Source organism: Aquarana catesbeiana, linkage group LG08 (assembly GCF_042186555.1).
Source record: "Aquarana catesbeiana isolate 2022-GZ linkage group LG08, ASM4218655v1, whole genome shotgun sequence".
Taxonomy (NCBI): Eukaryota; Metazoa; Chordata; class Amphibia; order Anura; family Ranidae; genus Aquarana; species Aquarana catesbeiana.
Genome location: NC_133331.1, coordinates 29332180 through 29400107, shown reverse-complemented (window position 1 = coordinate 29400107; position 67928 = coordinate 29332180). Strand labels below are relative to the sequence as shown.

Here is a 67928-nt window from a genome sequence, read left to right as displayed (position 1 = left end):
CTGCCCTCCCAGAGTCCCACCCCTCAGATCACGCCCTCCCAGAGCCCTGCCCCTCAGATCCCGCCCTCTCAGAGCCCTGCCCCTCAGATCCCGTCCTCCCAGAGTCCCACCCCTCAGTTCCCGTCCTGCCAGAGCCCTGTCCCTCAGATCCCGCCCTCCCAGAGTCCCACCCCTCAGATCCCGCCCTTCCAGAGCCCTGCCCCTCAGATCCCGCTCTCCCAGAGTCCCACCCCCCCAGATTCCACCCTCCCAGAGCCGTGCCCCTCAGATCCTGCCCTCCCAGAGTCCCACCCCTCAGATCCCGCCCTCCCAAAGCCCTGCCCCTCAGATCCCGCCCTCCCAGAGCCCTGCCTCTCAGATCCCGCCCCCTCCCAGAGTCCCACCCCTAAGATCCTGCCCTCCCAGAGCCCTGTCCCTCAGATCCCGCCCTCCCAGAGTCCCACCCCTCAGATCCCACCCTCCCAGAGCCCTGTCCCTCAGATCCCACCCTCCCAGAGTCCCACCCCTCAGATCCTGCCCTCCCAGAGCCCTGTCCCTCAGATCCCGCCCTCCCAGAGTCCCACCCCCCAGATCCCACCCTCCCAGAGCCGTGCCCCTCAGATCCTGCCCTCCCAGAGTCCCACCCCTCAGATCCTGCCCTCCCAAAGCCCTGCCCCTCAGATCCCGCCCTCCCAGAGCCCTGCCTCTCAGATCCCGCCCTCCCAGAGTCCCACACCTAAGATCCTGCCCTGCGCCTGCGCAGTAGGATCCAGCGGAAATAGCCGAAGGGGAATAGGTCCAAATCAGCTGTACACGGCGCCTGTAAGAGGGCCCCTCGTGGGCTCGCTCCGCTCGCCACGCTTCGGGCACGGCTTCGCTGCGCTCGGCTCTTTTAGATTCCCCCTCTAGGTCCACTTGGATGGTAGGGAAGGAACCTGGACCCAGAGCGCAGGCGCCGTGTACAGCTGATTGTGGATTTTGAGCTTCAGCTTTCTCCGGCGGCTGTTAGTAGTTCGTACTGCGCAGGCGATGCGCCTGCGCAGTACAGGGGGGGAACTTATCCGCCGAGGGAACTTATTTGGCAAGACACCAGCCCTGAAACTACAGAGACTCAAAGCATGATCGGACATGTAGTATCAGGACTGGTAATGCAAAGAAACAGAAAGTCAGAGAACTTTGAAATTCAGCCAGGAGGAGGAGTGACATCACAGACACACAAACTTTCTGTTTACAGCTAAATAAGGATTACAGATAAAAGACAGTGTGGCTGTGATTTGTTTACATGCACAATGCATCTGTTGCTTTGGGGAGGAAAAGCTGGAGTTCTTTTTTAAATCGCAATTAAACCCAAAAACGAAAATGTGATATATTGCAGCTTACCAATCATTAGATGTGGTGGCTGCATTAGTTTTCTTTTTTTTAGGCTTTTTCCCTCTGTTTTCACCTAGTGATCTGGCCAGTAACATGATTCCTCTATTAGGGTGCCTACACTCTGGGTGAAGGAGAAACAGAGACACCTCTGGACAGCAGCATTGTTAGTCTTGGCGGTGTTAGATGAACTAGCAGATTTAAATACACTACTAAATGGAAGCCAAACTTCAGCTAACACTTTATAAGCAATTACGCAAACAGTTTGTTTTTCTTTTGGTATACAGTAAGTGCCGGTTCACACAGGGGCGACTTGTCAGGCGACCTAGCCGCCTGACAAGTCGCCTCCCGTTCTGTACAATGGAACCGTTCTAATAGGAGCAACGCAAGTCGTTCCGACTTAGAAAAAGGTTCCTGTACTACTTTGGGGGCGACTTGAGGCGACTTGCATAGACTTCTATACAGAAGTCGTTTTGCAAGTCGCCGTGGAAGTCGTGTGCAGGTCGCCTCGGTGAGGCGACCTGCAAGTCGTGCCGCCCCTGTGTGAACCGGGGCTAAAGGTTTTATATATATATATATATATATATATATATATATATATAAAATGAATAGACATGTGCACTGCCGAAAAATGTGTTCGTTTTAGTTTAATTCCTTTTTTTTTTTTCAGGTCATTTGTTACGATCAAAATTCGTAAATTCTCAATTTGGAAAATTCAAAAACTTGTAAATTCATGAATTCTGAAATCCAAAAATTCGGAAATTTGAAAGACTGATAATCCTGTAAATTCTAAATAATAACCGACTAACTAATAATAACTAACTATGAAATTATCGGTATTGGAATTTCCTTTCAAATTTGGCTGTTAGCCAACTTAACGAATATGAATTTATCCGAATTTATGAATTATCCGTAATACCAAATGCCGCATCAAAACAAATGGAACGGAATTAATTAATAATAAATAATAATATTAAGAAGCTTGTTATTTCGGATAATTCGTAACTTCAGATAAATTCGTATTCGTTGCGTTCACTAACAGCCAAATTTGAAAGGAAATCCCAATACCTATAATTTAATAGTTAAGTTATTGTAAGTTAAATAGTTCAGATTTTCAAATTTTCAGGTTTTCGGATTTTCGTTCGTTTGAATTTTCGTTCTTATTTTCAGATTTTCGAATTTTCAAATTACAAATTTTCAAATATACGAATTTCCGAATGTTTGGATTTTTGAATATTCGTAAAAATTTGTTAAACGGGTTCTCGTTAATTCGGATATTTCTGAATTGACGAATTTGTCGAAATTCGGTAAAAAACTAATTCGGAACAAAACGAATTGCACATGTCATTTGGTGGAGGAGGGCATTATGGTGCGGGGTTGTTTTTCAGGGGTTGGGCTTGGCCCCTTAGTTCCAGTGAAGGGAACTCTTAAGGCGCCAGCATACCAAGACATTTTGGACAATTTCATGCTCCCAACTGTAGTATGGGTCTATATTCATATATAACTTTAGTTATTGAATTACAAGACATTTAGTAATAGTTTTAAGGTGATTACTTATGTATTACTTATATGAAAATGTATGTTTCTGAGCTCACAGATAATCACATTGTCTCGGGCTAGTCTTTTGTTAGTACCAGATAAAACCATCTTTTTCGCGCCTTCCTTCTAGCCTTTAAAAGGTCAGACAATAGAGAAGGGCAGTGGACTTCTCTTTAATCGAAGCTAAGTAAAACTTTTTATTACATTCTTTGTCTTGTGTGTTTTAATCTTTGCATTTACAGACCACATATCTGAAAGGGTAAATATATTGAATGAACCTATGAATAAATGTAACACAGAATTTAGCCCCTTGTTACACCAACTTTGTGGGAACAGTTTGGGGATGGCCCCTTCCTGTTCCAACATGACTGCGCACCAGTGCACAAAGCAAGGTCCATAAAGACATGGATGAGCGAGTTTGGGGTGGAGACACTTGATTGGCCTGCACAGAGTCCTGACCTTAACCCAGTAGAACACCTTTGGGATGAATTAGATTGGAGACTGGGAGCCAGGCCTTCTCGTCCAACCTCGGCGCCTGACCTGTGCTTCTGGAAGAATGGTCAAACATTCCCATAGACACACTCCTAAACCTTGTGGACGGCCTTCCCAGAAGAGTTGAAGCTGTTATAGCTGCAAAGGGTGGGCCAACTCAATATTGAACCCTACGGACTAAGACTGGGATGCTATTAAAGTTCATATGTGTGTAAAGGCATGTGTCCCAATACTTCTGGTAATACAGTGTATTTCCATATTGCTATAATTTCAGAACAATCCTTGTGTTTTAACTCAGACTTTGATCCACTTTCACCAGCCATGGTTCACAGTTAATACATTGAACTAGAAAAACAAACATTGGTACCTGCTTCTATTGATGACAGTGACAAAAAATGGGACCAGTAAGATCCAAACTGCATCATGCTATTTTTTTTATAATGAAAGAAAATGCCAATATTCATAATAACAGAGAATCAGGAAAAACAAAGATCATTATGTTTCTGTTGCACTTTGAACCAATAAAGTATAATAAGCTATGATGTGACATTTAGCGGTCCCTGGCTGCTTGCATTTCCTGCCTGTCCTTGTTCTCTGAACCCCCGGTCAGTCTGTCCTCCAGGCCTGGGAGCGTTGAGGGGGGTTTAAGGAGTCCAGGTGTTCCAGGCTCTGGGAGGCGCTGGGGATGCTGTGCCTGCTGTTCCTGGCATCTTGCTCCTCTCCTTTCTTCCCCGTCCCCCGTCTTCTGGGCCACTCACTCGCACTATTTAGACCAGGTGATGTCATCCTGCCCACCCCTTGAGGCCTTCGCTGTCCCGCTCCTCGCACCAGCTGTCACTGTCCCTGCTAAACTGTGTACAGATGTGAGCGCCGGCTGCCGGCTCTAAGGTGAGGACCGAGTGGGGAACCCCCAATCCGATCCCTGGGGAGGGGGGGGGGGGCACTTGCCCCTACCTGTGGACGCCCATGGTCCTATGCCTACATACTTTTGCTAATAGGTGTCCCTCGTTCCCATCACAAAAAGTTGGGAGATATGCAGATTTAGTGCTAAGCTTTGTGTGTCTGGTTCATTTGAGTTCTCCTTGGTGCTCTCAAACCTTAAAATGTTACTAAACCTACAAAAGTAAAATCAGTCTGTCTATATGCAGTAAAGCATGCTTGTTATAATCACTGTGGACCCTAAGGGGTTAATCCTCCACATTGTGTAAAAAGGCTGTTTGATCCTGTCTTCTCAGATCCCCCCCTTCTTCCACTGTCCCCTCATAATATACTGATAATACAGTCTATGGAGTCAGACTGCACATGCTCAGTTTGGTGTGTATTGCTAGAGAGGTTTTTTTTTCTTGAGAGAGTGCATGTGATCAGCACAGGGCCAATCAGCGCCGTCCAGACAGAGGGTCAGGGGTCTTGCAGCCTCATTGGACAGTCAGAAAACACCTCCTACAAGCTTTAACCAGTGCATGGCTGGACACTAATAGAAGTCACAAGACTGTTATATACTGTTGATGAGAAAAGATATTTAGCAGTTTATATTTACTAAAATAATTGCATCTCAACGTTCTGTGTACTGTGGGAGACCAGATATTGTGAATTCAGGCTCCTGGGTTTAGTAACAGTTTAAGGCCTCCAGCAGGGAGTTTCACTGGGCATCATGAGCTGCACTCTTTGAGACAGGATCCAGAATCAGTAGGGAAGGGACAGTGTTAGGCTATAAAAATATACCATTGTATATTCCACTAGTTTTTATATATGGCAAAACAGCACTAACATCAATTACTAAACATGAAAAACAACCAATATTTAGCTATGCAGTAAAATCTGAATGGTTTTGCTCATTATGTAAGTACCCATTCAATTGAAAATGTGAATTTGTCTTATGAATGTCAGGTTCTGGTATGACTTTCTACATCACTTCCATAGCATCCCTTTCAAATAGAACCCACCAATCATACCGTCCACCAGCTGGGCCTTCCTACAGTAACAGAGCACATGGTACTTCCTGAGATAGACAAAGCCAAAACTGCTGACCTCATCCATTTATCCTGAATGGTCAGTATCTTTGAAGACTAAATTTCTACCACGTGGGAAATGTGCACAATAGTAATAACATGCAAACCACACAGGACCTGAAGAAAAAATTATTCTAAGGCCATCAGGTTATGATTCCAAATAGAAAATTCACTAGAAGCTAATAAAGGGAAACACAAGCTTTCTGCACATGTTGCAACATATACAGGAATTTATATACCTGCCTAGAAAATGTTAAACGTATGCTTAGGGATCTGCCGCCCTCTATTGTATGAATCTGTAAATAGCATTTGTTTGTTAATTACCGCAAAGTTAATTGGTTATAGGCAGGTACTTCCTGTCCCTGCTAGTTGGGTCAGAACCCCCATTGGAGGACTGTGATGTTAAAAAAAAGGGAGTTTCTGGAAAGTAGACCGAGAGAACTGGGCCTCATAAACTTACACACACATTGATGTGGTATTTCATCCAGGCCGGAAGCAGAGACTATTAGGCAAGTATTCCTATGTCCTAATAGTTAAACTGCAGCTGCCCATAGCTTCTTGAGTGTGTATATGAATCCTTGTGACAGACGTATCTCTGTTGTTATCTCACATGCACAATGCCAGATAGCTAGGTCTTTGCTACTGTATGTGTGCAGTGGTTACCATCCAATATATTAGTAGGTGAACCTGTTTATTGCAATATAGTTTATACACAGCTCTTGTTATTTTAGTTAACCCTGTCCTTTCTGGCCTGGCATTGTATAACTAGTTTTAGAGTAGGACTCAATAACCAGCATAGTCTAGAGCCAGGTTAAGCAGATTAGATACTATTATGCACTAAGAGGCAGAATAGATAGGTGACTCTGAGTACCAATGCCACACCACAGTTTTCTGCCGGTGAGAAGCTGAACATCCTCAGGGGCCTCTGTAACTAAACTTTGCTGCAACATTCATCTGGAGGTATCTTTTTTAATAACTCTATATACCCAGATAAAAGTGCACAATTCCACCAGAACTCTTGTTGGGCCCTTATCTAATACCTGTTTGTACATCGGATTTACAGTGCCTTAAAAAAGTATTCATACCCCTTGAAATGTTGCATATTTTGTCATGTTACAACCAAAAACATAATGTATTTTACTGGGATTTTATGTGATAGACCAACACAAAGTGGCCAGGGGCGGCCTGTCCATTGAGGGCGCACGGTTGCCGCCCCCTCTCTCCAGCCACCCCCCTCTATGTAGAATGGATAGATTCATGCATTTCATGAATCTATCCATGGCCAGGCGTCAGGCGTCCGGCCCCTTTTCCAGGCACCTGAATCACAGCGGTGGGGTGTTTTTTTTTTAAGCACCTGATTAGAGCCATAGGCTCTAATAGGCTTCAAAAAAGTTGGACTCGGAGCACAGAGCATTGCACTCTGAGCCCACCCAAATGTGTTAGAACAGCAAATTAATATTTGCTTTTCTAACACTAACCCACCTCTCTGCCAATCAGGTAGCGCAGGTCTGATACCTTCACCTGATTGGCTGCGTTTGATGGCACAGTGGCTGCAATTAATGGGCACAGTGAGGCTGCAATTGATGTTTTTTTTTTTTCAATATTTTTCAGTTTGCACCCCCCCAAAAAAAATTTGAGCACCAGCTGCCACTGAAAGTGGTACATAATTGTGAAGTGGAAGGAAACTGATAAATGCTTTTCAACATTTTTTACAAATAAATATGTGAAAAGTGTGGGGTACATTTGTATTCAGCCCCCCTGAGTCAATACTTTGTAGAACCTCCTTTCACTGCAATTACAGCTGCAAGTCTTTTTGGGGATGTCTCTACCAGCTTTGCACATCCAGAAAGTGACATTTTTGCCCATTTTTCTTTGCAAAATATCTCCAGCTCTGTCAGATTGGACAGAGAGCGTCTGTGAACAGCAAATTTCAAGTCTTGCCACAGATTCTCAATGGATTTAGGTCTGGACTTTGACTGGGTCATTCTAACACATGAATATGCTTTGATCTAAAGCATTCCATTGTAGCTCTGGCTGTATGTTTAGGGTCGTTGTCCTGCTGGAAGGTGAACCTCCGCCCCAGTCTCAAGTATTTTGCAGACTCTAACAGGTTTTGCTCTAACATTGCCCTGTATTTGGCTCCATCCATCTTCCCATCAACTCTGACCAGCTTCCCTGTCCCTGCTGAAGAAAAGGATCCCCACAACATGATGCTGCTACCACCATGTTTCACAGTGGGGATGGTGTGTTCAGGGTGATGTGCAGTGTTAGTTTTCCACCACTCATAGTGTTACCATGGGCCTCTTGGTTGCTTCTCTGATGAATGCTCTCCTTGCCCGGCCTGTCAGTTTAGGTGGACGGCCATGTCTTGGTAGGTTTGCATTTGTGCCATACTCTTTCCATTTTCGGATGATGGATTGAACAGAGCTCAGTGAGATGTTCAAAGCTTGGAATATTTTTGTTATAACCTAAAACTGCTTTAAACTTCTCCACAACTTTATCCCTGACCTGCTGTTTGTTCACTAAGGTTCTCTAACAAACCTCTGAGGCTTCACAGAACAGCTGTATTTATATTGAGATTAAATTACACACAGGTGGATTCTATTTACTAATTAGGTGACTTCTGAAGGCAATTGGTTCCACAAAATTTTAGTTAGGGGTATCAGAGCCAAGCTGGATTCACACCTCTGCATTTTTAGTGCTTTTTGCATTTTGCAGATTTGCACTACAGAACATGTTCCATAGGAAACCATGTTAAATGGACTGTAGTGCAAGTCTGCAAAATGCAAAAAGCACTAAAAATGCATAGATGTGAATCCAGCCTAAAGGGGGCTGAATACAAATCCACGCCGCACGTTTCACATATTTATTTGTAAAAAAAATTTGAAAATAATTTATCATTTTCCTTTCACTTCACAATTATGTGCCACTTTGTGTTGGTCTGTAATAAAAAAAAATACATTTACGTTTTTGGTTGTAACATGACAAAATGTGGAAAATTTCTAAGGGTAGGAATACTTTTTCAAGGCACTGTATGTACTATTGCTAATCTTTTCCTATATAAATCTTGTATTATTTCCATACTGTTGTGCATCTATATATTTATGGTTAATGTTATGTTCTGGATGCAGTAGTACCTCTACACCCAATTAATTTGATTAGTTTAATGATTAATTTCCCAGAAAGGAATCCCATCTGTCCTGGGTGGAGACACTGCCAACATTATTATCAAACCTACTCTTCCACTTCGCGAAGGTTCTGGTTCTCCTATTTACCTACAAGTTTAACGCAATATCCAGTTTGGAGAGTGAATTCTCATACCCCATCTCCCCCAAAAGAGGGCTACACATGTAATGCACATGCACTTGTTATCTTCTCAACCCTACTGTGTTTTGTGACTGCACAAGATAAAGAGGGTGGCCAAGTTTTCTACACCTGCAATTCTGCAATCTCTGTACCACTGCCTCACCCTCTATGGGGATTACTGTTATTGGGACACCAGACACCAGTTACCAATCTTTTCCCCTCATTAGCCTGGGTATTTTCTCCCAGAATTGCTAAATCATCTCATTAAGGATTAAAGTGGTATTAAGCCCAAAATCAAAAATGTGACATATTTGCAGTTGACCAATCCTTACATTTGTTGATCATTGGCTGCAGACATGTTGATCAGGGGATTCTGACATCAGTGGGAGTCGCTGTCAGAATACAACGTCCCAGCGAGGGGAGGGGGTGGGGGGGGGGGTATTTCTCCATCCACCTCACTCAAATGAGTGGGGGTATCTGGTTTTTGTACTTTTTGTGCAGCCCACTGGTTGAAACTAACCATCTATGTCCAGCTTTGAAGCTTCTCCACTCTGGATGAGACACCTTTGGAAAGCAGCATTGTCAGACTGGGGCGAGGGTAGTTTTAAATGAACGAGCAGAGTTATGCCCTGTACACACGACCGGTTTTGCCGTCGGGAATAAACTCTGAAGGAAGAAAGAATTCCGGTTAAGCTGTCTTGCATACACAGGGTCACACCAAATTCGGACCCATCAAGAACGTGGTGACGTACAACACGTATGATGGGACAACGCGTACGACGTCTCGCACTTGCTTCAGAGCATGCGTCATTTTTGGCACGTCGGAACAGCATACGGACGAGTGGTTTTCCCGATAGGGATTTGTTCCGTCGGAAGAATATAGAACATGTTCTCTAAGTCCGTCTGAATTTTCAACGTAAAAAGTCTGATGGGGCATACACCCGGTCGGAATATACGATGAAAAGCTCCCAATGGACTTTTTCTGTCAGTAATTCTGACTGTGTGTACGGGGCATTAGACGGACTTCATTAACAAATTAAAGCCAAACTCCAGCTAACGTTTTTATTTATTATGCCGCGTACACACGGTCGGACTTTTCGTCTACAAAAGTCCAACGGACGCCGACGGACTAAAGCCGGCTGACAATCCGATCATGTGTGGGCTTCCCCGGACTTTCAGCGGACTTTTCCAGCCCCAAATCTGACGGACTTTAGATTTGGAACATGCTTCAAATCTTTACGTCGTAACTCCGCCGGACCCAGAAATCCGCTCGTCTGTATGCTGGTCCGACGGACAAAAACCGACGCTAGGGCAGCTGTTGGCTACTGGCTATGAACTTCCTTATTTTAGTCCGGTGTATGTCATCACGTACGAATCCGTCAGACTTTTGTGTGATCGTATGTAGGTAAGTCCGTTTGTTAGAAAGTCTGCCGCAAGTCCGCCAAAAGTCCGCCAAATGTCCGCCAAATGTCCGTGGAAAGTCTGTCGGACGGGCTGTCGGACTTTTGTAGCCGAAAAGTCCGACCGTGTGTACGCGGCATTAGTTTTTTTATCCTTTAACGAGGCCACAGAGAAGGTTGACAAAAGGTTGACATGCCTGTTTAGGTCCATTTAAATCTGCTAGTGCATCTATTACAGTGTTTCTCAACCTTCTTTTCAGTCTAGGGCACTCTTCAAAAATTATGGACAATCTCGAGGCACCCTTTAAAAACGATGGAAAGTCTCGAGGTTCCCCATTCTGAAATGTGAAAAACTATTCTAATGGTTTTACATAACGCAGCAACATCCACACATGTAGGACACCCAACACTGGAGGTGAATACACTTTTGCAAACTGGTACTGACTAGCATTCCAATGTTTCTCTTCTCTCTTGGTTTTTCTCCATCACTGGACGGACTGACATCCTCCTTATCAACTGATGACGCCATTAGTTGCTAGGACTCCGGCAGCTAGAAGGTTGTAATGGTGCACAATTAAAACCTGTGGGTTTGTGTAACTAAAAGGCAGGCTTCATCCACATGCCAGCTTGTATACAATTTTTGGGCAATTTTTAGGCATTTTGACAAGGCACTCTGGTTGAAAACGGCTGCTCTAACACTACCCTCTCCCCAGACTGACAATGCCGCTATGCATGGGTGGCTCATTTGCTCCTTTACCGTTCTCTAAGGGTCTTAGTTATAGCCCAAAAAAGGAAATTAATGCAGCCAAAATAATATGATTTAAGGGTTGGCAAGCTGCAATATATTACATTTTTGTTTGCAAAGTCGGGCAGTATGTGAACAAGGTTTCCACGGTGAAAGACGGGCGGTGAGAAATAATATCAATATTGTTCCGATTACAAGTCCTACAACCTGATTAATAATTTTCCTCCCTGATCCAACAGACATCGTATAGCAGAGCCCCCCCCCCCCCCCCCGCCGTAACATCCCTGATTTCATAAATGCAATCTATCTATTAAAAGTCATGAAGTTAGTAGTACTTGCCTGCCTCCTTCTTATAAGGTTTCCATATTCTCCCTCCTCTGTCACCACTGCCGGTCACAATCCTGTGCCGCCATTTTTAATAAAAATGACATCAGCAGTTGCCTTCTTCTTGAATCTCTGTCTGCCCACGTTGGGCAAGTTCTCACAAGATCTTGAGAGCTGTAGGGAAAAGACTTATTTTTCCCCTCCCGGCCAATCCCGGCTCAAGAAGCAGGTCCTGAGACACGATTGGCCAAGTGGAGAAGCGATCCTATTGGCCGAGGAGGAGGAGGTAGGAGACGCAGAGGAAGCCGCGCCGCCGCAAAGCCAAGGAAGGAGGAGATGCAGAGGCCTGCCGCCCTTAGGAAGGCTGCAACCTATATAGGGTAAGCGTGGGGACCGATCGACCGACCGGAGGGGGGGTTGGCGGCAGACAGATTGCTGCCCCCCCCCAAAAAAAAATATACCACCAGCCACCACTGGTGGCTACATGTCTACATACAGTGGACAAGAAGAACAAATGTAGCCACCCTCTAACAGGGAGGGATCACAGGAGCAAAGCAAAAATTTGGAGGAGGCTGAGAGCAATAGAAGGTACTTTTTAAAGTTTTCATTCTACTCCGACTGTCTTATGAGGCTGCAGGACCCCCTGACCCTCTGTCTGGGCAGTGCTGATTGGCCCTGTGCTGATCACATGCACCTTCCCAAGAAAGAAAAATCTCTCTAGCAATGTACACCAAAATGAGCATGTGCAGAGTGACTCCAAATGTTCTGTACTATCAGGGGATGGATTGGGGACTGTGGAAGAAGGGGAGGTTCAGAGAAGACAGGATCAAACAGCCTTTTTACACAATGTGGAAAATTAACCCCTTAGGTTCCACAGTGAGTATAACAAGCATGCTTTACTGCATATACAGACTGATTTTTACTAGGGACTACTTGGTGCGGTGGCGGGAAAGGTATAATCACCGATCTCCCTGTGTGGCTTTCAATAAAGCAGCTGAAAGCCGCAGAGGGGAGAGGAGGAGAAGCACATAGGGAGATCAGTGATTATAACTTCCCTCGCCGCCGCACTAATTGTTCCTGAGTGTCCCCTGTATCCTCCTTCGGTTCCACTATGAGTCCTCTTCTGTGTTCCTTCGTGGGCTCCTCCGGCCCCCCCCCCTCCTCCTCCTCTCCCCCTCCGTGCGCTCCTCCGTGTTCATCTCTGGTCCCCCCCGTCCTCCTCTGCTCCCCCTCGGTGCGCTCCTCCGTGTTCATCTCCGGTCCTCACCTGTGCTCCTCAGCTCCCCCTCAGTGCGCTCCTCCGTGTTCATCTCTGGGCCCCCCCCCCATCCTCTCATCCGTGTTCATCTCCAGTCCCCTTGTCCTCCTCCGGTCCCCCTCCATGCGCTTCTCCTCCTCCATGTTCTCCTTCGGTTCCCCCAACCTCCTCCGCCCCCCCTCCTCCACCCCCCCTCCTCCTCCGCTCCCCCTCCATGCGCTCCTCTCCTCCTCCGTGTTCTCCTTGGCTTCCCCCCTCCTCCTCCTTCGGTACCCCCCCTTCCCCTCCCTCTCCATGTGCTTCTCCTTCACCGTGTTCTCCTCCACCCCCCCCTCCTCCACTCCCCCTCCACACGCTCCTTTCCTCCACCGTGTTCTCCTTCGGTTCCTCCCCTCCTCCTCCTTCAGTCCGCCTCCCCTCCTCCGCTCCCCCTCCATGTGCTTCTCCTGCACTGTGTTCTCCTCCGCCCCCCCTCCTCCGCTCCCCCCTCCATGCGCTCCTCTCCTCCTCTGTGTTCTCCTTCGGTTCCTCCCCTCCACCTCCTTCGGTCCCCCCTCCTCCGCTCCCCCTCCATGTGCTTCTCCTCCACTGTGTTCTCCTCCGCCCCCCCTCCTCTGCTCCCCCCTCCATGCACTTCTCCTCCACCGTGTTCTCCTTCGGTTCCCCTCCCTCCTCCGCTCCCCCTCCATGCGTTTGTCCTCCACCATGTTCTCCTTCGGTTCCCCTCCCTCCTCCACTCCCCCTCCATGTGCTTCTCCTCCACCGTGTTCTCCTCCGGTCCCCCCCCCCCATGCCAGATCTTTCAGGATGGAGAGTGGAGGAAGGAGCCGGTAATTTACCAGCTCCTTCCTTTTCTGAATGCACAGTCAGTTTTCACTGTGTTTACGATGCTTCAGTTTATGAATGGAGAGGAGCCTCTGTCTCCTGTCCAATCATCTCTAGTGCAGCTGAGGATCAAAGATGTCAGGGGTCTGTTTAGACCCTTGATATCTCACCAAAGCCCCCGTAATAAAAAAAGAAAAAAAAGAAAGAAACATTGTAATAAATAAATATTCTAAAGCAGAATTGTAAAAATAATAAAAAATAAAATAAAATAAACACTGACACCGACTCTATAATATATACATTGTAAAAAATGAATTGTAAAAAATAAAATTAAAAAAAAAATAAAAATAAAAAGCTACTGACAAAAAAAAGTATCGGTACTTGTACTCAGTCCTAAAAAAGTGGTATCGGGACAACCCTAATTTTTACTGTTGTGGGTTTAGTAACACTTTAAGAATACATACTTGAGTAGATTTTTTTTTTAAATCAGAGTTTACTGTCACTTTAAATCCCACTGTTTTCATCATGCAGCCTGTGTGTCACACTATGACCATTGACAGCTGTGTTTAATATAATCTTTTGCATTGTCAATTTTTCACTGAAAAAGTTAACATAATTTCTGTAAAATAACATAACTAAACCTTTTTGCTAGTTTTACGGAAATGGACTTAAAAAAACAAAACCAAAAAACTTGCATGTGCTAAACTTTGTGCACCCTGTCTTCCATTGCCTAGTAACATCCCCTTTGGCAGAAATCACAGATTATAAACATTTCTTGTAGCCAGCTCACCCTTTAGTTCATTCTTTAGGAATGTATTCCAATTCTTACAGGTTGTTTTTCATGCACTGTATAAGTCTTAAGATTTTCAATAACATTTCATGTCTGGGGATGGTGAAGGCTGTTCTGAAACTTGTTTTTACCAGGAAATATTGCATAATGCATATTAATATTCAGAAAATATCAGATATTATCCCCTACAACCTGTTTACAAAATGGCAATAGGTCAATCTGAAATTTACATATACAATAAAACCTTGGTTTGAGAGTAACTTGGTTTGAGAGCGTTTTACAACAAAGAAAACATTTTAAATACATTTTGACTTGATATACAAGTAGTGTCATGTCAAAACTGAGTAGTGTATATTGTATATTGTATATAGTATATTCTCTGAGTAAAGAGAAGAGAGGCGCCTCTAAGTGTAGCAATATGGTTACATTTAATGAAGGTACAACATTTAGCAAGTCACATGGTTGATAATTAAAACAGGCACATCTAAGTATGCAGGCATCCGGGGTAAACCTGTCCACATAGACCATCCTCCTCACCACCATCGACGTCCTCCCTTCCACGCTGCGCTACATGAGCGGTTCAAGCCTTGCTTTCAGATCGCTCTACTGCAGGGTAGTACTCCCGGTCACGATTGCAGACTGACATCGGTGAGAGCCGGCGGTGCGGAGGATGGTCTCTGTGGACAGCTTTACCCCGGATGCCTGAATACTTAGATGTGTCTCTTTTAATCATCAACCATGTGAGTTGCTAAATGTTGTACCTTCATTAAATGTAACCATATTGCTACACTTAGAGGCGCCTCTCTTCTCTTTTATACTCTGGAGCTCCTGCTGGATTTTGCTTCTAATCCCCTTGTAGAGGCTTCCATTTGTGGATGGACATTTTATGGTTACACAACCTGGTCACATTGCTATAATCTTTTTATATGGACTATAAACTTAAGGACCTATGAATAAATGGTTGTGGAACGAATCATCTGAGTTTCCATTATTTCTTATGGGGAAATTTGATATACAAGTGCTTTGGATTACAAGCATGTTTCCGGAACAAATTATGCTCGCAATCCAAGGTTTTACTGTACAGCACAAAAAGATATACGTTTGATTCATCCCTTATTAAAAGGCCCAGTCAGAAGTTTAAATCAGATAAATTGCAGAATGACAGCCATGGTGCCAGCATATGCAGGGGAAACAACAGTGATTGGACATAGACAACCTCACCAACTGACCATGTTCAGAGAATGGTCAGCCGGAGTTGTTTAAGGGTGCCACAGATGTGAGATAGCTATTCAATCTGGACGCCTTCACTCAGATCAAGAGACACACATTTCACGCTCATGGATTTCCTAATCACATAGGTTAAAGCATATCTAACGCCAAAGCTTGTATTTTACTGTCTGTGTCCCATTGGGGAGATTCCCCTTCACTTGTTGTCTTCTACAACAGTTGTCACCAAACCAAGCATCTCCAGTGGACGAGTTCCCTCTATTTCCATTTGGAGACAACTCAAAGTGTTGGATTTTCCCTCACTTTCAGTCCCAGTGAAAATGGTCACTGAGATAAAAAGAAGATCTCCCCAGCGGGACACAGATAGAAATAAAAACCTTGCAGAGGTTTAACCCCCTCACCAGGCTATCCAAAACTAAAACAAAACATTTGGGCTTTATACTCACTTTCAGGTTTCAAGGTGCACATAATTTATTAACAAATTAACAATACGAAATTATCTTCACCTGACACCTGCCTGATAAGTCAGTTATGCTCTGTGACCTCAACAAAAAAATAACTGGAGGTATGGCAGAACATTTGCACCTGGCACACCATCACAGGGGTAGAGGGCTCTCTGTGTCACCAGGTGAATTTAGGCCCTATGAAGGGCGGAGGCGCAGGCTCTAAGGAACCACCCCAGTCTTCACCAGAGCATAGTACAAGAGATGGCTTTGCTGCTGATGGCTCCCAGGTTGTGGCCCTCAGTTACACTTGGCTGACAAAGCAAAGTGCAAGGGATGACAGGCTTTGCTGCTGACAGCTCCCAAAGTTGTGGCTATTAGATACACTTGGCTGACAGCAGACTTTCCAAACACATGTATGTAGAGAAGACTGTAGGCCCTTTTCTGGGGAATTCCAAAGCGGTTGCACAGATGAACAGGTATAACTGTGACCCGGGTAATTTTGGAGACATCAAACTGTGACACACGCTCTATATTTTTTTTTCTATTCAGCCTATTATAATCAGCAATCAGCAATTGTGCATTGAAATTTGAAGAAATATTTCTTGATAACCTGCAACCTTGAACTTGATAACCTGCAAAGATTGCGTGGCATCTTTATACTTATGCTGCGTACACACGAGCGGACTTGCCAACGGGATAAACTCCATTGGCATTTCCGACGGAAAGATTTAGAACATGTTCTATATCTAAGTCCGTCGGAAATGCTGACAGAAAAAGTCCGATGGGGCATACACACAGTCGGAATGTCCGACCAAAAGCTCCCATCGGACTTTTTCTGAGTAAGTAAGCACTAACGTTAGTGCGAAACGTCAGCTCTTTTTGTCCGCTGTTATTTCCGACTTGATTTTAATTATTTCCAATAAACGAAGCAAATTTTTCAAGAGTGCGGCTGTCCAGAATCTATTCGTGTCCATCGGACTTTTTCTGTCGGGAAGTCTGGCCGTGTGTATGCGGCATTAGAGGAACAAAAAAAAAAAAAACGTTCGAATTTGGCCTGCATGACCCTTGAGAAAAATGAACTCTGATCCTAATAAGGACAGATCATATGTACCCAGTACCATTTACTGCATGTGAGTGCCATTTAGTTAATGGCCAGATAGTGCAGCACCATAATAAATGGTGGAGAGAGTGACCACATGGGCGTAGCATAAGGGGTTGCAGGGGTCACAATCCCAACCCCGCCCCTAGCTCCAGGGGGCCCCTGCAGCCTATCTGTCATATTATCATATCCTCCACAAAGTCCAGCTCCAATCTGCCCTAGGGCCCCACAGCCACGCTCCAGTACTGGGCTTCCACTTTGCCTTCCACAGTCTACACCCCTCTGTTCTCATTTGCTGGGGAAAAGCTGTGAGACATTTCCTGAATGGAGAGGAGCACGAGGTGAGAACAGCCCAGGATGGGGAAGTGTCTGTGCTGTGTGCTGGCAACATGAAATGGTAACCGAGCTCAGCGAGGCTAGAGGTGGAGAGTGCCGTCCTATAGCCACGATGGGACCAATGTCACTGCTGAGGTAAGATACTGCTCAGTGTCTTCTAGTCACTAGCTGGGACTCTCTGTACCCACCCAGGGATGTCCACTTACCCCACTTCCCTGACAACTGGGGAAAAGACACGCACCTCCGGAAGGTGACCTTCCCCCAACACCTGCCAACATTGACAGAGAGACCTTCAGAAATTGCTAAAACAAATCCCTTTGTTTTCAGGCTCCAGCTTTCGTGTCACATGGCTTTGCGCCCCCCCCCCCCCCCCCCCAAAGCCTCCACCCTGCATGCTATGCCTACTGCCTACTGCTGAGCTCCTTTCCCATTACAGCACTCTATACTGATGCTCGTCGGCAGGGCTGAAATCACATTCCTTTACAACACAGCCAGTCAGCCATGATCTGCACAGGGTGTATCTGCCTACTGCAACTACACTGCCGTTCTGACCAGAGAATTTCACAGGCCAGAAGGGTAACATAAAAGACAGATACACCCTGTGAGGACTGACAGACTGTGTGTAAAGGAGTGTGATTTCAGCCCTGTGTATTGTGGGGGGGGGGGGGAGCTGTTTACAGTTTGATCGGACATTCCGACAACAAAATCCATCGGAAAATCCGTTGGAATCCGATGGAAAATGTGTGATGGAGCCTACACACGGTCGGAATTTCCGACAGCAAGGTCCTATCACACATTTTCCGTCGGAAAATCCGACCGTGTGTACAGGGCATTAGAATGGCAAAGGAGCTCTGCCAAAAGACCTGCCAGGAGTCCCTGTCCTCTGATTCTCCAGGGGTGATCTCTGTCCTCTAATGTAAGGAGGAACTCTGGGAACTCTAAACTCTTAAGCCACTTTAAGTATCTTGGTGTGCGGTGGGTGTATCTGCACACACGGCGGAAGAGGTGGGTGGTAGTGGGGAGGCCCAAGTCAGCTTTTGCACCGGGGCCCACAAACTTCAAGCTATGCCTCTGACTGACCATACCATAGAATCATTAGATTCTGTTACTGTTCCCATTTCTAAGTATGCAAAAGCAAACATCTTAGGCCAAGAGCAAGTGCTTCAGAAAGTTATTCAACCATTCTTTATTTTATTAGGATTATTTAAAGGCCTGTAGTGTGCTAGTTAATGACCCTATATAGGTTTTTTTGGGGGGAGCTGTATTCATTGGCTAATTAAACAACCAAGAACCAGTGATAGAATTTCGACAAAACGTTGTTGTTTCAATATTCAATGCAAACAACAATGAAGTGCAGTCACCGCTAACAACATATTGGATGATATCTTACCACAATTTACAGCTGATGGGCTACTAAAGAACCATTTTTGATTGGCTGGTATGTTATTAAATGAAATGTGTCATGGCACATTGCTGTTTACTATATCACACCAGTATTAATTATACATGATAGGCTACATTCTTATCAGTACCAGTTCACCTAGATAAACAGCCACCCCCTATTATTTTGTGTAGGCGATAGGCACTCAAAATCTTTTTACTGGGCTCTATCTGTCTGTGCAAAAGTTTAAGGACACCAAAAGGTTTTTGTGAGTACACCCCTCACATTTTTGTAAATATTTTATAATATCTTTTCATGTGACAACACTAAAGAAATGACACTTTGCTACAATGTAAAGTAGTGAGTGTACAGCTTGTATAACAGTGTAAATTTGCTGTCCCCTCAAAATAACTCAACACACAGCCAATAATGTCTAAACCGCTGGCATCAAAAGTGAGTACACCCCTAAGTGAAAATGTCCAAATTGGGCTCAATTAGCCATTTTCCCTGTCCTGTGTCATGTGACTCGTTAGTGTTACAAGGTCTCAGGTGTGAATGGGGAGCAGGTGTGTTAAATTTGGTGTTATCGCTCTCACTCTCTAATACTGGTCACTGGAAGTTCAACATGGCACCTCACGGCAAAGAACTCTCTGAGGATCTTCTTATAGCCTAGGCCATCTTTATGTAGAGCAAAGAATTGTTGCTCTACATAAAGATGGCCTAGGCTATAAGAAGATTGCCAAGACCCTGAAACAGAGCTGCGGCACGGTGGCCAAGACCATACAGCGGTTTAAGAGCACAGGTTCCACTCATAACAGGTCTTGCCATGATCGACTAAAAACGCTGAATGCACGTGCTCAGCTTCATATCCCGAGGTTGTATTTGGGAAATAGATGTATGAGTGCTGCCAGCATTGCTGCAGAGGTTGATGGGGCGCGATTGTCAGCCTGTCAGTGCTCAGACCATACGCTGTACACTGTATCAAATTGTTCTGCATGGCTGTCATCCCAGAAGGAAGCCTCTTCTAAAGATGATGCACAAGAAAGTCTGCAAACTTTGCTGGAGACAAGCAGACTAAGGACAAGGATTACTGGAACCATGTCCTGTGGTCTGATGAGACCAAGATAAACTTATTTGGTTAAAATGGTGTCAAGCGTGTGTGGCGGCAACCAGGTGAGGAGTACAAAGACAAGTGTGTCTTGCCTACAGTCAAGCATGGTGGTGGGAATGTCACGGTCTGGGGCTGCGTGAGTGCTGCCGTCACTGGGGAGTTACAGTTCATTGAGGGAACCATGAATGCCAACATGTGATCCTGTGACATACTGAAGCAGCCCATGATCCCCTCCCTTTGGAGACTGGGCCGCAGGGCAGTATTCCAACATGATAACGACCTCAAACACACCTCCAAGATGACCACTGCCTTTCTAAAGAAGCTGAGGGTAAAAGTGATTGACTGGCCAAGTATGTCTCTAGACCTAAACCCTATTGAGCATCTGTGGGGAATCCTCAAACGGAAGGTGGAGGAGCGCAAGGTCTCTAACATCCACCAGCTCTGTGATGTCGTCATGGAGAAGTGGAAGAGGACTCCAGTGGCAACGTGTGAAGCTCTGGTGAACTCCATGCCCAAGAGGGTTAAGGCAGTGCTGGAAAATAATGGTGGCCACACAAAATATTGACACTTTGCGCTCAATTTGGACATTTTCACTTAGGGGTGTACTCACTTTTGTTGCCAGCGGTTTAGACATTAATGGCTGTGTGTTGAGTTATTTTGAGGGGACAGCAAATTTACACTGTTATACAAGCTGTACACTCACTACTTTATATTGTAGCAAAGTGTCATTTCTTCAGTGTTGTCACAGGAAAAGATATAAAAAAATATTTACAAAAATGTGAGGGGTGTACTCACTTTTGTGAGATACTGTATCTATAGAAAAAAAACAATAGAAAGTGTTTCAAATCTGATAATATAGGTCCCAAAATAAATCTGGGGTGCCACTCATAGGCTGTGCAATTAACTGCTCCATAAAGGCATCTTGTCTCACGAAACAAATATTGTCTCTAAGGCTGGGTTCACACCTATGAGAATTGGATGCGGGTATCACATCCAATTTGTATAGCAGAAGATTGCGACTGGCTCTCTACACACATGTGAAGATGTCTCTTCACACATCTCCGCAGCTCGGGTGTGAATTGCACAGGGGTCCTGTGTGTCTTTTGGTCTGTTTCAGGTCTGAATTCAGCCAAAAATTCAGAATGAAATCGGACCTGAAACTATGAATGGAGACGCCCCGGACTCCTACTGTGAGCTGGAGGGTGCTGCCTTGTGAACCCAATCTAAAGGAAGAATTGAATTAAAGAATAAATATACTTTTCTGTGTAAACAAAACATTCAGGGTTATTAATGGGAGCACCTCAAGTACTCCCTAACAAAGGTAGATGGTAGTCATTATTAATAATTATCTGCTCTTACATACTTATTATCTGTTCTTACATACTTATTATCTGTTCTTACATACTGTAAACCCACTGCGTCTTCTTCTGGTGTATGCTGCCTACCCTTTTCGCACAGGTTAGACATTGGAATGTATAAAAGCCTGTAGGGCACTAGACTGCTATATCACCATCTGAGTAAAATGTCTGCAGCTGGAATGAAATGTAATACCAAGATAGCAAAGGAAAGGGCAGCCTCAAAGTGACCACTTGAATAGTGGGAAAAAAACTTAAAAACCTAACACTAGCAGGCGCTCCTAGAAAAGCACCTCAATATCGTCTGTAAGTGTGATGTGTGCAAGGGGCTAATGACAGGATGTGGATCCAGGAGCCCAATTACACAAAGGACCAGGTGTCCAGTAAAAAAGTAATGGTTTATTCCAAATGAGTTGACCAGACGCAGGCTTTAGGCAGGAGGAATGTAACAGGGGACCCAGATGTAAATACGATCCGAAATAGAAGACCGCCGGCCACGGTAGAACAGCGGAGGGACTTGCATCACCGGAACCCAGAAGTCTGCTGATACGACCTTGGACAACTGGAAAGCACCAGGAAGTTAGGCCAGTTGCCAGGACAACATGTTTCAGGGCACGCCCTTTTGTCAAAGGAGGGACTTGAGTTACTTCGCATCACCAGAACCCGGAAGTCTGCTGATACAACCTTGGACAACTGGAAAGCACCAAGGAGTTAGGCCGGTTGCCTGGGCAACATGTTTCAGGGCACACCCTTTGTCAAAAGGAGGGACTTGCGTCACCTCAAATTACCGGAACCCAGACAACTGCAGAAAAAACCTCGGACAACTGGAAAGCACCAAGAAGTTAGGCCAGATCTAGGACAACATATTTCGGGGCACGCTCCTTTGTCAAAAGGAGGGACTTGCACCACCTCACATCACCGGAACCCGGGCATCTGCTGATACAACCTCGGACAACTGGAAAGCACCAAGAAATTAGGACGTTTGCCAGGACAACATGTTTCGGGCACACCCCTTTGTCAAAAGGAGGGACTTGCATCACCTCGCATCTTTGGAACTCAGGAGTCTGCTGATACAACCTTGGACAACTGGAAAGCACCAAGAAGTTAGGCTGGTTGCCAAGGACAACATGTATCGTTTTTTGTCAAAAGGGGCATGCCCGAAACATGTTGTGCTGGTAACTGGTCTAACTTCCTGGTGCTTTCCAGTTGTCTGACAGTCAGAGGTTGTATCAGCAGACTTCCAGGTTCCGCAAAATCCTCCGCTGTCCTATCTCCGATCTCATTTACATCTGGGTCCCCCTGTACATTCCTCCTGCCTGAGGCCTGCGCCTGGTCGACTGCTGGTGATACTGTGCAGCACCTTGTTATGCTTTTAAATCGTTTGAAATAAACCATGACTTTTTTACTGGGCAGCTGGTCCTTTGTGTAATTGGGCTCCTGGATCCATCCTGTCATTAGTCCCTTGCACACATCACACTTACAGATGATATTTATGTGCTTTTTTTAGCAGCAGGTGCTGGTGTTATGTTTCTATAGACATTGAAATGTGACTGAGTCAAGGAAGAGAAATAACTTTAAGTCCATTCATTATCAAACTCCACAAGATACCTATTTTGAGCAAATGGTGACCTTTACTCAAACATACGATTGTCAACAGGCAACATTATCAAAGTCATCAAATGTTCTGAGTCAAGTAGTAGACAGTACCTGCAGAGACAGATCCACAAATTAATGGAAATGTACAAGTAGGCAGATTTGAATTATTGATCAGTGCTTCTGTGTTCCGTATAACCTGGTACACGAGTCTGGAACATTTTTCTGTGGTGGACTGAAAATTGGTCAGGGATCTGAGAACGATATCCCACAGAAAAGGTTCTTTTCCTAAAGGAACACAAACGTTTCATAATAAATTAAGGCAATAAATTACAGCAACATAAAATAGGGATTATATTCCATTTAGAGTCCGTAGTTCTCATTTTTTTGGAAGGAACTGCACATGTGCCTATTTGGCGAAATTGATTCTTGTAGTTCTCAGAGGTTAAATTATTCAGAGGTGGTTGGCACCAAATGTCCTACGTAAGAGTTGACCCTTCGCGCAGAGGAATTGCCAGAGCTGCGTTTCAAGAGTTTGTTGACCATGTCTCGACAGCAGGTCTTATACTGGTTCCGTAATAAACAATACACAAATGGATCCGACAAAGCTTTGCTGTATGCCAAAAATCGACTTATGATGCCCCACTGAGGATTGATGGTGGTGGAAGAGGAAATCTCGACCAACCTGTAAAGGAACCAAAACATTGTTTGTTCATTACAATCTCAGAAATGTGGACTATATAGGAGCTTCACAAACATAAAGCAATCAATATCTACATCTAGTGATGGTCCATCCTGATATATGGATGCAACTCTTCTACATATATAATCATAGCAAAATGTTCATAACATGTGTGCACAAAGTAATTGTACTTCTTCCATCTACGTAGTGAATCCATTTTCTTTCCTTCTGTGTGTCCTGAGGAGGCGGACCAGTGAAACGCGTTGACGCACAGGGGCTTATTCACTTAATTTTATGTAACATCATTGCTTTAAAATTGACCATTTTTTTACATGTAAATGTTTTTATGTTTTTATTGATGTATGTCTTTTCATGCTTTTTATACTTTGTCTATACATAAAATGATGGATTTTATATAAACTATGTGTCCCATCTTGCCTCTAAAGTCCGGCCAAATTTTTATCTTTCTTTTCTGATATATGAACTACATTTTCATGTATGGTTATTCAGTTTTACAAAATGGCTTCAATAGCTATGTCACAAATATTTTGAATATTGATGGGAAACACATTTATTTTTGCTCAAGATGCAAGATAGCTGACCGAGGCAGGCTGGGAAGAGGTAAGGATACAGATCTATTTTTATATAGGGTAGATAGGCTAGGTAGCAGCAGGGGGTGGGGAGGGAGCATCTTTAAGAATAGTAATGGTTACGCAGGAATTATACTTTAAGGACTAACTGGCTTGGTACCTTTTTTTTCTATGTTGTGTGGTTCATTGTACTTTCAGGGCATGTGTAATTGTAATTGTTATGAAATCATTTGCACCTGGTTTGCCTCTATTGTGTGTTATTTTTGAGTATTTTTATGGTGCATTTTTTTTTGTTTTGGCTTTTCAGTTCTTTTGATTGGATTTGGTATTTTTCTTTAGATTTTTTTTTGAATTGTGTTGGAATACAGAATTTTGATTTGTTCTTTTTTTTTTATAAATTCTACATTTTATTTAAATTTTTCCAACAATTTTTATACATACAGACAAACACACTTTAATTGCATGCGTATCACAGAGTATATCTTAGCATAAATCAATTCTATTTTCATCTGAGATATATGCGGCCATGAAATTAAAAAAATATATGCATATTAAAAATATTTTAAAAAAAAGGAAGGGAAGAAAAAAAAAAAGATTTTTTTTTGTGCTTGTATTGAATAAGGTTTTATGCATATTTTTCTTGACTCTCACTGGAATAACCCTTTCTTTGGTGGCATTCATTAGTCTGATTTAAGATTGTTGGGGTGGAATTCATCCAGTGGTTATAGCACCAGTAGGATTCTAAAACTAAACATTTCTACAAACCCAAGCCCAATATAGTGTCTTGACTACTAAAAAATGGCATGTTGACCTGACAGAAATGCACTCAGCTACTGAGTCCTGTTGGAGGATAACAAAGCAAAAGGATTTCTATGGACTGTGTGGTGTCAACCCTTCCCAGTTCTGTTTTGCTGCACTACTCAATCCCTGCCACTCCGCTCATCTCTAAACCACACACTAATTATTCTGTAGTTCCAAGATAAAGAACAAAGAGGGCTAAATACCCTCCTTAAAGGCAATGCACATGTTCAAATGTTTTCATTGTTTACCTAGATATTAGGCTGAATTCACACCTGAGCGCAGCGTCTTTGAGTGCTTTTCAAGGTGTTTTTTTTGCGCGTTTATGCACTACTTGCACGTTTGAATGCAGCACTTTTGGGCTTTGCCGTTTTTTTTATTAGCCAATAGAGAAAACCATTATCTGTTACATCATTTGTTGCTAGGTATTTCAGCTTTTTTAGCTTTTCCTTTAGCTTTTATTTCTTCTTTTATTATTATTATTCTTCATTTAATATAATGTTTTTTTCGTTAGGTAAGGGGTTCGAGTTCATTTTAGGTTAGGGTAATGGCCCGTACACACGATTCGAAAATCGGATGAAAAATACCACTTTCGGCGCGATCGTACAATAATCGGATCGTTAGTACAGAGCTTTCGAGAGCCAATCACGACAGTTCATCCGTTATTTTTTTATCTGACATTCCCAAAAAATGTTCTCGTACGATACCAGATTGTACGATTTTCGTTTAATCCGTACAGTTGTCTTCTGAAAATACAATACAAATGCACTACAATATATGACATCACTTCCGATTTTTTTATTCTGTCGTACGAGAATTTTCGTAACTTTAGTAAACTCTTCAGGTTCGATATACGACTAGCATGCAAAAAAAAAACCAGACAATCTGTCGTCCGATTATCGGATCGTGTGTACGGTGCATTAGGATTAGGAGTTGGGGTTAGGGTTATTTATTATTATTAATATTTTATTTATTATTATATGAATAATAATAAATGAATAAATAAATGTAAAATAAATACACAAATAAATAAAAATCATAAATAAAAAAATAAATAAATACTAAGTAACATTAAATAAATAATTAACCCTTAACTTTAACCCTTGCCCCTTAAAAAAATTAAATAATAAATAACTAAACACCCTAACCCTAACACAAAATAAATTATTATTATTATTATTAATAATAATAATAATAATAATAATAATAATAATAATAATAATAATAATATATTTCATATTTTTTAAGGTTAGAGGAACTAAACACCCTAATGCCGCGTACACACGATCGGACATTGAAGGGACATTCCGACAACAAAATCCATGGATTTTTTCCGACGGATGTTGGCTCAAACTTGTCTTGCATACACACGGTTGCACAAAGTTGACGGAAAATCCGATCGTTCTGAATGCGGTGACGTCAAGCGCGTACGTTGGGACTATAAACAGTAGCCAATAGCTTTCGTCTCTTAATTTATTCTGAGCATGCGTGGCACTTTGTGCGTCGGAATTGTCCACACACGATCGGAATTTGAACGATCGGATTTTGTTGTCGGAAAATTTTATAGCCTGCTCTCAAACTTTGTCTGTCGGAAATTCCGATGGAAAAAGTCTGATGGAGCCCACACACGGTCGGAATTTCTGACAACAAGCTCCGATCGCACATATTCCATCGGAAATTCCGACCGTGTGTACAGGGCATAACTCTAACACAAAATAAATTATTATCATTATTATTATTAATAATGTATTTTTTTGTTCGCGTTTGGGTGTTTATTGTTATTTTATTATTATTAATAATAATAATAATAATAATATAATAATGCATTTAATATTTTTTAAGGTTAGAGGTTAATTGTTATTTATTAATGTATCATTACATACTATTCATTTATTTTACTTATTTATGATGATTTTTAGTTATTTTTTGTATTTATTTTACATTTATTCATATATTATTACTATTTAATGTTTTGAATTTTTCATTTGAGCAGAAAATCAAACGCGCAACAACGCACAAAAACGCGCAAATGGCGTGTTTCCATTCATTTCTACGAGAATAGAAACGTGCCAAAAATGCCCAAATCTGCCCGATTTGAGCGACAATGAAAGCTCCAGAAATTGTTTGAGCTTCAGGCGACATGGAGTGAAGATGTGAACCATCTCCATAGAGAATAATTGATTTTTTTTTTCTCTTCCAGCGTTTTTGAGCTTCAAGCTTCAAGCTACAAAACGCTCGGGTGTGAATGCAGCCTAAGGCCCCTTTCACACTACCGCGACTTCAAAGCCGTGTGATTTTGCTGCGATTTTTGCCTCGCTTTCAGGGAATGCCTGTGCAACTCGCATCAAAGTCGGACCAAAGTAGTGCAGGGACTACTTTGAAGTCGGCACGACTTGAAGTCGTACTAATATGAATGGTTGTCATTGGAAATCATGGGGAACAACTTGTCATGCGACTTTGCAGTCCCAAATCGTGGGACAAGTCATACAAGTGTGAAAGGGGCCCAAGTGTAGTTATGTCCCCTGTGCCGTTTGTTTGCCTTGCTCTGTAATGATGGGCTCACATGTTGTGACTGCACTTTGTATGTCATGGCTGATTCATTCCCCTATGCCCCTTTATCAATGAACCTAGCTTATGCCCAGGGGCAGACAACGTCTTGTTTCAGGTCAGTGCATGCCTTGCCATTTCCTCTGGGTTGCATCACAAATGCGGGCGTGCTAATGTGATAAAACACTTCTCTTCCAGCCAGGTGAATTCTCTTTAAAGTGATACTAAAGTCTTTTTTTTTTTTTAAATAACAAACATGTTATACTTACCTGCTCTACGAAAGAGTTTTGCACAGAGCAGCCCAGATCCTCCTCTTCTCGGGTCCCTCGCCGGCACTCCTGACCCCTCCCTCCTGCCGAGTGCCCCCACACCAAGCAGCTTGCTATGGGGGCACCCGAGCCGAGCTGCTGCTCTGTGTGTCCATTCAGACATGAAGCCGCGGCTCCTCTCTCTCCTCATTCGCTCACTGACTTTGATTGACAGCAGCGGGAGCCAATGGCACCCGCTGCTGTGTCTCAGCCAATCGGGAGGGAGAGTCCCGGACAGCGGAGTCTCTCGTGCAACATCGCTGGATCGAGATGGGGCTCCGGTAAGTATTAGAGGGGCTGAGGGGGGCTGATGCACACAGAAGGTTTTTTATTTTAATGCATAGAATGTATTAAGAGAAAAAAAAAAACACCTTCTGTCTTTAGAACCAATTTAAATGCTCTGTCTGTTTGTGTCTGTGTCAGATCAGATCTAATTACTACATAACCTGTTTCCCCGAAAATAAGACATAGCGTGATTGTCAGTGATGGCTGCAATATAAGCCCTACCCTCCAAATAAGCCCTAGTTAAAGTCCTTGTAGGTCTTATTTTCAGGGTAGGGCTTATTTTTGGGGAAACAGGGTAGGGCTTATTTGAGGGGGTAGGGCTTATATTGCAGCCATCACTGACAATCACGCTAGGTCTTATTTTCGGGGAAACAGGGTAGCTCTCACCTGCAAGGCACTAGACCGAGAGACCGGGGGATTGTGGGATATGTAGTGTCCTCACAGGAAATGTTAGTTCTCAGACTACAGACAGGGGTCATGCATTAACCTGTGCAGTGCCATGCATGAACACAAACAGAAACTTGTGAAAGTGGAAAATGACTCCACTACTGTGCAACCTGTGTACACAGAGCAACAAATGACACCATGAAACTACGTGATCAATGCAGATAAAACACACAAGGTGCAGGTAGGAACTTTTATAATGCCATTAAGATAACACAGGAAGTGTGCATAGGACAGCTTTAGATTTGACAGATAAACAGGTATTTGATTGCACTTATCAAGCCGAAAAAACACTTAACAGACCAAAAGATAGCAAATAAGAGCCATTATTAGGGTTTACATTTTAGCATAAAATATTCATATGCATGTAAATAAAATATCTATCAACTGTAAAAAAAAAGAAACAAACAAAAAAAAATGCAAAAAAGTGCAGCTCGTGTCAAAAAATAATAATAGAAACAGGTATCCAGAGTATAATGTTGTAACAACCAAACCTAATTTGCCAACTTGCAAATACAGTAAAACCTTGGATTGCGAGCATAATTCATTCCAGAAACATGCTTGTAATCCAAAGCACTTGTATATCAAAGTGAATTTCCCCATAAGAAATAATGGAAACTCAGATGATTCGTTCCACAACCATTTATTCATAGGTCCTTCAGTTTATAGTCCTTAAAAAAAGATTATAGCAATGTGATATGTTGTGTAACCATAAAATGTCCATCCACAAATAGAAGCCTACACAAGGGGATTAGAAGCAAAATCCATCAGGAGCTCCAGAGTATAAAAGAGAAGAGAGGCGCCTCTAAGTGTAGCAATATGGTTCTCATTTAATGAAGGTACAAGATTTAGCAACTCACATGGTTGATGTTTAGGAGAGGCACATCTAAGTATGCAGACATTCGGGGTAAAGACCATCCTCCACTGCCGGCTCTCACCGCTGTCAGTGTGCAATTGTGACCGGGAAGACTACCCTGCAGTAGAGCAATTGAACCGCTCGTGGAGTGCAGCGTGGAAGGGACGACGCCGATGGCGGTGCGGAGGACGGTCCATGTGGACAGCTTTACCCTGGATGTCTGCATACCTAGATCATCAACCATGTGAGTTGCTAAATGTTGTACCTTCATTAAATGTAACCATATTGCTACACTTGAAGGCGCCACGCTTCTCTTTTATACTCAGTTGTGACATGACGCTACTTGTATATCAAGACATCGCTTGTATATCAAGTCAAAATGTATTTAAAAAAGTTGCTTGTCTTGCAAAACGCTCTCAAACCAAGGTTTTACTGTAGTGGCTGTTCTACATACTGATAGTACATGAGCCCTATACATACTATGTAGACAGTCCTAGCATACATGAGCAAGGCAAGCATAACCAATCCCGTTTAATTTATTCATAAACGATCTGGAGGATGGGATAAACAGTTCAATCTCAGTATTTGCGGACGATACTAAGCTAAGCAGGGCAATAACTTCTCTGCAGGATGTGGAAACCTTACAAGAAGACCTAATAAAATAATGGGGTGGGCAACTACATGGCAAAAATACATTGAATGTTGAAAAATGTAAGGAAATGCATTTGGGTGCCAAAAATACGAACGCAAGTTACTTGCTACAGAGAGAACCTCTGAGGGAATCTAGGATGGAAAAGGACCTGGGGGTCCTAGTAGATGATAGGCTCAGCAATGGCATGCAATGCCAAGCTGCTGCAAGCAAAGCCAACAAAATATTGGCATGCATCAAAAGAGGGATTCACTCCAGAGAACGATAATTCTCCCGCTCTACAAGACTCTGGTCCGGCCGCATCTTGAGTATGCTGTCCAGTTCTGGGCACCAGTCCTCAGGAAGGATGTGCTGGAACTGGAAAGAGTCCAGAGAAGAGCAACAAAGCTAACTAAGGGACTGGAGGATCTCAGCTATGAGGAAAGACTGCAAGCATTGAACTTATTCCCTCTGGAGAAGAGACGCTTGAGAGGGGATATGATATCAATGTATAAATACCGTACCGACCCTAGCATAGGGAAAAAAACTTTTCAGTGAAAGGGAATTTAAAAAGACACGCGGCCATTCACTAAAATTAGAAGAGAAGCGATTTAACCTTAAACTGTGTAGAGGGTTCTTTACTGTCAGAGCGGTAAGGATGTGGAATTCTCTTCCACAAGCAGTGGTATCAGCAGGGAGCATTGATCATTTCAAAAAACTATTAGATGGGCACCTTAACGACTACAACATACAGGGATATACAATGTACTATTGACATAAACGCACAATCGCACACACACTTATCATAGGTTGAACTGGATGGACTTGTGTCTTTTTTCAACTTCACCAACTATGTAACCATGTAACTATGTATGTATAAGTGGTTTTCTAGGGCAAACGTTTGTTTCTTATTCCTTAGCTCTCTAGGGTAAAGATGCAGCATCTACAGTGAACTACTTGAGAAATAATAACTATTCTACCACTGAAGGGGGTCTGTGAGAATTGGGGTCATCTGTTACAGTTGAGGCTTCCATCTGTTACTTGGGGGCTCCCTTGGGTTAACATCTCAATGCCATTCTACCCCAGAACTTCCACCACTTTTGGGAATTAAGCTCTGTAAACCTCCAGCACTAGATGGGTTTTCCCAGATAGCAAACATTTAAAGTCTTGCTTGAAGTAACAGAAATATAACGAGACCCAGAAAAGCTATCAACCTTTCTGATAATTAAGAAAACAGGCTCTCAGCACTCCTGTAGAAACAGTTTCAGCTCAGCTGCATGTTAGCCTGAGAGATGTACTAATAAAAATACCTCCTTCTGTAAACACACCATCAGACATGAAGAGGCCTGGGAGGTCACTTTGCTTAGTCAATGGCATCTACAGAAGCTTAAAAGGCTAAGTTCACCTTTTCCAGATGTAGCACCCTGATGTTTAGGCAGGGATTCTCTTAAATGTATTTTCCAAGTGATAGTTGCCTTGGTCAATTTCTAGGTCAACTGAATTTACCCTAATTCTGGAATTGCTGCACTTCTCTCTTCTGCCACTAGGTGGCCGGGTACCTGATGGCATTAGATAAGACAAGGGCATTGCAAGGACAGATTAGGAGTATATGGAGTGTCTCAGCCAATGGGCAGGAATTTTCTTGAGTCCCTTAGCCCAGTGGTCATCAACCCTGTCATTAGGGCCCACTAACAGGCCAGGTTTGGAAGATAACTGAAATACATCACAGGTGATATAATTTGCTGCTAAGTGATTGCAGTATTCTAGTCTGCATCTTCTCAAGGTAATACATAAAACCTGGCCTGTTAGTGGGCACTGAGAACAGGGTTGATGACCACTGCCTTAGCCTGCTGGGAGAGCCTATTTATTTTAGTGGAGTCAGGTGATCGGGGTTCTGTGCCACCTGGCACCTGTCTGAGTGGACATGTGTTGTACTGCCCCAAGCTGCTAGGCCATAATCCTAAGGCCTATCCCGGGGACATCTGGCTGCTAGGCTGTCTGAGGGCCTATCCAGAAGCAAGAGAGCAGGGTTGGGACTGCGGTCTTGGAGTCCAACCAGAAGCAACGGTTCTGCCGACCGGGGAACCTGTCATGGTCGGAGGTAGAGGGGAAGCTGTCGCCACTAAGGGACCAACCACCTTTTTTACCAGGGACCACAGTGAGTAGCTGAAGCAAGTCCCAGAGCAGCATTGTCACCAACCGGGGAAGGTGGAGAATTGGGAAACTTCAGCAGGTGCCAAGCCAGGGGCTCAGCCAGTGGAGGTGACACTTGCAGAGCAGTATTGTGTGTCAAGCCAGGGACCGAGCAGGCCAGTGGGATGATGCTTGAGGAGTATCTGTGAGTGCCAAGCTAGGGACCCAGCAGGGACACGGGGGTGACGCTTGGGGAAGATACTGAGTAAGAAGATTGGAAGTGCTCACTGGATTCCGTGGCAGTGGATCAGCAAGTCTAGTAAGAGAGACTGGGAGCTCAGTTGAGTGAAGACATACAAGAGGAGATTGTAGAAAGTAAAGGAGTCGTTACAATTTGTGTTAGAAACTGTTACAGGACTGTTGCCATAGGAGACAGCGAAACTACTCGTGCGAATGTAGTGTCTTGCTTAGATGCCTTTCCCTGTATGGCTGTCTACCTGTAGAAGTTTTGGAGTCTGCCAATTAACATTGCAACTACTAAAGGGTGTCCTGACCCTAACCCTCCCTCCCACAGTTCTGTTTAAGAGACAATAAATCTCATTGCATTCAAGAAGTGTCTGGCACCCATGAATCTACCTTGCATTGCACCCACCATGCCTTGTAACTGCACTCTATAAAGAAGGTCGTCAGCTGTCCCTGACTCTGGAGGTCACCATTAGGCCTGGAGAGGCCTTTGCTACACAGAAAATAACCTATGCAATCAAGGAGCCCTAGTAGTTATTGAAAAACTGTGCAGCTTTGTAAAATGTCCAATAAAATAATTGTCATACCGAAGACCATCTGGGCCCCTCCAGAAGATGCCCGAAAAACTAGCAACCTCTAGTATGCCCTGCCATGTTGCTAGGACACAATAGATTTTTTGTTGGGGGGGGGGGGGTGCTAATCTGTGTTGAGCTATTTTGAGGGGACAGCAAATTTACACTGTTATACAAGCTGTACACTCACTACTTTACATTGTAGCAAAGTGTCATTTCTTCAGTGTTGTCACATGAAAAGATAGAATAAAATTTTTACAAAAATGTGAGGGGTGTACTTACTTTTGTGAGATACTGTATATATATATATATATATTCACATTATGCATAGCTCCCAACTGTCCCTGATTTTGAGGGACTGTCCCTGATTTGGAGCAATGTCCCTCTGTCCCTCATTCCTCCTCATTTGTCCCTCATTTTGGTCTGATCTATATAGTTGTATATAAAATGCACTTTTTATCTTTCAAAAAGTGTTTCCCAGTGCTAAACCTTCCATCAAAATTCTAAGAAGAGAAGGATAACAAGTAATTCTGCGCTGCCAAGAAAGAGGAATAAGCAGCTAACACGGCCAATAGGATATGGGCATATGACAGTAAAACAGAAAATTATGTGTAGCGCTAAAAGTTCAACATGAAAACAATGTCCAACCAATGATGAAAGATATCGAAGAAAAACTTAGAAAAAAGTCCTCCATGTATATAAGACTCATAAAATGGGTGATGTAAATCCAGTGACTTCGTGTGAGGAACATATCAAATGTGTGACATCTGGAGTGAACACAGAAGAGACACACCACCACCAACAATAGTGAGGCTTACCAGATCACGTAGACCCAAGGGGGCATACGCCCAACTGGGTCGAATCAGGCTTGGGTGGTGGGTGATGGTAGATGTTCCGGAGGAGTGGTGAGGATGGAAATCCAAGAGCAAACCGGATGCTAGTAGGTCCTTGCACTCGCTCTCTCAATGTCAGCTTTGGACTCTATGCTCCATGTTCCGTGTACGCTCCGGCTCCCTTCACAAGTCTCCAGGAAGACTTGTGAAGGGTGGCGGAGCATACACGGGATTCGACCCAGTTGGGCGTATGCCCCCTTGGGTCTACGTGATCTGGTAAGCCTCCCTATTGTTGGTGGTGGTGTGTCTCTTCTGTGTTCACTCCAGATGTCACACGTTTGATATGTTCCTCACACGAAGTCACTGAATTTACATCAACCATTTTATGAGACTTATATACATGGAGGAATTTCCTCTAAGTTTTTCTTCGATATCTTTCATCATTGGTTGGACATTGTTTTCATCAAAATTCTAACTTGCTGCATTTGTAAATCTTGAAAGCCAATATAAAGAAATACTAGTGGTAAAAAAAAAGCCCTTGTGGTTTTGGTTAACCTTTTTTTTCAGTTAATTCTCCTTTAGGCCTCTTTCACATGGGGCAGATCAGTGATGATCCGCCCCGTGAACATCCGCTGGCTCAGCGGGGATTGATCCGCCGATCCCCGCTGAGCAGGAAGATGACAGGTGCATCGCTGCACGCTGTGCAGCGACGGACCTGTCAGACCGCCGCTCTCCCCTATGGGGGATCGGATGATGACGGACCGTAGTGTCCGTCGTCACCCGATCCGAAAACGGATGGAAAAGTAGGTTTTTCCTCCGTTACACTTTTCGGATCGGAGCGTGGTCGGATGTCAGCGGACATGTCACCGCTGACATCCGACGCTCCATAGGGATGAATGTATGTCCTTTTTTCATCCGAAAACGGAAGGATGAAAAACGGACATACGGATCGTCCGTGTGAAAGAGGCCTTAAGGGGGTGTGGCAGGGGGCGTGTCCTAGGCCTACATATGTTTGCTAGAAGGTGTCCCTCATTCCCATCTCAAAATGTTGGGAGGTTTGCATTATGTATGAACTATAATGAATGAATGAAAAATCATAAAGTGTCTCAAAAGGCTAATTAATGCTAATCACTTACCTGGTAATTACATATGGAGTAAAACAAAGCAGGAATGTTCCAATAAATGTGATGATTTTCTTGGTGGCTCTTTGCCTCCTCCTCTTCTGCTCCTCCAGACATCTCTGCCTCACACTGGTATACAGAAAATAAAGAGACAAAGCTCAGCTATTTGGGGACGTTCAATAAAGCAGTACTGTTTGCAAACACGTGCTGAAATCCAAGCCATAGGGCATGCAGAGGATGCAGATGTAAATAAGCTAGCCATAGAGATACAGTGCATACAAATCCAACCAATAATTAAGAAAAAGCATGTTTTTGTATGTGTGTGTACATGCATTTCACCAATAAAGAAAGTCAGGGATGTCTGTGCTTACTCACTAAAGCAGTATAAAATCTTATTACTATGTACAAAGTATGGTTGCCCTTACCAGCCAATCAGATTTTACCTATTATTACTACAGGTACTTGTATAGTGCTATCAATTTACACAATACTTATACATATACATCAGTCTCTGCCCTCAAGGAGCTTACAATCTAAGGCCCCTAACTCATACTCATACATACACATACTAAGGCCAATTTACACAGGAGACAATTAACTCACCAGCATGTCTTTGGAGTGTGGGAGGAAACGCAAGCGAGCACAGGGAGAACGTGCAAACTCCAGGTAGGTATTGCCATGGTTGAGATTTTTGGTCAGGGGACACACTGGGCGCCTTTGCACTATGTGTTGGATGTCCAATGTGCCCCCCTGTGCCTTTAACGAGGACTGGGCTGCCTCCAGGCCCACCTGCCCATCATCTCTCCATTATAATGTATGTGCTTCCACTCTGGAGACGCTCAGAAATTTAGTAGTGTTATGCCGCGTACACACGAGCGGACTTTACGGCAGACTTTGCCCGGCGGACTTTTCGACGGACTTTCTGAATGAACGGACTTGCCTACACACAATCCATCAAAGTCCATCGAATTTGTACGTGATGACGTACGACCGGACTAAAACAAGGAAGTTTATAGCCAGTAGCCAATAGCTGCCCTAGCGTGGCTTTTTGTCCGTCGAACTAGCATACAGACGAGCGGACTTTTCGACCGGACTCGATTTCGACGGATTGATTTAAAACATGTTTCAAATCTAAGTCCGTCCAACTTTTGAGAAAACAAAGTTCGCTGGAGCCCACACACGATCGAATTGTCTGACGAAATCCCGTCCGCCGGGCAAAGTCTGCCGTAAAGTCTACTCGTGTGTACGTGGCATTAGGACTGCAAGCGATACACGGTGTCCTGAAGTGGCCTTGCAGCTTACGCATGCGTTTGCAAATGCGTACTAACTAAACCCCTGTTTTTAACGCAGACTGTTGGACAGGTTAATTCAGTTGGTAAGCAGACTGGTTGGTGAGTTGAGCTGGGAATTTCCTCTGGTTTTGTCTTTCATGGTTGGTATTTGAACCAACAAACCTGCCAGGCAGAAGTGCTAACCACTTAGCCTCTGCTAATGGAGAGTATCTACAACCCTGGAACAGCTTTTGACCATCCGTCCTAACCAGATAAAAATTAAAACAGAACGGGGCCCTCTAGACAAAGTAAACACCGGCTCTCCGTTTCTTCAAATGACATCTCAATAGGCACAGTGAAAATGCCCCATTTGCTTGTTTGTAATGGAATTGCCCCATCAGACACCAGGTCCTTACCAGTGCACCCCCCCCCCCCTCCTTGTGAAGTAATAGGCAGGTGCAAAGCTTTGATGAACTGCACTGTTCCATGGGTTATTACAGGGGCATTAAGGTTGTAGGTGTACCTCGGGACATCCACCGGACTCTAGGCTCCTACATAGGTTGCTTTGTGGATGAGCCAATTCTGGACCTAACACATCTATCACAGCTCACAGCAAATTGTCATTTTTCATCTTGATGCATCTCTGTTTTAGAACAATAAAAGATTTCCAAAGGTGGAGATGTGTCACCCCAGAGAAAACCAAGCTACTTTTCAAGTGGCCTCAGAACTGCTTGGCAAGGCTGGTATTTCAGTTGCCTGGTGGAGTAATCCTGCACTAGTCAGATCTGCAAAAAGCTTTTGCCATTTCTGATTAAAACTGGAAAATATGAAACCTGCCATTGCTGACCTGTCATTTTGGAAATGCTTGTTGCCTGTATGTTTTTTTTCCCATGAAATTTGAACTAAGCAGTGTTTACTTGTCTCTCTCCAAAGCTCTAAGTGTCGTTTCTCTCTGGTGCTTCGTTCCTCTGTTATTAGCAGACAAGTTCTTCAACACATGAGATAACATGAGCTAAAAATTGATGTCGGGGAGGGAGATAAGCACTGAGCTGGTCTATTCAGAATACAGCTCCTGCATGTTCCTTCTTTCCTCTGCCTATGTGGAGGGGAGGGGGGGGGGGTGTCCCTGTCCTTTTTCTCCAATCAGCTCTCACACAGAGAATTCAGTCTCCCCACCCACCCTTATGTACTGCTGAAAGATGAAGAAAGATTTTTAACTTGTTCTGTACTTTTCAAAGGGTGTAGAAAGGGGAAGACAGCAGATATACAAATATATAAAAAAAACACAAATTTTTTTCCTCAGTTTAGGCCGATATGTATTCTTCTACATATTTTTGGTAAAAGAAAATCACAATAAGTGTATATTGATTGGTTTGCGCTAAATGTATAGCGTCTACAAAATAGGGGATAGATTTATGGCATTTTTATTGTTATTATTTTTTTTTTTATTAGTAATGGCGGTGATCTGCAATTTTTATTGGGACTGCGACATTATGGCGGACACATCGGACACTTTTGACACTATTTTGGGACCATTGTCATTTATACAGCGATCAGTGCTATAAAAATGCACTGATTAATGTGTAAATGACACTGGCAGGGAAGGGGTTAATCGCTAAGGGGCGATGAAGGGGTTAAGTGTGTCCTAGGGAGTGATTCTAACTGTGGGGGGGGGCTTCAACACACATGACAGCGATCACTGCTCCCGATGTCAGAGAGCAGTGATCTCTGTCATGACACAAGAAAGAAATGGGGAAATGCTTTGTATACAAAAGCTTCTCCCCGTTCTACCTCTCCGTGACACGATTGCGGGCACCCGGCGGACATCGAGTCCGCGGGACCCGCAGTCACGGAGAACGTGGCGGGCGCATGCCCGCAGTGCCGCTTCTTAGAGGGGACGTACCTGTATGCCCTTTTGCCCACCAGTGCCATTTTGCCAACGAAAATCGGCGTGCGCTGGTCCGCAAGCGGTTAAGGTGGCGTGGCAGGGGGTGTGTCCTATGCCTTCATACTTTTGCTAATAAGTGTCCCTCGTTCCCATCTCAAAAAGTTGGAAGGTATGCTCCTGTACAATGTGAATCCAAGCTAAACTAAAAATAGCCAGCACAATTTGTTTGATAAGAAAATAAAGCAAATAAAAGTCCACATGCAGCGCTAAAATCAGAACTAATGAACAGTCTTTCAGTGAAAGGACTCCAAGACATCTAGAAGATTGGTTTCCAAAATGTAACCCGGGGGCCACATGTGGCCCTTTGCTTGCCTGTACACGGCCTTTGGGGCACTGAAATAAGCCACAGCCCATATTCCCATCGCACACATTGCTGGAATGAGCTCTTAAGGTACTGGGTGTAACGACCGCCAGCTGGATACAGAAACCTGTATGATATGTAGATATTCGCCAGACAGACCAAGGATCACCAATTTCATCCAGACGGTTTTTATCACATCACAAAATGGTGTAGTGCCACGTTTCGGAATGGTGTAGTGCCACGTTTCGGAGCTACACAGGACCCCTCCGAAACATTGCATTGCACCATTTTGTTATGTGACCTTTCTTGAATAAAAACCGTTTGGACGAAATTGATAAACCTTGGTGTGCTGGTGAATATCTACATATGATATCTCACTGAAATAAGGGACTATTGCTCCTATTACTCCCACTGACACCAAGAATGGGGCACCATTCCTCCCACTGAAAGCAACAGTGGGGAACTATTTTGATGGGGCATTTTTCCTTCCACTGATACAAATGATGGGGCACTATTCCTCTTGCTGACATCAGCAATGGGGCGCTATTCCTTCCACTGACACCAACAATGGGGCAGTATTCCTTCCACTGACACCAACAATGGGGCAGTATTCCTTCCACTGACACCAACAATGGGGCGCTATTCCTTCCACTGACACCAACAATGGGGCACTATTCCTTCCACTGACACCAACAATGGGGCACTATTTCTTCCACTGACACCAACAATGGGGCACTATTCCTTCCACTGACACCAACAATGGGGCGCTATTCCTTCCACTGACACCAACAATGGGGCGCTATTCCTTCCACTGACACCAACAATGGGGCACTATTCCTTCCACTGACACCAACAATGGGGTGCTATTCCTTCCACTGACACCAACAATGGGGCGCTATTCCTTCCACTGACACCAACAATGGGGCAGTATTCCTTCCACTGACACCAACAATGGGGCAGTATTCCTTCCACTGACACCAACAATGGGGCACTATTCCTTCCACTGACACCAACAATGGGGCGCTATTCCTTCCACTGACACCAACAATGGGGCACTATTCCTTCCACTGACACCAACAATGGGGCACTATTTCTTCCACTGACACCAACAATGGGGCACTATTCCTTCCACTGACACCAACAATGGGGCACTATTTCTTCCACTGACACCAACAATGCGACGCTATTCCTTCTACTGACACCAACAATGGGGCACTATTCCTCCCACTTACCCCAACAATGGGGCACTATTGCTCCCACTGACACCAAGAATGGGGCACCATTCCTCCCACTGAAAACAACAGTGGGGAAATATTTTGATGGGGCATTTTTCCTTCCACTGACACAAATGATGGAGCACTATTCCTCTTGCTGACACCAACAATGGGGCACTATTCCTTCCACTGACACCAACAATGGGGCGCTATTCTTTTCACTGACACCAAGAATGGGACCCGATTCCTTCCACTGACACCAACAATGGGGCACTATTCCTTTCAATAACACCAACAATGGGGCACTATTCCTTCCACTGACACCAACAATGGGGCACTATCCCTTCCACTGACACCAACAATGGGGCACTATTCCTTGCACTGACACCAACAATGGGGCACTATTCCTTCCACTGACACCAACAATGGGGCACCATTCCTCCCACTGAAAACAACAGTGGGGAACTACTTTGATGGGGCATTTTTCCACTCACTGACACAAATGATGGAGCACTATTCCTCTTGCTAACATCAGCAATGGGACACTATTCCTTCCACTGACACCAACAATGGGTCAGTATTCCCACGACTGATAAAAGTTTTTTAGCACTATTCATCCCACTGACACCAATGATGGGGCACTTTTTGTCCAACCAATACCAATGATGGTGTAATATTCCTCCTCCTACTGACCTCAGGCATTATGTAATTATTTTTTACTCCCCCAGATCACCAAACCTGAGTCACTGTTTACTCCCACTAATGCTGGGGCATTTTCTACTTGTACTGCCCCCCCCCCCCCCCCCACTAAAGTCTGAGGGACAGTACACTGTCTCTTTGTTTAGAAAGGTTTGAGACTTCTGATTTAGAACACTCTTCCATAAAATCTGCCAGCATGCAGGTAATTTGTATTGTGAAATAATTTGGGAAAGTACTGATTGACTAAGAAACAAAAGAACTATTTTATTGTACAAACATTCTAGTTTTACATATGCAGACAACTCCTTCCTCATTAGTAGTTGTGTGCAATGAATTACTTTTTAGACACGTGCAATTTGTTTTGTTCCAAGTCCGTTAAAACAAATTTCGACAAATTCGTTAATTCAGAAATATCCGAATTACCGAAAACCTGTATAAAAAGTTTTTCTGAAGATTCGTAAATTTGAAAATTCTTAATTTTGTAAATTCGAAAATTCAGAAATTCGAAACTCCGAAAACCCGAAAATTCTAAAATCTGAAATAATTAACTAATAATAACTTAACTATTATTAACTATTAAAATTATAGGTATTGGAATTTCCTTTCAAATTTGGCTGTTAGCGAACGTAACGAATACGAATTTATAATTTGTTCCGTTCCATTCAATTCGATGCGGCATAAGAAATTATCCGAAGTTACAAATTATCCGAAACAACGAACGCTGTATCTAAACAAATGGAACGTAACGAATTGATAACAATAAGTAACAATAATAAAAATAAAACCTTTTTATTATTGTTATTTATTATTAATTTGTTCTGTTCTATTTGTTTAGATGCGGCATTCATTATTTCGGATAATTCGTAACTTTGGATAATTTCTTATGTCGCATCGAATTGAATGGAACGGAACAAATAAATAATAAATAATAATAATAATAATAAAACATTTTTATTATTATTATTATTGTTATTTATTATTTATTATTATTTTTGTTCCGTTCTATTTGTTTAGATGCGGCATTCGTTGTTTCGGATAATTCGTAACTTTGGATAATTTCTTATGCAAAAATAGAAGTGTTTCACCAGACCTGCAGAAACACTACTCAGCGCCAGGTCACTATACTGATCCAAAATGTAGATATTTATAAAAAAAAATATAAAAATATTATTGAACATTCAGAAGTGCATAAATGTGGATAAACATTGATATGCGACTATAAAATCATTCATAATAATAATAATAATAATTTGTAACTTTGGATAATTTCTTATGTCGCATCGAATTGAATGGAACGGAACTAATAAATAATAATAATAATAAAACATTTTTATTATTATTGTTATTTATTATTTATTATTAATTTGTTCCGTTCTATTTGTTTAGATGCGGCATTCGTTATTTCGGATAATTCGTAACTTTGGATACATTTTTATTTGTTACGTTCACTATCAGCCAAATTTGAAAGGAAATTCCAATACTTATAATTTAATAGTTAGTAATAGTTAAGTTATTATTAGTTAGTTATTATTTCAGATTTTTGAATTTTCGGGTTTTCAGGTTTTCAAATGTTTCACTTTCGAATTTTCAGTCTTTTGAATTTTCTTTTTTTTTTTCGGATTTTCAAATTTTCAGATTTGAAGCCAAATTTGAAAGGAAATTCTAATACCTATAATTTAATAATACGAAATTATCCGAAGTTACAAATTATCCGAGATAACAAATACCGCACCTAAACAAATGGAACAGAATTAATTAATAATAAATTATAATAATAATAAAACGTTTTTATTATTATTATTATTATTATTGTTATTTATTATTATTAATTTGTTACATTCCATTCATTTAGATATAGGATTTGTTATTTCGGATTAATTCGTAACTTCAGATAAATTTGAGAGAGAAAATCTATCCTATAGGGACACAGAGAGCAAAAAAATCCCAGGCTGGGGCTCTAACCCTTCTCTGTTCTATTCAAAATATAGTAGGAGGCTTTTGCTGGACTTTGGAGAGTTTTCAGGTTTTCAAATTTTTTACTTTTGAATTTTCAGTCTTTTGAATTTTCTTTTTTTTTTTCGGATTTTCAGATTTTCAGATTTGAAGCCAAATTTGAAAAGAAATTCCAACACCTATAATTTAATAATACAAATTTATCCGAAGTTACGAATTATCCGAGATACCAAATGCCGCATCTAAACAAATGGAACAGAATGAATTAATAATAAATTATAATAATAATAAAACGTTTTCATTATTATTGTTATTTATTATTATTCATTTGTTACATTCCATTCATTTAGATACAGGATTTGTTATTTCGGATAATTCGTAATTTCAGATAAATTTGAGAGAGAAAATCTACCCTATAGGGACACACAGAGCAAAAAATCCCAGACTGGGGCTCTAACCCTTCCCTGTTCTATTCAAAATATAGTAGGAGGCTTTTGCTGGACTTTGGCTTTCGGCAAGTGTTTGTAATGACATTCCCCGGTGTACAATATCTCCAATATGGAACAGCAAGGAAGCAAAGGCATGTCAAAATTAAAGAATAATGGACAGAAAACGTTCACTTACCCAAAATACATCATAGTTATCCTTTAAAAAAATGAAGAAAAAATAAATCAACACAAAAACAGTGTTTTTTTGTTGTTTTCTCACACAGGAATATGTATTACTGTGGATTGACATCTGCTGATACAATTGGTCCACATCCTCATGATCTAATATAATAACCAAGCCGGTGCCAGACAATGTGACCCAGCATCACCCCCCTCCCTCCCCCCTCCCCACCATCCTCTCTATCATTAATTGAAGATAAGAAGAAAAGGCCGCACATCCAGAGGTTCCAATTGCCCTTATTAAATCACCTTAATGACACCAGGGACACCAGCAACCAGTCACGTAAACGCGTTTCACACATACAGTTGTGCTCAAAAGTTTGCATACCCTGCAGAAATTGTGACATTTTGGCATTAATATTGAAAACATGACTGATCATGTCAAAAAGAACTGTCTTTCTTTTATTTAAGGATAGCGATCACATGAAGCCATTTATTATCACATATAGTTTTTTTGGATCCTTTTTAAATCATAATGATAACAGAAATCACCCAAATGGCCCTGATGAAAAGTTTACATACCCCGGAATGTTTGGCCTTGGTACAGACACAGAAGGTGGCACACACAGGTAAAAAATGGCTATTAAAGGTTAATTTCCCGCATTTGTGGCTTTTTAAATCACAATTAGTGTCTGTGTATAAATAGTCAATGAGTTTGTTAGCTCCCACATGGATGGCCTAAGCAGGCTAGACACTGAGTCATGAGGAGGTAGAAAAGAACAGTCAAAAGACCTGCGTAACAAGGTAATGAAACTTTACAAAACTGGAAAAGGATATAAAAAAGATATCCAAAGCCTTGAATATGCCAGTCAGTACTGTTCAATCACTTAATAAGAAGTGGACAATTAGGGGCTCTTTTGATACCAAGCCAAGGTCAGGTAGACCAAGAATGATTGCAGCCACAACTGGCTAGAGAATTTCTTACAAAGAATACAAAGAAAAACCCACAAGTAACCACAGGAGAAATACAGGCTTCTCTCCAAAAAGACGATGTGGTTGTTTTTAAGGAGCACAATTCAACGATACTTGAACAAAAAAGAGCTGCATGGTTGAGCTGCCAGAAGGAAGCCTTTACTGCGCCAATGCCACAAAAAAGCCCAATGAGGCATGTCTAGGTGGTGTTGGGCATATTGTAACCAGGCTTTTTTGTGGAACTTGTGCAGTAAAGGCTTTTTTCTGGCAACTTGATCATGCAGCTCTTTTTTGTTCAAGTATCATCGTATTGTGCTCCTTAGAAACAACCACATCATCTTTTTCCAGAGCAGCCTGTATTTCTCCTGAGGTTGCCTGTGGGTTTTTCTTTGTATCCCAAACAATTCCTGTGGCAGTTGTGGCTGAAATCTTTCTTGATCTACCTGACCTTGGCTTGGTATCAAGAGATCCCTAAATTTTCCACTTCTTATTAAGTGATTGAACAGTACTGACTGGCATATCCAAGGCTTTGGATATCTTTTTATATCCTTTTCCATCTTTGTAAAGTTTAATTACCTTGTTACGCAGGTCTTTTGACTGTTCTTGTCTACCTCCTCATGACTTAGTATCTAGCCTGCTTTATGCATCCATGTGAGAGCTAACAAACTCATTGACTATTTATACACAGACACTAATTGTGATTTAAAATGCCACAAATGTGGTAAATTAACCTTTAATAGCCATTTTAACGTGTGTGTGCCACCTTCTGTGTCTTTACCAAGGCCAAACATTCCAGGGTATGTAAACTTTTTATCAGGGCCATTTGGGTGATTTCTGTTATCATTATAATTTAAAAAGGATCCAAAAAAACTATGTGATAATAAATGGCATTTGGTGATTGCTATCCTTAAATAAAAGACAGTTTTTTGGCATGATCAGTCATTTTTTCAATATAAATGCCAAGATTTAATCATTTCTACCAAGGTATGCAAACTTTTGAGCACAACTGTACATCTTGTGCTTAATCATTACTCCTACTTCTCTATCATTAATACTTCCATACAGAGCCAACCCGTGCCAGAATCGGAATACTGTACCACATTATAAACAGAAAAGTCAGTGCTAATGCCCATACACCACATAGATAGCAGAGCTCCCAGGTGCTCGATCCACAGTCGCTGGCTGAGTAGCGTAATGTAGAAAAAACGATCCGCACTCCGGTTGTTGCTCTTAAAATTTCTTCATTTTATTGAATAGCCACAGTAACGCTGATTAAGTCAGTTGACACGTTTCAGCCTATAAGGCCTTAGTCAAATTAGTTATGACTAAGGCCTTATAGGCTGAAACATGTCAACTGACTTAATCAGCGTTTGTTTACTGTGGCTATTCAATAAAATGAAGAAATTTTAGGAGCAACAACCGGAGTACGGATCATTTTTTCTACATTACTATACCACATGCCAGCCTGAAGAAGCCTGCATAGTGTAGTAGACTCGAGTCAGCAAAAAAAAAAATGGAATCGCATATAATGTATTGTACTACATTTCCATATTTTATCCTTACAGATTTGAATTAAATTATGTGTTGAAGTGCTTATGATGTTTTCTTTCATTCGGTTGCCAGCTGTCCTGGCTTTTAAGGCATTTCTGTTTGTATTGCTTGGTATTGGTGGGCGAGCCAGGATGTTTTGGTTGTCTCCTCCCACCTTTCAGCTCCCCTGTTTTGCAGTCTCCATAATAAAGAATATTTCAATATAAGAAGGAAAAAAACAAAAAAGGAATGAGACCCCTTCATAATGACATCATTCCTATGTCTCTGTGCTTCTCTATGCAATGAAGGGAGCTCACGCTGGTGGGAGAGGACAGCAGGGTGCCGGCAATTAGATCTCCGGCTCTCCGCACTCTGCCCAGCACTGCTCCAGCTCTTACGCTTCTATCTTCTTCAACTAGCCTTGTGAATTGTGACCAACAGCCTGTCATGCCAATCATCCTGAGCGCTGCCACCCCCCAGGCTTTCCGGCTGCCAGAAGCGGCTTAAATTGCTGGAGGGACAGCAGAGAGGTAAGTGATTGTGTGTGTGTACAGAGTGTATATACTCTTTGTAGTGTGTGGGCAGTGCAGGGCCATCTTTATTATTGATTGGACCCTGGGCAAACATTTTCTTGGGCGCCACCCCGAATCCACTTGTCAACTATTTTCAGGCGGTGTAGGCTCAAGGGGCAGCTGCTTTGGGCCCCACAACAATGGCTGGGCCTGGGGCTGCCCCTTTTGCCCTACCTTGAAGATGGCCCTGGTGCAGTGTGCTTGAGTCTAAAGTGTATATGTGTGTATACAGTGTGAGTGCATAGGTGATACTGCTGTGCTATGCATAAAGAGGTAGAAATGGTGAAATGATGGTAAAATAGGGTTGTGCTGTGTGCTGGGCTTTATATACTAACCACTGCAGTGTGTACATTACATACGCCTGAATTCTTCACTGTGGATTATATACACCTGACCCCTGCACTCTATGCATTACCCACCTCTGACCCTTGCATTTTGTACAATACATACACATGATCCCTGCACTTTGTATATTACATACACCTGACCCCTGCACTCTGTGTGTTACCCACTTCTGGCCTCTGTACTTTGTTCCATGTTCCTGACACCTGTACCCTGTACTTTACATACACCTGCCCCCTGCACTCTGTGCATTGCATTCTTCTGACCGCTGCACTGTGTATATATTACACACATCTGATTCCTACATTATTTACATTACATGCACTTGACCCCTGCACTCTGTTCATCACATACATGTTACCTCTGCACTTTACATACACATATCTCCTGCACTATATACATTGCATACACCTGACCCCTACACTATTGACCACTGTATTTTACATGCCCCTGACCCCTGTACACTACATACTTCTGACCTCTGCACATTACATACAGTACTTCTGACCCCCTCACTCTGTACATAGGCCCTCACCCCTGACCTCTGCATTGTACATTACATACACCGGAGCCCTCCCCTCTGTACTTTGAATACACCTGACCCCTGCATTCTGTGCATTATAGCCACTCCTGTTCCAATGTACTTGTATGTTACATTCTCCTGACACATATACTTTATGCTTTACATACACCTGATCATTGTACTTTGTACATTACACACTTCTGACCCCTTCCCTGTACTCAGTACACACCTGATTCCTAAACAATGTACATTACATACCCCTAACCCCTGCATTGTGTACATTACATATACCTAACCCCTTTTTTTCTCAGAGTATAGGTGCAGGAACTCCTCCCATCTGAGTCACCCCTTGTCTCACCCCACCTCTGAGCACTGTCCCTTGGTTCCACCCCCTACCCACCTCTGAGCACTGTCCCTTGGTTCCACCCTCTACCCACCTACCAGTACCACCCCCTTTTAGAGAATACAGAACCAATTATAATTTTGTGGTGCTAAATAAGTTGCATCAAATGTTTTAATGAGAATAAGATAAGCAATCAAGTAGATTCCCTGCAGCAACAATAGGCCCAACCCCAGCAACAATAGATCCCCTGCAGCAACAATAGACCCCCCACACACAGCAACAATGGACCACCTACAACAAAATATCACACCCAGCAACAAAAGATCCACCCCAGCAACATTGTACCCCCCAGCAGCAACAACAGATCTCTGAGTAGCCAGCATCAATAGATCTCTCCCTCAACAGTAGATCCCTACCAGTAACATAAGACCCCCCAGCAATAATAGATACCCCACCAGCAACAATAGACCCTCACACAAAAACAGATCCCCACCAGTGATAAAAGATCCCCCAGCAGCCAGCATCAATAGACCCTCCAGCACACACACACAGGCATGTACACACACACACACACACAGGCATGTACACACACACACACACACACACACACACACACACACACAGGCATGTACACACTCACATGCATGTACACACACACACACACACATGCATGTACACACACATGCATGTACACACACACACAGGAATGTACACAGACACACACACACAGGAATGTACACAGACACACACACACAGGCATGTACACACACAGCCACCCCCCCCCCCACACACACACACACACATACATACACTTGTACAACAGCCCTTACTTGTAAGGTGGTCCTCCTAGTCCCAGCTCTTGTTTCCACATGTGGCTGAGACACAGATAGGAGCTGCAGTCCAGCATACAGCACAGTACAGGGAGCTCACATGAGGGGTGCACATGCAGGTAATGGCCAGAGGTGGCAGCAAAGAGCCTGATGTGAGCTCAATGACACAGAGCAGCAGCTGCCGACTCACGCACATGCAGAAGCATTCACGGAGCTCCTCTGCACCCGCCCCCGCCTTCTCACATCCCAGCCAGTTGGCCGGGCCCATCCAGATGCTTGGGCCCCTTACAAGTATCAGGGCTGTACCCCTCTGGCTGCATTAGTTTTCTTTTCACGTTATTTTCACCAAACAAGGTTAAAAATAAAATGTTTCCTGAACCCTTTCTGTCCACAGTCTCTTCTCCACTCTCTATGAAGGCAGCCATGGTTGTCACACAGGTTAGACTTCATACATGCCTACCTGTTCATCGCAATCACATGGTGGATTGATGGGACTAGTAGTTTACAAAAGAGAGGTATCATTATTTATTCTGTATTTTCACAGGTGACAAGGATCAGCAGGTATTATCTGTTCTTGCCAAAAATGTTCTTGATAAGCAGCCACCACAGCCAAAGGTAGCCATGCATAGCCCAAATTTCTCTTGTTTAGCTTATACAAAGTAGATGGAGGATTCTCCGCTCACGGCTTTTGTATTCAGGAAGCCTGAAGGCCTGAACAATAACTGCATAAAATATATACCGTATAGCAGGTTGTCCAATCTTTATAGAAACTGTAGAAGCTAGACATGTGCACTGCCGAAAAATTTGTTCGTTTTCGTTTCATTCGTTTTTTTTTTTGTTGTTTTTTTGTCGGTTTTCGGGTCATTCGTTATGATCGAAATTCGTAAATTTGTAAATCCGAAAATCTAGAAATTCGGAAATCTGGAAATTCGGAAATTCAAAAAGCCAAAAATTCGAAAGTCCGGAAAGCCAAAAATTCGAAAATCCGAAATTCGAAAATCCGAAAATAAGAAAGAAAATCAGAAAATTCAGAAGAACGAAAATCCTAAATAATAACTAACTAATAATAACTACCGTATTTATCAGCGTATAACACGCACCGGCGTATAACACGCACCCCAAGTTTAGGAGGAAATTTTAAGGAAAAAAACTTTTAGGAGGGAAGTTTAAGGAAAAAAAACTTACATTAAAATGCCCATCAATGCAGCCTTATCTGTCCATCTGCAGCCTTTTCAGTGTCAGTGCAGCCTTGCCCCAGTGCAGCCTTGTCAGTGCAGCCTTGTCAGTGCAGCTTTGCCCCAGTCCAGCCATGTCAGTGCAGCTTTGTGCACTCGCCGCCGACATACACAGCCGTGGGTAGATTCAAATATGGCGCCGAGACTGCAGGGATGCGTCGGAGACAAGATACACATACCCGAGTGTTCTCGGCTTTTTTCGGCGCCGCTCACAGTCACGCCCAGTCCCGCCCTATGATGGGCATAACACAGGTCCAAGGGCAGGACTGGGCGTGACGGCGGCGCCGAAAAAAGCCGAGAACACTCGGGTATGTGTATATCGGCTCCGACGAATCCCTGCAGTCTCGGCGCCATATTTGAATCTACCCACGGCTGTGTATGTCAGCGGCGATCGCGGCAATTGCCGCGATCGCTCTGATCACACAAAATCGGCGGAGATCGGCCTATAACACGCACCCACGATTTCCCCCTGATTTTCAGGGGAAAAAAGTGCGTGTTATATGCCGATAAATACAGTAGCTATTAAATTATAGCTACTAGAATTTCCTTTCAAATTTGGCTTAGTCAACGTAACGAATAGGAAAATAAATCTGAAGTTACGAATTATCCGAAATAACGAATGCCGCATCCAAACAAATGGAATGGAACAAATGGAATGGAAAGAATTTGTAATAAATAATAAAAATATTATTATTATTTATAATATAAAGAATATTATTATTATTGTTATTTATTATTATTAATTTGTTACGTTCAGTTCGTTTAGATACGGCATAAAATAGTTTGGATAGTTCGTAACTTCTGATATATCTGTATTTGTTACGTTCACTATCAGCCAAATTTGAAAGGAAATTCCAATTTATTTTAATAATTAATTTGATAGTTAGTAATAGTTAAGTTATTACTAATTAGTTATTATTTCAGATTTTCGAATTTTCGTGTTTTCAAGTTTTCAAATTTTTGGATTTTCGTTTTTATTTTCGGATTTTCTTTCTTTTGAATTTTCGTTTTTATTTTCGGATTTTCAAATTTTCGGATTTCAGAATTTTCGAATTTCAGAATTTACGAATGTTCAAATTTACGAATATTCAGAAAATTTAGTTAAAAATGGGTTTTCCAAAATATCCGAATTAACAAATTGGTCGAAATTCATTAAAAAAATAATTCGGAACAAAACGAATTGCACATGTCTAGTAGAAGCCTGGGATCCAGTATGTGACAGCACGTCCCCAAACTCCACTCACTGATTTCTGACCACAACATTTCAAGGAGACAGATGTATATTTGAAAGCTCTTGTGTTGTCCTCAGTGTGTTGTCATTTTGAATGCGGTGGGGATTTAACACTGAACAACACCTGCATGATGCTCACAACAGCGCTGTTCCTGTGCTGCTCACACATATCCGGTATTTTTAATAGCTGGGAGCCAGATCTGGTGTCAGAACTTGGCCACGCCTCCTCTTGTACACAGACCACGGCACAGAGCTTTCATAACCAATAGTAATTTAAAACCATTCATGATGAAAGCCTCATCCTGACAATGCCTAGCAGCACAGGAACAGCGCTGCTGTGAGCATGCCTGTCTCATCATACTGGATTTCAGCTTGTACAGCTCCTAAAAAGACAGGACAAAGTGCTATATGTAATGTGTACCCCGGAGGACTAGAGCTCCAAATAATGTATGAAACAATAGTTCTTTTTTAATGCCCACTGCCATTTTGGGAGGTCAGGTTGGTGAATATTAAAGTGTATCTGTTTATCTGCAGTCTTCTCTTCTCTACATCAAGCTTGTCTGAGAGTTCAGAAAAAAAGAGGGCGGGGAGCTGAAGTCACACTCTGCAGAGCTCAATGAGGAGAGCTCTGAGAGCTGATTGGAGGGAAGGGACACACCCCCCTTCACACAGCACACAGGAACAGAGCTAAAGCTGTCAATCTGCTAGAGGTCCCTCCCTCTGTCACCATTTTTCTCTTGGTGTCAGGAAAAAATTGTCAGACTCCATACATACTGATAGCAGAGGAGTAAAGCAGCAGGCAGAAAGGACACTTTAATTGAGACAAGTAAACACTATAGAAGGATGTGCTTTGCTCATATTTCATGTCTGAGGTTTACAAACCACTTTAAGGACTTGTAATCTGTAATATCTTACATTTTTGTTTTTGGGTTTATTATCTCTTTAATGCTCACTGCCATTTTGATGGGGAAATTAGGTAAAAATGAAAGGATAACTAAACCTGAGAACAAAAATGCAATATATTGCAGCTTACAGTCCTTAGATGTGGTGACTGGCTTAATTTTTTTATTCTTTTTTTTTAAAGCTAAGAACATTTTCAGCAAATACAAAAAATACCTGTTGATCCTGCCGGAAATGCAGCGGCCTTGTCACTTCTTGTGAGCTTCCCAGACAAATGTCTTCCTTCCTAGCTGTCTTCTGTAAACTACCATTTACCCCCCCCCCCCCAATGTAATGGAGATGAAGAGATACGGACATCTTTGTAGTCCATACCAGGAGAGCAATAAACTAGGGTGACAACCATGTCTCCCTACATAGGTACAGTGGAGGAGTGATGCAGACACTTAGGGACAGGTAGTATGTTGGAGGCTGACCAGGAGAAAATAAAGCAAATGAAGCTCAAATAAAGAAAACGAATGCAGTTACCACACCAAAGAATAATAAGCTGCAATATATAACATTTTTAGTTTTGGGTTTAGATACACTTTAAAGCTACGACTAGTTGAATTCTACTCTTGCAAATTCCCTTGAGCGTCGCGTCTCTTCACTTATATCTACACACTACATCAGCTACACTCAGGTTAGTTGATACTGTCCTCCCCTGTTTTAGAGGGAACAAGAACCTTTCACCTGGTGGAAGCCCACCCAGGAAAAGCACTTTAATATCACTCACTGCCATTTTGATGGGGAAGGTAGGTGAGCATTAAAATGAAGACTAATTGAATGCTGAGGCTTCAAATTCCCATGAAAGCCTCAACTCCTTATCAATATCTACAAACTACATGAGCTACACTCAAGTTAGTTGACACTGTATACCAGTGAGCTCTGGACCCCATATAACCTATTATGGAACAATCGGATGAATGGTTAACATTAAATATATAATATCCGGGGTGCACCATAGACTGCACTGTGATGATATCAATCCTCCCGCATGGGAGTGAGTTACCTTCAACACCTGCAGGTAAGTGACACACAGGACCAGGAAGGACAGAAGATAACTGAGCAGGTGGAAGGACACAATGAAAGCCACAAAAGAGTCCTCCTCAAGTTCCTTGTTTTAGAGGGTGTAGGAAATATATATAAAATATACCTGGTTGAAGCCCACCCAATATAACTGCCATTTCCATGGGGAAGGTAGGTGAGCATTAAAGCTAAGTTTATTTGAATGCTACTCCTATAAATTCCCATGTGCCTCATCTCTTCATCCACATCTACACACTACATGACTTACACTCATGTTAGTTGATGTATACCATTACCCTCTCTACCCCATATAACCTATTATGCAACAATCGGATGAATATAAGAATGGCTAACAAGTAAGAATTGGATTGTCCCTTCCATACCATAAATTGACTCTCCCCACCCCTCCCAGCACACCAAAAGGGCATCTATGTGACCTGGATAGAAGAGATCTCCTTCAGATAATACCTCGCGTGCAGGTCCACCAGAGTCTGCATTGTGATAACATCAATCAATGAAATGAGAGTAAGCTACCTTCAGCACCTGCAGGTAAGTGACACATAGGACCAGTAAGGACAGCAGATGGCTGAGCAGGTGGAAGGACACAAAGAAAGCCACAAAGGAGTCCTCCTTCTCAGGTTCCTTGTGATAGAGGGTGCAGGAACCATACACCTGATGGAAGCCCATCCAGGACAGGCACTTTAATATCACTTACTGCCATTTCATTGGGGAAGGTAGATGAACGTTAAAGCTAAGACTAAATTAATGCTACTCCTGTAAATGCCCATGAGTGCTTCATCTCTTTATCAAAATCTACACACTACATAACCTACTCTCATGTTAGTTGAAGCTGTATACCAGTACCCTCTCTACTCCAAATAACCTAATTTGGAACAGACACATATAAGAATGAATAACAGGTAAAAATTGAATTGTCCCTTCCATACCATCAATTGACCCAATACACACACCCCAAGGGCTTCTTTGTAACCAGAAGGGAATAGATCTCCAGCAGATAATACCTGGGGTGCAGGCCCACCAAAAGCACCAAAGTTTTCGACCAGGAAGGTGAGTGAATATTAAAGCTCAAACTAAATGAATGCTTCTCCTGTAAATGCCCATGAGTGATGTCTCGTCTTTTCACTCACTTCTACACACTACATACCCTACACTTATATTAGTTGAAGCTGTATACCAGTACCCTCTCTACCCCAAAAAAACTATTATGGAGCAATAGAATGATTATAAGAATGGATAGCAAGTAAAAATGTGAGTGTCTCTTCCATATCATCAATTAACCCAATACACACACACACCCCAAGGACCCAAGATGAAAGAGATCTCCAGCAGATAATACCTGGGGTTCAGGTCCACATGACTCCCAAATAACCCATTATGGAACAGATAGACATAAGAATGGATATCAAGTAAACATTGGATTACCCCTTCCATACCATCGATTGACCCAATACACACATCCCAATGGCTTCTATGTACCCAGGATGGAAGAGATTTCCAGCTGATAATACCTGGGGTGCAGGTCCACCATGAGCCCCAAATAACAATTTATAGAACAGATAGACATAAGAATAGATATCAAGTAAAAATTGGATTATCCCTTGCATACCATCAATTGACCCAATACCCCCCCCCCCCCCCCCAGTACTTCTATGTACCCAGGATGTAAAAGATCTCCAGCAGATAATACCTGGGGTGCAGGTCCACCAGGAGCACCAGAGTCTGCATTGTGATAACATCAATCCTCCTGCAATGGGAGCGAGCTACCTTCAGCACCTGCAGGTAAGTGACACACAGGACCAGGAAGGACAGCAGATAGCTGAGCAGGTGGAAGGACACAATGAAAGCCACAAAGGAGTCCTCCTCCTTAGGTTCCTTGTGATAGAGGGTGCAGGAACCATACACCTGGTGGAAGCCCACCCAGGACAGGCACAGGGCCACAGTGGGGAAGGACAGGGAGTGGATCCAGCAGTAGAGGAGGATAAGAGCTGCATCCTGGTACCTCATCTTGGAGTGGTAGCTCAGAGGGAAGACCACGGCCACCCACCGGTCAATGCTGAGGGCAGCCATGCTCAGCATAGAGTTGGTGGTCAGGAAAGTTTCCAAGAAGCCCACAGCCCGGCACAGACCTTCCCCTCCAGGTTGGTGTCCCCGGATCCCCCCTGCCAGGCTCAGGGGCATGTTGATGACGGTCAGTAGAAGGTTGCACAGGGTCAGGTTGAGGGTGAAGAGTCCCGGGACCTGGCCGCGGATGTCGGAGCAGCTCAGGAAGCAGATCAGCACCACGCCGTTGGACAGCAGCGCAGCCACCATCATCAGCACCACCAGGGAGCAGCCGGCGATCCCCCAGAGCTCCATTGCCGGAGCCCTCCCCGGCTAGGCATGCTGAGCTCCGCAGCCCATGGCTAGCCTTCTCCCCGGCAGCAGCGATCCCAAATCGCAGCGATTCATCCACTGACTGCAAGGAGACAGGTGAGCCGCTCTATGGCATCCCCACCAAGAATTAGACATGGAGCCTATTGTGTGCACACAAAAATGGGGAGGGGAGGGAGGGTTCTTCCTCTGAGCACTGAGAATCCCTGTGCCATGGCACACCCCCCCCCCCCTGGCCCCTAGGATGGTGGGCAGAGAGGAGGGTATTGGAGGAGTCAATGGGTGCAGGATGGGAGTCACAAGCAGGCAGATGGTCCACACGCGGCTGGTGTGATCCTCTAAGGAAACCTGTGAGCAGAACATATGGGAGATGACACTGATTTAAGGAAGTGCATTTTTTTTTTTTTTTTGGCTGTCATTTCTTTTCTTCACCACTTATAGAAGAACAGAATCAGGAATCGTGACACTTCACTGGCTGCATGCTTGTTGTGCCAGAGCAAGAAAAAGGGATGAAGTAAGACTTAAAAAAAAGGATTAAACCCAAAAGCAAAAATGTAATATATTGCAGTTTGCAAATAAAAAAGTTGATGGAAGGGAACTAGTGTTTGGGCCAATCCTGGGGATTCCTGCCACATCCCATATACAAGAGAAGACCAAAAGTTTTTTGCCCCAAAAGGGGGATATTATGGGCAGTACATAACCAGGAAAGAGTTTTAAGTAGGTGCAGATAGAATACAATAATGATTATAAAATTAACAAATTTATTATTGTTTACAAAATATGCAAAATATACAAAACATGTAGTGAATATAAAATTGAATATGAAGAAGACAGTGATTGGTTTGAAATACAACTGCTATATTGCTGTAATAAGCCACCCTACAAGACCCAAAAGTGGTCAAAAATATAGAGTGAGGATACAACAGAAGCACCCAATATTGCAGTTTGCCAACCCTTATGGCCTGTACACACAATCCGAAAATCGGAAGAAAAGTACCGCTTTCGACGCGATCGTACGATAATCGGATCGTTAGTACAGAGCTTTCAAGAGCCGATCATAATTCGCCTGATATTATTCTATCAGACAAGCACGAAAATTTTCCTCGTACGATACCAGATCGTATGATTTCCGTTTAGTCAGCACAGTTGTCATCCGAAAATACAATACAAATACATTAAAACACGTGACATCATTTGTCAATTTTCGTGAGTTTAGTAACTTATTCAATTTCTACTTGTGACTATTAAGCAGAAAACAAAAAAATGTATAATAAATATTTGCGCTTCAAAAAATAAATGACATAAAGCTGCGATGTCCTAAATTGTGACACAAACACAACAAAAGTGCAAAAGAAAAAAAATTTTTTTGACTCGCGCTTTGCAAACTAGTGAATGTGTGGCTGAGGAGTGCCACACCAAAAGAAGTACAGTATATAAATGAATTTAAAATTATAAATTATACCAAACTGTACCACACACAATGTAAAAGATTATAAAGGGAATACATAAACCCCTCTAGTGAGCAGTGCAAAACAAACAGTATAATCAAACTAAATAGAGTCCATATGTATGAATATGAAAAAGGAATGAGTCCAAAAAGGTCCATATGAGGGGACCCACAGGATAATAGACAGTCCCGGGTGATTCAGAATATATAAGATCATGAATGTGTGAATCCACCACCAAAAAGAGGGAGCCTGGCCGCTTACCAGAACCCCATGACCCCCCGTTACAGAGGGTCTAGATGGGCATTGAGATCCTGCTAGTCCGGAACTCCCACGAGAGAGGCTGGAGGGGCGTCAGGAACTGTGATGGAAATGGATGGATCCCCAAGGAGGCTCAGCTCTCAGCATAGTGTGGTCATCATGGGAAAAGAAAAAGGGAGGGCTCCCATAGTGTAAAATCAAAAAGACAAACAATGGTGGTGGAACCCTCCTACTCATAACTACTACATTTTAACATAGTTATAGGACCTGGGAGATGAGACAACTTCTCTACATGAAGTAACATGGTTGGGATTTGAACCCAGACCCTCAGGGATACTAAGCAGAAGTTCGAAGTTCTAACCTCTAAGCCACAGAGCTGCCACATGATTTTACACTATGGGAGCCCTCCCTTTTTCTTTTCCCATGATGACCACACTATGCTGAGAGCTGAGCCTCCTTGGGGATCCATCCATTTCCATCACAGTTCCTGACGCCCCTCCAGCCTCTCTCGTGGGAGTTCCGGACTAGCAGGATCTCAATGCCCATCTAGACCCTCTGTAACGGGGGGTCATGGGGTTCTGGTAAGCGGCCAGGCTCCCTCTTTTTGGTGGTGGATTCACACATTCATGATCTTATATATTCTGAATCACCCAGGACTGACTATTATCCTGTGGGTCCCCTCATATGGACCTTTTTGGACTCATTCCTTTTTCATATTCATACATATGGACTCTATTTAGTTTGATTATACTGTTTGTTTTGCACTGCTCACTAGAGGGGTTTATGTATTCCCTTTATAATCTTTTACATTGTGTGTGGTACAGTTTGGTATAATTTATAATTTTAAATTCATTTATATACTGTACTTCTTTTGGTGTGGCACTCCTTAGCCACACATTCACTAGTTTGCAAAGCGCAAGTCAAAATTTTTTTTTTTCTATTAAGCAGAAAAAGTCAGACGATCTGTCGTCCGATTTTCGAATCGTGTGTACGGGCCATTACAGTGATTCCAAGGGGTTGATTTACTAAAGGCAAATAGAATCAGTGTTACCAACCTACCAGATTGAAATTTTACTGACACAACACCCGAAATTTGCTGGCACAGCCAAGTTTTTACTGGCATTTCCAAATGTTACAAAGTAGTGCAAATTTCAATATTTAGGCTACAAACAAGTACAATATGTAATTAGCGATGTGATTTAAGGTAGGTATTAAAGCAAAAAACGAATTTCTTTTTTTTATTTTTGATATAGTAAGTAAGTAGCTCAGGGACAGGACACAGGAGGACAAGAAACTGGAATGGGCGGCCACACACGAATGAAGTGTGACTCTCACGGTGACACTGACAGCCGTGTGCAGCAGCACAGATGATGATGATGACATCTCACTGATACGTCCCCTCCTGAGTCACAGTGACAGTCTCTCCCCACTCCAGGTGGTCCCTTCAGTCCACTTCAGTCCAAACAGCACTGACAATCCCACTCCCGGCTGGCCTTGCTCCGCTCCCCACAGATCTGCACATGGGGCTCCGGCAGCTCTTCTCAGCTCCCTTGCACCATGACATCACACAACATGCTTAGGCACCACCCTCCGCCAGTACCACCCGAACACACTGTAGCAGGCAGTGGCGGCCTGTGCATTAAGGGCGCACGGGCGCCACCCCCTCTCTCGTGCCGCCCCCTCTAGCTCCAATAGCTAGATGCATGCTTTGCATGAATCTATCTATGGCCGCCGCTGCCACCCCCTATTCAGGCGCCCAGCCCCTTTTCGGGTGCAGGGCACCTAAATTACAGCGGTGGGGGTGTGTTTTTGAAGCATCTGATTAGAGCCATACTCCTCCTCTCCACCAATCAGGTGCTCGGGTCTGTTACCTGTCACCTGATTGGCTGAAACGACAGGCGCCGCTATTGGATGCCTATTAGGAGGAGAGGACGGGAAATGAGGACGGAGACGCATGAAGGACCCCACTTGTCACTGTCACCCGCTGTCCCACCAAGACAGGGTAAGTGCTGGGCAGATAGCGAGCAGGCGGGGGTCAAACTGGGGGGATTCAAGGGCACACTGGCAGCATTTAATGGGCACACTGGCAGCATGTGATGGGTAAACGGTCAGCATTTGATGGGCACACTGGCAACATTTGATGGGCACACTGGCAACATTTGATGGGCACACTGGCAGCGTTTGAAGGCACAGTGGCAGCGTTTGATGGGCACAGTGGCAGCATTTGGCACAGTGGCATCATTTGATGGACACAGTGGCAGCGTTTAATGGCAGCGTTTAACCTTTTCCTGTCACTGACGTTTACTAGCAGGAGAAAAGTGTCCATTGTTTTACTGGCTGCCAGTAAAAATACTGACAGTTGGTAACACTGAAAAGAGTGTGCACTCTCTGCAGGTGCAGTCGCTCCAGAGCTTAGTAAATGAGGTAAAGCTTCACTTCGAAAAAGAATACCCAATTACATGTAAGGAAATTTAAAAAATGCATTTTTGCTTGCACATGATTGGATGATGGAAGTCAGCAGAGCTTCTGCTCATTTACTAAGCTCTGGAGCAACTGCACTTGCAGAGTGCACAGTCTATTTGCCTTTAGGAAATCAACCCCCAAATTACATCCTTATTCTCAAATACACTATTTAAAGGGGTTGCTTTACTAAATGCAAATAGACTGTGCACTCTGCAAGTGCAGTTGCTCCAGAGCTTAGTAAATGAGCAGAAGCTCTGCTGACTTCCATCATCCAATCATGTGCAAGCAAAAATGCAGTTTTTTATTCCTTGCACGTGATTGGGTATTCTTTGCACAGTGAAGCTTTACCTCATTTACTAAGCTTTGGAGCAACTACACGTTAAGTATTTTGCCTTTAGTAAATCAACCCCATAGTGCTACTAAATGCAGGACCCTGCATCCACTATATCTGTTCTCCCACAACTGCTAAATACCTTTTCCCATTAGCAGTTAGAGCAGTCTTGTGACTTCTTTCAGAGTTAAAGCTTGTAGGAGGAGTTTTCATTCTCCCCCGATTGTCCTCTGAGGCTGCAGGACCCCTGACCCTCTCTATGGACAGTGCTGATTGGCCCTGTGCTGATCACATGTACTTTCCCAAGAGAAAAAAACTCTCTAGCAATACACACCAAACTGAGCATGTGCAGCTTGTTATTGTAACTATTCTGTTATTTTCTAATCTAATTCTAATCTATTCTTTTCTATTCTATTCAAATTGATTCTATTAGAATTTTGGGAAATGGTTATATTTTTTCTATTTTATTCTACTGTTTTTTTAATTATATTCTTTCCTATTCTATTCTTTTCTTATGTATTCAAATTCAAATTTATTCTATTTGAAATTCGAATTTCAGAAGATGGTTATAATCTTTTTATGTTATTCTATTCTATTTGTTTTTATCATATTCTAGTCTATTCCGTTCTTTTATTTTTTATTCTATTTTGTTCTGTTTTACTCTATTATATTCTATTCTTTCCATGCTTCCTATCCAAACTTATTGGTGAATCGTAAAAAGTACTGTAACAATAGAGAGAGGGTCTTTTCATGCGATTTTCAGGCAACATTAAAAATACACAAATACTTTAACTATATGCTTGAGGAAGCCTTAACCCCTTAAAGCGGAGTTCCACCTAAAAGTGGAACTCTCGCTTATACCTTATACGCTACCCCCCCCCCCTTCTGGTGCCACATTTGGCACCTTTCAGGGGGGAGAGGGGAATGGGGGACCTGTTTATGACAGGTCCCCTTCCCTACTTCCGGAGATGGGCGGCGGCCCGATCTCCCGGAAGTTTGGCCCCCCCTCATCCTTCCCTCGCCGCCGGGCCAATTAGTAAAGCGCAGCGTTTATTTATTTATTTTTATTACCCTCCTCTTTAACGCCGGCTGCACAGATATGTGGCACTTGTAGGCTTTAACTCCACTCTATTCAACCGCTTGCCGATCACATCACTTAGATGTACAGCCGCAAGGCAGCTCTCCTGTGCTGGAACACGTACCTAGCATGTGATCCAGCACTTACAGTTCGGGGGCGCCCGTGTGCTGCTGCCGCAGCTGTGCTGTGATTGGACACAGCACAAGCCGATCAGCGCGTGGCGGCGGTCATCCATTGGCCTACACCCACTGATCGGCTTGTGCTGTGTCCAATCACAGCACAGCTGCGGCAGCAGCACACGGGCGCCCCCGAACTGTAAGTGCTGGATCACATGCTAGGTACTAGACATGTGCGCCGTCAATAAATTTGTTTCGTTCCATTCCGTTTCGTAAAAAAATTAATTCTTAATTCGTATCTGAAATTCAATCCGGATTCGTAGGAAATACGAAAAGTACGAAAAGTTCGTAAACTTTTCGTAACAATAACGAAAGTTCGTTATGGTAAATTTATCATTATGAGGGGCTCCCACCATGCCTGTGCTGTGCTCATTATGAGGGGCTCCCACCATCCCTGTGCTCATTATGAGGGGCTCCCACCATCCCTGTGCTCATTATGAGGGACTCCCACCATCCCTGTGCTCATTATGAGGGGCTCCCACCATCCCTGTGCTCATTATGAGGGGCTCCCCCCATCCCTGTGCTGTGCTCATTATGAGGGGCTCCCACCATCCCTGTGCTCATTATGAGGGACTCCCACCATCCCTGTGCTCATTATGAGGGGCTCCCACCATCCCTGTGCTCATTATGAGGGACTCCCACCATCCCTGTGCTCATTATGAGGGACTCCCACCATCCCTGTGCTCATTATGAGGGGCTCCCACCATCCCTGTGCTCATTATGAGGGGCTCCCCCCATCCCTGTGCTGTGCTCATTATGAGGGGCTCCCACCATCCCTGTGCTCATTATGAGGGACTCCCACCATCCCTGTGCTCATTATGAGGGGCTCCCACCATCCCTGTGCTCATTATGAGGGGCTCCCCCCATCCCTGTGCTGTGCTCATTATGAGGGGCTCCCACCATCCCTGTGCTGTGCTCATTATGAGGGGCTCCCCCCATCCCTGTGCTGTGCTCATTATGAGGGGCTCCCACCATCCCTGTGCTGTGCTCATTATGAGGGGTACATACCATCTCTGTGCTGTGCTGATTTCCTGGGGTTTTTGACTTTTAGGTTCGTTAACTCTTCGTAACAATAACAAAAGTTCGTTATGATAAACTTATCCAAAGTTTGTAAATGAAATTTCCTATTTCGTACAAAATTCGTATGCATAAAAATTCGTATTTCGGATCCTTCCGAATGTACGAATTTTCGGAAATTTGTACGAATTTCCGATTCGTACGAAACTAATCGCACATGTCTACTAGGTACGTGATCAGCGAGGAGAGACACAGAACAGAGCTCTGCCTATGTAAACAAGGCACAGCTGTGTTCTGACAGCAGGGATCTGATGGATTTTCTTTCCCTGCAGTTCAGGGAATAAAAACCATCAGATTCCTTAGTAAAAACAGCATACGTAGTATACACAAACACTGGCTAGGCACATATTTAACCCTTTTGATTGTCCTAGGTGTTTAACTCCTTTCCAGTCAGTGTCATTAGTACAGTGACAGGAACAAGGGAAACCCTCCAATTGCAAGGACTATTATGGGCACAATGGACAAATAACCTCCAAGACAAGGATATATGTAAAAAAAAATAAATATATATATATATATATATATATATATATATATATATATATATATATATATATATATATATATACACACATTTTATTGGGTAACAAGATATAAAGGTCTAAAATAGAGAAAAAATATAGGGCTTATATACATATATACAGCAGTCACACAAGGGCCAACAGATGACCTTGAACATAAATTGGGAGATGAGACAACCAACGCGTTTCGATATTTCAGGTTTACAATCATACATTATGTATATAGGTATTCAGGCCAGCCAGGCTGCTCCATATGTAAGTAAGCCCAAGGATTAAAAAAAAAAAAAAGCAAATGTTGCTGCTTGGGTCTCCCCAGAATGTTAAGGGTCAAGGCCACCGCATCAAATCTATAGCACCACTGGGGGGGGGGGGGGGGCAGAAAAGGAGGACCGAACCGACCGCCTGTAACCCCAGTGAGAGGGAAGGTATAATCTGTGCAAAAAAGGACCACATTCAATCGGTATAGGCATGTAAATGGCCAGCAGGACTGCAGGATTCAGAGTAGCCTGCTGAATCAGAATCAGCTCCACCCACTTCCACTTTCACGGGATCAGAAGGACATCAAAGAGACCTGCTGCAGCTGAGCTGAGCTGTCCAAACAACACTGTTGGTTGGACAGCTCAGCTGCAGCAGGTCTCTTTGATGTCTTTCTGATCCCGTGAAAGTGGAAGTGGGTGGATCTGATTCTGATTCAGCAGGCTACTCTGAAGTTAGTGTCAGTTAGTGTCAGACTGTCCGCCGCAATATCACAATCCCACTATAAGTCGGTGATCACTGCCATTACTAGTATCAAAACAAAAAAATTCCAGTATAAATCCCATAGTTTGTAGACACTATAACTTTTGCACAAACAATTTACATTTATTGGGATTTTTTTTTTACCAAAAATATGTAGCAGAATACATATTAGCATACATTAATGAAGAAATTTGATTTTTTATTTTTTTATTGGATATCTTTTATAGCAGGTATTTGGTATCAATCTTTTTTGTTTATAGCGCAAAAAAAAAAAGAAAATTGCAGAGGTGATCAAATATCACCAAAAGAAAGCTCTATTTGTGGAAAAATAAAATAATTTGGGTACAGCGGTGCATGCCTGCTCAATTTGTCAGTTAAAGTAATGCAGTGCAGTACCGCAGAAAATGGCCTGGTCATGAAGGGGGGTAAATCTTCCAGAGGTCAAGTGGTTAAAATAATAAATAATCCAACAGGCTTTAAATGCCCCCCCCCCCAAAAAAAAAAGAAAATTAACAATGGGCTGCCACATATATGTGTATCTGGCTTTTTGTGAATGATGGAAGCGCACTCACTCAGCGCTCCCAACACAGTGACCACACTCACAGACAGGACTTGTTCACTGTTTACAATCCGGAGCTGGTGGGGCAGGCTCCCGATCATGTGATCACTGACAGTAATTCACTGCTATCACTTAAAGTCATTGTAAAGTCTTGTTTTTTTTCTATAAAAATAACATATATGTCATACTTACCTGCTCTGTGCAGTGATTTTGCACAGAGCAGCCCGTATCCTCCTCTTCTCGGGTCCCTCTTCTGTGCTCCTGGCCCCTCCCTCCTGTTGAGTGCCCCCACAGCAAGCAGCTTACTATGGAGGCACCTGAACCGAGTCACAGCTCCCAGTGTCCATTCAGACACAAGGCCCCGCCCCCTCTCTCTTTTAATTGGCTAGCTGACTTTGATTGACAGCAGCGGGAAGCAACAGCCCCACTGCCGTGTCTCAGCCAGGAGGGAGAGTCCCGGATGGCCGAGACATTGATGGACATCGCTGGGTTCAGGTAAGTATAAGGGGGGCTGACGGGAGCTGCTGCACACAGAAGGCTTTTTATCTTAATGCATAGAATGCATTGGCATGAAAAAACCTTCTTCCTTTACAACCCCTTTACCTGGGAAGCCCATGTAACGCCTTTGTCCTTATGAACTTTTAAAAAGCTGGTTCCCGCTGGCTGCAAAGGGTTAAAGCTATATTTGGTTTAAAGAACAGTATGGCCTTCACAGACAGTGAAAATGTGACAGTAATGCCCTGTACACACGGTCAGACATTGATCGGACATTCCGACAACAAAATCCTAGGATTTTTTCCGATGGATGTTGGCTCAAACTTGTCTTGCATACACACGGTCACACAAAGTTGTCGGAAAGTCCGATCGTTCTGAACGCGGTGACGTAAAACACGTACGTCGGGACTATAAACGGGGCAGTAGCCAATAGCTTTCATCTCTTTATTTATTCTGAGCATGCGTGGCACTTTGTGCGTCGGATTTGTGTACACACGATCGGAAATTCCGACAACGGATTTTGTTGTCGGAAAATTTTATATCCTGCTCTCAAACTTTGTGTGTCGGAAAATCCGATGGAAAATGTGTGATGGAGCCCACACACGGTCGGAATTTCCGACAACAAGGTCCTATCACACATTTTCTGTCAGATAATCCGACCGTGTGTACGGGGCATAACTGTACACATTTGTTTCGTGGAAATAGTTTTTTTCTTTTACAGAAATTTTGGGCTTACACATCAGCAGTACCTCAATCTGATTCATCTCAGTTTAACCACTTAAGGACCGGAAGATTTTCCCCCTTAATGACCAGGTCATTTTTTGCGATACAGCAATGCGTCCTTTTAACTGACAATTGCGCGGGCGTGTGACGTTGTACCCAAACGAAATTAATGTCGTTTTTTTCCCCACAAATAGAGCTTTCTTTATGTGGTATTTGATCACCTGTGCGGTTTTTATTTTTTGCGCTATACAAAAAAAAAAATAGACCGAAAATTTTGAAAAAAAAAACAACAATATTTTTTACTTTTTGCTATAATAATATAATATCCCCCCAAAAAAAGTCTTCATTAGTTTAGGCCAATATGTATTCTTCTACATACAGTATTTTTGGTAAAAAAAAATCACAATAAGTGTATATTGATTGGTTTGCGCAAAAGTTATCGCGTCTACAAAATAGGAAATACATTTATGGCATTTTAATTTTTAAAATTTTTTTTTTACCAATAATGGCAGTGATCTGCGATTTTTAGTGGGACTGTGATATTGCGGCAGACACTTTTGACACTTTTTTGGGACCAGTGACATTTATACAGCAATCAGAGCTAAAAATAGCCACTGATTATTGTATAAATGTCACTGGCAGGGAAAAGGTTAACACTAGGTGGCGATCAAGGGGTTAAGTGTGTTCCCTGGGAGGTGTTACAGTGCTAACTGTATGGGGGCTGGGCTGACTGTAGGAGGAGAGAGATCGCTGTTCCTAATCCCTAGGAACTCTCTCTCCTCCCCTGACAGAACGGGGATCTGTTTGTTTATACTGACAGATCCTTGTTCTGCTTCTCTGTGGAGCGATTGCGGGTGGCTGGCAGACATCGAGTCCGCCGGACCTGCTGGTTGGCTCCCCCTCTCGTGAATGGGTGCACGTGCGGAAAACGCGGTGTATGTGCCCGACGTACAATGACAGCGATTCGCGCAGGGGAGCCAACATGCCGTAGTACAACTGCGGCAGGCGCTCCATTACTAATTAAAAAAATGCTTTAGCAGCAACACATGCTTTTTTATCAGGTAATAATCAGGCCACTTTAAACCGGCAAATAGGTCAGTAATTTGCTGAGGCATTCCCTGTTCTCTCTGATGCATAACTGTCCTGTCACTGGCTACTTTCTATCAAGCTCTCATTAGGAATTGAAAGACCACAAATAATACAGTGTAAAAAAGGCCAGTAGCATGGAAAAAAATGATCAAGGCTAGGCCCAAATTTACTAGCGACAAACAGCACAGACTGGGGTCAAACAGCGCAGCAGCATACTATGAATATAGGGCAGCTTCAAGAACAGACGGTTAGTAACAAATAAATGCTGCACTTTGAGCGACCCAAACTTATCAATATAAAATAAAAAATCGGTATCCCACAAAGGTAATGAAAAAGCCAAAATCCACCCCTGGTTGATTGTCCAATGAGCATCAGAATCAGAATTGAAGTAGAGTTTTCTGACCCTAATCTCCCCCTAAGCAGTTTGTCAGCCTTCCCTATCCTTTCCCTACAGCTGCTTCCAATACCTGACACTATGGGGCTGATTTACTAAAGGCAAAAAGTGTTGATTGAAATCTAATGCCCTGTACACACGATCGGACAATTCCGACAACAAAATCCATGGATTTTTTCCGACGGATGTTGGCTCAAACTTGTCTTGTCTTAAACTTGCATACACACGGTCGCACAAATCTTGTCAGAAATTCCGATCGCCAAGAACGCGGTGACCTACAACACGTACGACGAGCCGAGAAAAATGAAGTTCAATAGCCAGTGCGGCTCTTCTGCTTGATTCCGAGCATGCGTGGAACTTTGTGCGTCGGAATTGTGTACACACAATCGGAATTTCCGACATCGGATTTTGTTGTCGGAAAATTTGAGATCCAGATCTCAAATTTTGTGTGTCGGAAATTCCGATGGAAAATGTCCGATGGAGCCTACACAGTTTCCGACAAAAAGCTCCCATCAAACATTTTCCATCGGAAAATCCGACCGTGTGTTAGGGGCATTAGTTAAACTGCATTGTGTGCAGTAGCTAGTAGGTTCTCTAGATCTAGAACACAAAGTAGCAGGACAATCTGAAAAGGATTTGGTGCTTGCTACAGGACTATGCTTGTTACTGTGAGGAAATGGACCTGTTTGCCGTGGGAAGGATGAACTTTTGAAACCGTCTTGTACAGTGGATATTAAAAGTCTACACACCCCTGTTAAAATGTCAGGTTTCTGTGATGTAAAAAAATTGAGACAAAGATAAATAATTTCAGAACTTTTTCCACCTTTAATGTGACCTATAAACTGTACAACTCAATTGAAAAACAAACTGAAATCTTTTAGAAGTTGGAACGTAAAAGTAAAAAAATAAAATAATGTGGTTGCATAAGTGTGCACACCCTCTTATATCTAGGGATGTAGCTGTATTCAGAATTAAGCAATCACATTCAAACTCATGTTAAATAGGAGTCAGTACACACCGGCCATCATTTAAAGAGCCTCTGATTAACCCCAAATAAAGTTCAGCTGTTCTCATAAGTCTTTCCTGACATTTTCCTAGTCGCATCCTACAGCAAAAGCCATGGTCTGCAGAGAGCTTCCAAAGCATCAGAGGATCTCATTGTTAAAAGGTATCAGTCAGGAGAAGGGTACAAAAGAATTTCCAAGGCATTAGATATACCATGGAACACAGTGAAGACAGTCATCATCAAGTGGAGAAAATATGGCACAACAGTGACATTACCAAGAACTGGACGTCCCTACAAAATTGATGAAAAGACGAGAAGAAAACTGGTCAGGGAGGCTTCCAAGAGGCCTACAGCAACATTAAAGAAGCTGTAGGAATAACTGGCAAGTACTGGCTGTGTGGTACATGTGATATCAATCTCCCGTATTCTTCATATGTCTGGGCTATGGGGTAGAGTGGCAAGACGGAAGCCTGATCTTAAGAAAAACATCCAAGCCTATGGATGTTGCAAAAACACATCTGAAGTCTCCCAAAAGCACGTGGGAAAATGTGTTCTGGTCTGATGAAACCAAGGTTGAATTTTTTGGCCATAATTCCAAAAGATATGTTTGGCGCAAAAACAACACTGCACATCACCAAAAGAAAACCATACCCACCATGAAGCATGGTGGTGGCAGTATCATGCTTTGGGGCTGTTTTTCTTCAACTGGAACAGGGGCCTTAGTCAAGGCAGAGGGAATTATGAACAGTTCCAAATAGCAGTCAATATTGGCACAAAACCTTCTCAGGCTTCTGCTAGAAAGCTGAACATGAAGAGGAGCTTCATCTTTCAGCATGACAATGACCCAAAGCACATATCCAAGATCAACAAAGGAATGGCTTCACCAGAAGAAGATTAAAGTTTGGGAATGGCCCAGCCAGAGCCCAGACCTGAATCTGATTGAAAATCTATATCTGTGGGGTGATCTGAAGAGGGCTGTGCACAGGAGATGCCCTCACAATCTGACAGATTTGGAGTGTTT

The 67928-nt window shown here is 43.1% G+C and overlaps 1 protein-coding gene across 2 annotated transcripts; it reads right to left on the bottom strand.

The window, feature by feature from the left end:
• Positions 1 to 22601: 22601 nt before the first annotated feature.
• On the bottom strand, positions 22602 to 54996 carry GPR26 (G protein-coupled receptor 26). Of its 2 annotated transcripts, XM_073595647.1 has the most exons (4): positions 53869 to 54996; positions 42634 to 42654; positions 34639 to 34752; positions 22602 to 23268 (listed from the first exon to the last, which is right to left on the bottom strand). In XM_073595647.1, the coding sequence occupies exons 1-4, from the start codon at positions 54534 to 54536 to the stop codon at positions 23034 to 23036; spliced, it is 1038 nt and encodes a 345-aa protein (XP_073451748.1). In that variant the 5' UTR covers positions 54537 to 54996; the 3' UTR covers positions 22602 to 23033. The 2 variants fall into 2 exon arrangements, with proteins under 2 accessions (XP_073451748.1, XP_073451749.1); XM_073595648.1 differs by lacking the exon at positions 42634 to 42654 and having other exon boundaries at positions 53869 to 54991.
• Positions 54997 to 67928: the final 12932 nt, after the last annotated feature.

Excerpts from the sequence above, each read along its gene's own strand:
- GPR26 (XM_073595647.1), bottom strand. The coding sequence starts at position 54,536 with ATGGAGCTCTGGGGGATCGCCGGCTGCTCCCTGGTGGTGCTGATGATG. Across the intron at positions 34,753-42,633 it reads ATAACTATGATGTATTTTGG|TGTGAGGCAGAGATGTCTGG; the intron begins GTAAGTGAACGT and ends TCTGTATACCAG. Across the intron at positions 23,269-34,638 it reads ACTCCATATGTAATTACCAG|GTTGGTCGAGATTTCCTCTT; the intron begins GTAAGTGATTAG and ends GTTCCTTTACAG.